Below are 64,595 nucleotides of genomic sequence, written 5' to 3'. Positions count from 1 at the left end.
AATTAGAGATGAATGAAAAAGAAAACACAACTTATCAAAAACTAATGAATTCATTGACAGTGGTGCTTAGAAGAAATTTATAGTTATAAACACATTTAAAAACAAGAGTGATTTCAAGTCAATGACCTAACTTTACAACTTGAGGAATTAGAGAAAGAAGAACAGACTAAACCCGAAGTTAGCAGTAGGAAGAGAATAATAAAGATGAGAGCAGAGAAAAACAAAATGGAGAATAGAAAAACAACAGAGAAAATCAATGAAACCAAAAGTTGGTTCTTTGGAAAGATCAACGTAATTGACAAAAGTGTAGCTGGATGGGCTGAGAAAAAAAGACAAGTTACTAAAATCGGAAATGAAAGTGGAAATGTTCAAACAAATGTGACAGAAATAAAAAGGATTATGAGACAGTACTATGAATAAATGTATACCAAAAAAATTGGATAACCTAGATGAAATGGACAGATTCTTAGAAACACAAAACCCACCAAGATTAAATCATGAAAAAATAGAAAATCTTAATAGACTTATAACTAGTAAATAAATTGAATGAATAATAAAAAAAATCTCTTGACAAAGAAAAGCCCCAGAACTGATGGTTTCACCTAGAACTGTAGGAAACTACAAAAATGTTCTACCAAACATCTAAAGAACTAATGCTAATTATTTTCAAAGTTTTTCAAAAAATTGAAAATGAGGGAACACTTAACTAACTCATTCTATGAGGTCAGCATTACCCTGAGCAAAGCCAGGCAAAGGTTACAAAAAAAGAAACTACAGAGTAGTATCACTTAGGAACGCTGATGCAAAAGTCCTCAACAAAATACGAGTAAACAGAATTCAGCAGCATATTAGAAGGATTACACACCACGACCAAGTGGGGATTTATCTCTGGCATGCAAGGATGGTTCAACATAGGAAAAATCAATGTAATACACCACATTAACAGCATGAAGGGGAAAAAAAACCCCGCATGGTCATTTCAATTGATACAGAAAAAAGTATTTGAAAGAATTCAACACTCTTCCATGATAAAAAAAAAAAAAAAAAAAAACTTCAAAAAGAATAAAAGCACCTCAACATAATAAAAGCCCTATATGATAAAACCCATGGTGCCCATTGAACTCAATGGTCAAAGACTTAAAGCTTCTCTTCTACAATCAAGAATAAGGTAAGGATGCCCACGTTTACCACTTCTATTGAACGTAGTACTGGAAATTCTAGCCAGAACAACTAGGCAAGATAGGGGCACCTGGCTGGGTCAGTCAGTAGAGCATGTGACTCTTGACCTTAGGGTCATGAGTTCAAGCCCCATGGAAGCCTACTTAAAAAGAATAATAATCGGGACACCTGCATGGCTCAGTCGTTAAGCGTCTGCCTTCGGCTCAGGTCGTGATCCAGGGGTCTTGGGATCGAGCCCCGCATCGGGCTCCCTGCTCAGTGGGGGGTCTGCTTCCCCCTCTCCCACTCCCCCTGCTTGTGCTCTCTCTGTGTCAAAATCTTTTTAAAAATGGTTAAGATGGTAAGTTTCATGTGATTTGTAATACATATTACACTTAAAAATTGGGGGAGGAGAAGCAGCGGGCAAAATGGGTGAAGGGGAGCAGGAGGTCCGGGCCTCCAGCTATGGAGTCGGTCAAGGGGATGAAGGGTACAACACACAGATCACAGTAGCCTTGTACAGTGGCAGGAAGCGGTCACCCTCGTGAGCACAGGGTAACGGAGAGTCGTCCAACCACCATGCTGTACACCTGAAACTAACGTCTCATCGTGCGTCAGGTACACTTCAGTTTTAAGTAAATGAGAGATGAAAAGGGAGTCTCTGACTTCCTGGGATCTGAGCTCTGGCGAGACTTTGCAGGTCCCTGGGCTCTACAGCTGACCCCCTGTGGGATCCTGACCTGTGGGATCTCTTTCTCTGCCTGGCAGCCCCACTGCCCACTGTCTGGGCAGCACTCCCTGCTCTCCGTGTCAGGATGTCCCTCTCTGCCCTTTATGCTGTCCCCAACGTCACAAGCTGCTGCTGGCACGCAGCAAAGGTCCCTGTCTGGGAGGGTGTCCTCCGGGCCTCCACTCTGCCTGCCTGCTCAGCAAGCCCTGAGGGGGAGCAGGGAGGGGTGCAGACCCCACTTGGGGGGTAGGTTCCCTCCATGCTGATCACCACGCCAGCCACATGCCGTCCTGACCGGCCCACTGGAGGCTCTGCCGGGGTCTTCCTGCCCCTGACCGTGCATGGCGTTCTCCTCACCTACCACTCTGCAGAAGGGAAAGCAGTGGTACCCTCTCCTCTCCCAGGACGGGCGTGCTACTCTGGAATCTACCTGATCCTGACATTCCGAGCTCTCTCGTGAAGTTCCAAACAAGCGTACAGAGAACTCTCAAAGGCACAGATGGAGTGATGGCCTGGCGACCACGTACACCTTGTGTGGAGGTAGACGTCCTCTCTGAAGGTCGGGGTCAGTGCCCAGAGAGAGACGGGGAGACGTGGTCAAAACTGTGACCTCATCTGCCGAGTACGGTGATGGCATATTTGGTCCCTGCCCAACACATTAAGAAGAATATTCTGCTGATTCTTCCAGCTCATTAGGATTTACTAACTTTTACTACAATAAAAGTAGACTTATCATCATCACCAGCTGAGAGCCCCTTTGCTTTCTAAGGGTAATGACTCATTCTAGATTTTCCACATTTTACATGGTTGCTCTCTGAATTCTTTTTTTCTTTTTCTTTTAGAGGAGGGGGGGAGGGGCGGAGGGAGAGGGAGAGAGAAAATCTCGAGCAGACTCCATGCCTGTGTAGAACCTGAAGCCGGGCTCGATCCCACGACCCTGAGACCATGACCTAAGCCAAAATCAAGAGTCAGATGCTTAACTGACTGAGCCACCCAGGCAGCCCCCTGCTCTTTGAATTCTGATTTTATTTTCATGCTAAATCGCTGATGCACCCTGACAGGTTTATTTTATTCACTTAAGCTCATAGGCAGAATTTTGATCAGGCAACCCTTTTAGAGCACTAATAGTAATTTTAAATTCCTTTGTAGAAAATACATTGAAACAAAGAAAGAGTCAGGTTGACAAGATAGCTTCCAGGATCCTCTCCCCTGTGGAGGTGTGAACGCTCATACATTTGTGGTTAACATTTTCATGTATGGAGCGTCCATCTGCAGTGCCAAGGTACGCCAGAGGCAGGACCTCCCTGGGTGTCCATCCCAGGTTACACTCGTCCCCATGGACAGGAGTCTTTAGGGCCAAGGGGCCATGCCCACCCACGCACCCTCTCCCTTTCTAGAACCTGGTCCATATGCTTGCAGCCTCAGAGTCCCACTAACCAGTCTGGAGCCTGCTCCTGGGGCCCCTGAGGGCTGACCCTGACCTGCTCACCTGGGTTGGACAGCACAGTGAGTGTGCATACTCAAGTTCGAGAGGTGGCTAAGGGTCAGGAGTTGGAGAAGTGCTGTGGCCAAGGTAGGCAGAACCGAGGGAAAGGATGCACAGGTCCTGGACATCAGTGTGGACACCGCCACATGGGCAGAGCACACAGAGACCAAGGTGCAGCATCAGACCAGTGACAGGTGAGGACAGAGAGGCCAGGGCAAAACGACACTCCAGGGATCTAAGCCTCAGTTTGGTAACAGATTCCTAGATGTGACACCAAAATCACTAGTAACAAAAAAGAAGAAGAAGAAGAAGAATCATACTTCATCAAAATTAAAAACTTTTGTGCATCAAAGGGCATTGTCGAGAAAATGAAAAGACAACCTACAGAAGGGGAAAGAATATTTGCAAACCATCTATCTGATACAGATATAGAAAGAACTCTTACAACTCAATGACAAAAGGACAGCCCCATTTAGAAGTGGACAAAGCACTTGCACAGACATTTCTCCAAAGAAGATATACAAATGGCTGCTAAGCACATGGAACGATGCTCAACATCACTGGTGAAGCGGCTTGGGACGCACCACTCCAAAACACGTCGTGTTGGCACATCGGTTGTTTGCTTGAAAGAGAGCAGGTGCAAGAAAGGCTCTGACCTCCCAACACCAACTTTTCTCCCTGAAACCAAAAGCTGGAACTCCCACGTGGAAGACAGTCTCCTGTACCGAAGGAGAGAAACATTCTGGTCACCAGAGACAAGGAGTCGGGCCGAGGGGATTCTGTGCAGACAGACCTTGGTAAAATAGCTTTCCTCTGCCTTCACCCTCCCCGTGCGTTTTAGTTACGGTTCCTGGTTCTCTCTCCTTGTTCACCTGCTTTATAAACGCCTAGACCTCATCACTCCTTTGGGTCTTTGTTTTCCTGTGAGGACTCCCACATACATACTTATGCCAGTCCTAGCCAGAAACCCTAAGAGGGTCAAGGGTAAGTTTTACCTCCCCGTACCTTAGTCACGGGGGGCGGGGGGGAATGCAAATCAAAACCACAATAAGATGCCCCTTCACACCCACTAGGACAGCCATAATCCCCAAACGGCAGATGACAAAATAACTCAAAACCAGAAAACAGCAAGTGTTAGTGAGGGATGGGAACTGGGACTTTCCTACTTTGCTGGTAGGAATGGAAAATGGTGCAGCTGTTGTGGAAAAGAGTCTGGACGTCCCTCAAAATTTCAAACATGGAATTACCACGTGATCCAGCAGTTCCACACTCAAGTATAAACTCAAGAGAATTGAAAAAGAGATGTTCACGCAAAAAAATTTACCCACCTGTTCAGAACAGCACTACAGACAATAGCCGAAAAGTGGAAACAATCCAAATGTCATCAACTGATGGGTAAGCAAAATGTGGTCCATCCCTACAACGGGAAATTTTTCAGCCACAAGAAGGAACTAAGGACTGACATGCAGCATGGATGAACCTTGAAAACACACTGAGTGGAAGAGGCCAGACTCAAAAGGTCACATATTGTATGGTTCCACTTCTATGAAATGTGAGGAATAGGCAAATCCATAGAGACAGAAAATAGATTACCGGAAAGCACAAGTTTAGGTTACTGATGTAGACATTTATAGAACACTCCACCCAACAACAGCAGAGTTCAAGTTGTTTTCACACGCCCACAGAACATATGACAAGATGGGCCATATCTTTGGTCACAAGACAAATCTCAACAAATTTAAAATAATTGAAATCATACAGAATATGTTTCTCCAACCACAATAGAATCATACTAAGAAATAATAGAAAGATTACAAGAAAATCTCCAAGCACTTGGAAACTGAACAACACACTTCTGATAATCCATGGGTCAAAGAGAAAGTCTCCGGAGAAATTAAATTTAATGAATTAAATTATAATAAAATACAAGATATTAAGATTTGTGGGACACAGTTAAAGTGGTGCCATTTACATTAAATGCTTACATTAAAAAAGAGGAAAAGTCTTAAACCAATCATCCAAACTTGCACCTTAAGAAACTAGGAAAAAGAAGAGCAAAATAAACCCAAGACAAGCAGAAGGAAGCAATAAAAATACGCAGAAATCAATAAAATTGAAAAAAGAAAATCGATTAAACAGCAGGCCATAAAATTGACAAACCTCTAGCAAAATTGATAAAGAAAAAGAGAAGACACAAATGATCAATATCAGGGATGAACCAGTGGCGTCAGCTCAGATTCTGCAGACAGAAAAGAATGAGGAGGAAATACTCTCCTACACAAATTTGACACCTTAGGTGAAATGGACCAAGTTCTCAAAAGAGCACAAACTAACACAGGTCCTCCATTTGGAATAAATATTTTGAATACCCCTATAACTACCAAAGAAATTCAATATATAACTTTTACGCTCCAAAAAAAGATATCTCCGGGCCTAGGTTGTTTCACTGGAGAATTCTTCCAAACATTTAAAGAAAAATTAACATCAATTTTACATAATATTTTCCAGGAAATAGAGAGAAAACAAGGGAGCACTTCCTGATTTATTTGATGAAGCCAGTATTACCCTGATACTCAACTTGAGAAAGATAGCATAGAAAAAGAAAACTGCAGACTAATATCCCTCATTAACAGAGGTGCCAAAATCCACATCAGGGCATTATCAAATAGAACTCATCACTGTATAAAAACAATCGTACATCATGACCACACGGGGTTTATTCCAGAGATCTGAGACAGTTTTGATGCTTGAAAATCAGTATTAATCCATTCTATCAACAGTCACCCAAGCACACATCAGTTGACGCAGAAAGAGCATTTCTTTTGATTCAAAATTCAATGCCCATTTATGGTAAAAACTCAGAAAACATCAAAATAGAGGGAATTCTCTATCTTGATGAAGAACCCCTATAAAAAACCTCCAGCTACAGAATACAGAATAGTGGAAGACTGATGCTTTTCTCCTAAGATCAGGAATAAGGCAAGGAAGTCTTCCCTCACCACTCTTACTCAACATAGAGCTCCAAGTGCAGTGATGCAAGGCAAGGGGTCGGTGAGGCATATGGTTTGGAAAGGGAAAAATAAACTGTCTCTATTTGTAGATAGCATGACTGTCTATGCAGAAAATTCCAGTGAATCTAAGAAGCAAACAAACAAAAATCCCAAACCAAAACCGCTTTAGAACTAATACGTGAGTTTGGCAAGGTTTCGGGATACAAGATAAACATACAAACATCAACTTTATTTCTATATATTAGCAATGAACACATGGAAACCAAAATTTAAAAAATACATAATCACAATTTTTAATCACCTGGGTACAAATCTAAAAAACATGTCCAAGACTTGTTTGCTGAAATTTACGCAGCAGTGATGAAAGAAATCAAATATCCAAATGAATGAGAGACACATGGGCATGGATTGGAAGATGCAACAGAGTAACGATGTCTAGTCTCTCCAGATTGATACACTGACTTCACAAGTTTCCTAAAGAAATTCCATCAGTCTTTATTTTGTAGATATAGGCAAGATTATTCTAAATATTTGTGTGGAAATGCAAAGGAACTAGGAGAGCTAAAACACTTTTAAAAAGGAATAAAAGGGAATCGGTATGCTCCATCTCAAGACTCTACGGTGTTGGTGGAGGGAAAGACATGGGTTTAGCGGAGGAGAGGGCCCAGGAGTAGACCTACACCAGTATGACTCACTGAGTGTTTTTTAAGGGAGAGAGTGTGGGAGTGAGCAGGGGGTGGGGGGAGTAGAGGGAGAGAGAGAATCTTAAGCAGACTCCAGGCCCAGCTTGGAGCCCAACGTGGGGTTTGATCTCACAGCCTTGAGATCATGACCTGAACTGAAATCAAGAGTCAGATGTTCCACCAACTGAGCCACCCAGGCGCCCCTGACTCACTGATTTTTGACAAAAGTGAAGAATCCACTTCATGAGAAGGATAGGCTTTTCAACAAATGGCGCCAGAACCACTGGATGTCCATCAGCAAAGAAACAAAAACAAAACGAATAAAAATACCTCGACCTAAATTTCATTCCTTATACAAATGTGAGCTCAAACTGATCAAAGTGAAGTGTGAAACTATAATGCTTTCAGAAGGAAGCGCAGGAGACAATCTTCAGGATCGGTGGGTTCTAAGCATGGCACCAGAAGCACAATCCATAAGAGAAAACACTTGATAAGCTGGACTTTACCAAAATGTAAAACTTCTGCTCTAGTAAAGATCCTGTTAGGAGAATGAAAAGACAAGCTACAGACTAGGAGAACATTATTTGCAAACCACTTATCTGACAAAAGACTTGTATCTAGAATGTATACAGAACGCTCTAAAGTCAACAGGAAGAAAACGCCCAAACTAGCCAAATAGAAAATGGGCAATAGACACAGACATTTCACCAAAGAGAATGTACAGATGGCAAATAAGCACACAGAAAATATTCAACATCACTAGCCATTAGGGAAACACACACAAAATCCTGAATGAGGTATCACCGCCCACCTGCTAAAGAGGTGGGTAAAATAAGTGAAAACCTCAGACATTGGAAAGATGTGGCTCTCCTACATTGCTGGTGGGAACGTAAATGCACAGCCACTCTGGGAAGACAGTTTGAGCTAAACAGAAACCCTACACCTAGCAATCATGCTCATGGACCTTTATCCCAGAGCACTGTGCACAAATGTTCACTGTGGGTTTATTTGTAATAGCCAAGACGGGAAACTCGAAAGGTGACCGGATGCACAAACTGTGGTCCGTCCACACTACGGAGCCCTACTCGTGATAGAGAAGCCAAAAAGTCGTGGCACGTACAACTTGGACGGATCTCAGGGGCATTATGTTGAGTGGAAATAAAAACCACCAGCCAACCTCAAAGGGTCCCAGCTATAGGGCTCCCCCATGTAACACTCTCCAAACAGCAAGCTCCCAAGATGGAGAACACACTGGTGATGGCCACGGGCGAGACACGGGGACAGGCGTGGAGCAGGAAGGGGCACGGTGTGCCCACGGAGCAGTCCCACACCTGGACTGTGCTGTGGTTTCCTGACTGTACGTGATGAACCAACAGAACCAGATCTGCCCGCCATGCCCGTGTTGGTTTCCAGCACTAGCTGTCTGCGGTGATGGAAGATGCTATGCTGGGGCGAAATGGGTGAAGGGTGACTTTCTGAATTATCTGCAGCTTCCTGTGGATCTATGAATGTATCAGATTACGTAACGAGTGCCATACCTATCAACACATCCCAGAACAGTTCCTGAAGCTAGCAGCCCCATCCCTGCTCCTGGAGCCCCAAACATCCCCGTGGGCCCCCGGGCCCTGACCTGTGGGTGCCCAGCAGCGTGGAGGAAGCAGGGGTGGTCTGGGGCTGGGCTGTGGCCTGTGACCAAGAGGGCAGAGCAGGCTGGGTGTGGGACAGAGGCGGCACCCCAGGTGCTCTCCTCCCAGAGCTGATGCTCTGCCCTCAGGAAGGAAGGGCCAGGACCCTCCTTCCATCCCTCCCACCTGGGGTCTCCCTCTGTGCCCTGCCCCTGCCAGTCTCCTCCCCAGCCCTGCCCTCTCCTGCCTTCCGGCCTCCATCCTGAGTTGTCTGCATTTTACAGACGAAGGAACTAAGTACTCCAGGGGTGAACTGCTCTGGATCACACCCCCAAAGTGAGGTGCCAGCCCTCCAGGAGCCTGCTGAGTCCACGACCTGGGCTACGGTGAGCAGGGTCTGAGCAGCTGAGCAGAGGAGGTCCCCAGCCTTGGGATCACAGCAAGGACCCACTTTCCTCTCAGGTCCGAGGACCTGGACTCCATCCACCAGCCTGCCCCCTGGCTCCTGAAACCAGCGATCCCCAAATCAGCTCAGACACCATCCATCTTAGAGACACAAGCCTCTCTCTTCCCATGTCCCCCGGGAGTTCACCTTACCCCAGAGAGCCGGCTTCCTCATGCCTCCCATCAGTTGATGCCCAGGTGCCATGAGCACACGCCCCGAGCTCTGTCCAGGGGCCACAGTGCTAGGCTCTCCTCCACCTTGGCTGGGGTCCCAGGCAGCCCCAGCTCATGGGGATCTGCACCTCACCTGAGCTCCCACCCCACATCCCTGGAGCTAAGAGGGACCATCTCCCAGGAGGGGCCGAGCCTGGACCATTACCTCCCCCCTCCCTTCTGTCCAATTCATCACAGGTTCTTAGCTCTGGCTTTTGGAAGCGACCACCCGTCTTCCATGTCCACAGACACCCTACAGTCTCCAAGATGCACCTGTTCCCACCTGTCACCGGCTTTGCCTGACTCTGTCCTTGCAGCCCTGCACCTAAAGCAGCCAGTGTGACCCCCACGGTGTCCCCCAAATCCTGCAGTGCTTCTCTGGTCAGAGCAGGGCCCACACTCTGGCACCTCACTCCAGCCTCTGCCCGCTGCCCGGATCCCGCACCACCTCTGGGACCGGTCCCAGGTCTTTGGTCTCTTTCCGTGTGGTCTTCCCATCCCATTTGCTCTTCCAAGGCCTGCATCAGGCAAGACCCTGCAGCTGAGAAGCACCTGCTGTGGTGGCCAGTTTGCAGCCCTAACGTCTGGTCCAAACCCGAGCTTTGCCACAGCCCGGCTGGGAGGTCTTGGGCCAGAAATGGTTTACGCAGAGATACCTGCTCTGCTCTGCTGTCCTGTCGGAATGGTGCCGACCTCAGTGGCTGGCCTTGTGTGACGTCAACGTGGGAAGTGCTGGTGGGACGGAGGGGCGGGCTCAGGTCAGCTCCCGCACCCCTTCTCAGGGCCGCAGGGGCCCCGCCCGCCATCTGGAGAGGGACTCGGAGGTGCGGTGGTGACCGCTGCTGGGCCCTGCCTCACATTCACCCTGGGACTGTTTATCTTAAATTATTTTGAAATGACCGTTTATTCAAAACATATAAATCCTGGAACTCCTGCCGCGCCCACTCCCCCCGGTGACCCCCCACCCTGCCCCAGCTCCCACTCAATCCCTCCTGGATGGGTGTATGCGGGGACAGCGCCCCTCCGCAGACGGGGCCTGGAAGGCAGACGCTTCCGGCCGAAGCAGCTCCCGGGCTCCCGGACGGGGCTGCCCGCTGCCCGCTGCCCGCTGCCCGCTGCCCGGCCCGGCCCACGAGGGAGCACCTGTCCTCAGCGAGCGGCTCAGCCAGGGCCTGGGGCGCCTCCACAGCTCGCTCCCAGCCCGCTCCTCCTCTCGAGCCGTGTCCGTGGAGGCCTGGAGCTCTGCAGAGGCCTTTAAAGTGTGTCCTCCTGGTGACACCAAGGGACAAAGAGATTCCTCGATCCTTGATCTTCACACACGGGAGAGCGAAACCTCTGGCTCAGACACTTTCTTGAAGACATACGTGCTCCTTCCCCGCTCGTGTTAAACGCTGCTTTCGTAGGTTCCAGCTTCCTGCCGGCCTGGGTCCGGGGTTCACCCACCAGCTCATCCCCAGCCCACCTCTCAGGTTAAGGCCCAGCACGCTCTGCCCTCTGAAGACAACTCCCCGAGAGGTACAGGCTTCCCAGACGGCATGCCGCCAGGACCCAGGGAGAAGCTGGTCCCGGGCCAGGGGGCTGCAGGCCACGTGCCCAGCAGCACGTCCGCAGGGGCCCCAGCATGGGGAGGGCCCCTGCCTTCACCTCTGCCCTCACCCTCCACCGGAAGACACGCGTCCAGGGGACTCGGGCGCCCTGCCCTCGGCCGTGCTGCGGGGCTCCTGGCTGGCCGGGTGTCCAGGGAAATCCCTGGGCCTGTGCTGAGCTGGGCTGAACTCCTGGTCAGGGCGGTGTCGGCGGGACTCGGGTGCCCCGTGCTGAGCCGGCTCGGAGGGCTCTCAGCCAGCCCGGGGTCCTGGGGATGCATCGCCCGCGCCGGGCTTCCAGGGACTTGCTGCCCCGTGCTGGCTCGGTCGGGGACCCGGGCCACGGCGCTCGTTCGCGCTGAGCCGCGCCGGGCCGGCCGGAGGCCAGTTCGCCTCGGGCACGCGGGCTCTCGACGGGGCCGTGTCCGTGCGGCTTCGGCTCCCAGGCAGCGGCGCGTCTGCGGGAGTCACCTGCCCGAGCCGAGCCAGGCTGTGGCCCCGCAAGCCCAGGAGGGGCCCTCCCCCACCCGCTGAGTCCCGCCGGCCCCACGCTGGGCTCGGCTCCCGGCGGCGCGGGGCAGGCACGCGGACGGCACGGGGCGCGAAGCGGGGCGCCAACCGTGAGCGGGCGTGCGGGGCGCTGGCTGGGAGGGGGCCTCGCCGGCGACCGCCCCCCAGAACAGTCGGCGCATTGCGGCGCCTCCGCCTGACGTCACCACCTCCCCCTCCCCCAGTCACCAGGGGGCTCGCACCCAGGCCCTCCTGACGTCATTACCTGGACGCCGTCCGGGGTGCCCTACGGGCTGCACCAGCGCCCGCGCCGGCCCTTCCTCGCGGGAACCCCACGCCACCTCCCGGGGCAGCGGGGAGCAACTGGGGGTGGGGCAGGGACTTGCCCGTGCGAAAATTAACAAGAGTTTCGTTTAGAACGGAGTCTGGGGGCAGGCGGGGGGCTCCGGCCCGACCACCCCCGGTCAACCGCACACCCAACAGGAAGAGAGGCACCCGCTCCCGGATGCTGCCATAGCCACCACTCTACCGTCCCAGCAGGAAGAAGGAAGGTTTTCTCCTCCCCCGGCAACAGCCCAGCCAATGAGAGACTGCCACAGCCCAGCCAATGAGACACTGCCACAGCCCAGCCAGTGAGAGACTGCCACAGCCCAGCCAATGAGACACTGCCACAGCCCAGCCAATGAGAGACAATTACAGCCCAGCCAATGAGAGACTGCCACAGCCCAGCCAATGAGAGACAATTACAGCCCGGCCAATGAGAGACTGCCACAGCCCGGCCAATGAGAGACTGCCACAGCCCGGCCAATGAGAGACAGTCACAGCCCGGCCAATGAGAGACAGTCACAGCCCAGCCAATGAGAGACAGCCACAGCCCAGCCAATGAGAAGCTACTGCAGTTCCCGCTCTCAGTTTACCCGAGGGGACTTCGTGCGTCCGGCGACCTCCCTGTCCCCCTTCCTCCTCTGCTTAGCTCGGCCGACAGCCCTGCGCGTTCGTCCCGGTTTGTCCGCAGCGACGCGCGGTTTGGCCGAAGTAGCGGGCGCTGTGCTGTTAGGTCCCCAGCACGCGGGGCAGCGGGGGCCGAGCGGGCGGGGCTGTGCGTGCCCCGGGCCGGGCATGGGTCCCTGCCGCGGGGCCGGTGTGTCCGGGAGAGTCCGGCGTCGGATGGCGGGACGCGGTGGTCGCCCTGGGCCTGTGCCCTGGCAGCGTGACCCCCGGCGCAGAGCCTGCCCTTCCCGGCTGGAGGGACCCGTCGTCGGGGCGACCGCGGGCACGGGCCCCGAACAGAGATCCTGTTACCTGGAGCTGGAGTCACCCTAGCGGATCCTTTCCGTGCTCGGAGAAGGTCAGGAAGCCCCCTCACGCTCCCCTGTGTGCAGAGGCGGAGTGCGCCCGCGCCGGCCGGACCCCCGCAGGTGCACCTCCAGGATGGAAGCCTCCGGAAGGCGACGAGCAGAACGGTGGACACGAAGCCCTAGCTGGGCAGGGGCAACGCAGACTCCTCTACGCGGGAGGGAATGTCGTTTTCTCTTGGCATTTTGTTCCGTGCAGATTCCCTGACCCCCCGGTCCCGGGACCCTCCCGCACTGCACAGCCCCCGGGGAAGGGACCTCCGCATCCGCTGCTGCCAACCCAGGGCTGGGCTCCTCGCCTCCCCGGCCGAATACCTGCACAGCAACCTCGTCCTCGGCTGCGCTGACTTCTCCCCGGTTCCCGACCCGGCCCGTGCCCTGCCGGCTCCCCGGCTAGTCCCGCCCAGCACGCCACTGTCCTTTCCCGAGGGTGCCCTGCGCCCGCCGGCCGGGGCCGCTGACTTCTTCACGGCCGCCATCACGTCCGACCCTTGTCCCCCTTCCCGTGTCCGCGCTCCCCTGCGTCAGCGCAGGCCGTGCCTCGCGGGGGCGCCGGCCTCAGCCCGAGGGCCCAGCCCTTCCCGCTGCGTGACCGCAGACAGGTGCCTGCTGCAGCCGGAAAGCAGGGGCGACGGGAGACCCGGCTCCGGGAGCGGCGGGGAGGCCCCGCGAAGTGCTCTGCCCCCGCCCGGCGTGGGCCGCCTCCCCAGCCATCGCGGCCCTGGCTGGACACACAGGGAAGCCCGGGCTCCCCTCGCCCTCGTCCTGGCCAGCGTGAGGACGTTCTTCCACGTTGTTCTTGGCGGTGGCTGAGAAAGTTTGCAGGGCCGCCCGCCAGTGTCCAGTGTCCAGCAGGGGCTCGGGGGACGCACGCAGGACCGCCCAGCTGCCTTGCCCCCTCGAGAAGACGCGGGTGGAGATCTGTGGGGCTGGAGCCCGCTGGGTGGGGTTGTCAGGGCGGCTGCAGGGGGCGGGGGGCGACGGAGGGCCAGTGGGGAGGGTGGCGAGGTGAGGAGGGAGTTCCGGAGGGGGACAGACTGTGGGCACAGCCTGAGGAGGTGCAGACCCGCACGCCAGGAGGGGTCCGAGCTCTGCCCCACTTGGGGTCGGTGGGTGGTTCCCAGATGCTCCTGCGTAGACCCTGGGAGAGGGGGGTCCCTGGGGGGGTAGAGCTGGAGCCCGGGGCGCAGCTGCGACTGGCGGGAAGGCAGCAGAGGGGCAGCCTGGGGCCCGATGGCGCGAGGGTGCGGGCTGGGTTCTGCGTGGTGTCCCAGGCCTCTCTGCGTCTGGCCCCGGGACTCTTGCTGACCCCGGACGCCTGCGAGCTGACAGCCCTCCCAGCTCTGCACTCTCTCCCCCCAGGGCGAGAAGTCCAAACCTCCGGGGCGCGCGGTTAAAACCTACACCTCGCACCCTCCCACCGGCTCTGGGAAGGGCTGTCAGGGAGCTCGCTACCTGTCCTGCCGACCAGCCACAAAGAAGGCGCTGACCAGTGTCCGTGTCCTCTTGGCCCTCTTCCTCCTGACAACCCCAGAGGTAATCTGCACTTTCCATCCGTGAGCTCCCAGGGGACGGCAAGCTGCACACCCACCTAGTCCAGCCGGCCGGCCCCATGCGGGGTCTCGGGATGGCAGTCCCAGGACCCGGCACACCCCGTCTCCTCCCCTGTCAGTCTGCTATGCTCTGCCAGTAATTTGAGGGTAAGAGGTTGTCATAATCTCCACTTCCCATCAACTGATTTCAGCCCCCCAGTCACCCAAGGGAAATGCACATCAGTACCATCCCCCCTCTCAGAAGGCATGGGGGACGCAGAGCATAGTCCACGCTTCACATCAGTTCTCTTAGTCTCCAGCGACCAGGCAGAAGGTGCCGTACCCTCCCAGGCTCCGTCCCCAGGTGAGGAGGAGCAGGTGCAGAGTCGGGCCCCTGGCCTCCAGCACCGGGCTGGTGGGCGCAGGCTTGAGGGCCCCCAGCACCGGGCTCTGGGGTCTGTGCTCTGCGGCCTCCTGGGAGCTCTGCATAGGACCCTCAAGAAAATGGGTATACATGTGCTGCCAGAAATGCCTAATAATCACCTGGGGAAAAGTGGGAAATTATCTGAGCGAATCCTGGAGCTGGGGGTGGGAGCGGAAATGGGAGGTAACCGTTTTAAGGACCTCCCTGTGGCATGAGGACGCGTGGAGGACAGAGCGCTCCGAGGATGTCATCCGGACAGGACATGAGGCCATGGGCGCCACGGTGGCCACCAGGGCTGGCTGCACCCCTCCCCCGCCACCGTTGTCATGGTGAAGAAAGGACCCCTGACTGTGCAGGACGAATGGAACTAGAGCAGAGGGAGCAGGGACAGATCCCACCGACAACGGGGTGCCGGGAGCCCTCCCCTGGTCTCCGTCCACTTGTGCGCGGCCCCGTGCTCGTGCCATTCAGGGCTCCCCTCGAGGACCCCTCCTGTGTCGCCCGGGTGTCCTCCCGGCACCTCCCCTGCGTCTTACTCCATGGGAGCTGTCACTGCGTGTAGCTGGTTTGGCTCCCCCGTGCGCACGCAGGTCACGTCCGTGAGCAGGGCTTTGCCTGTCCTGTTCACGGCCACATGCACGGCACCTGCACACATCCATACGGCAGATGCCAAAAATATATACATTTTAAGTAGGCGCTGGGGCCCAACGCGGGGCTTGAACGCACGACCCTGAGATCATGACCTGAGCTGGGATCAAGAGTCAGACGCCTAACCAACTCAGCCACCCAGGCACCCAAAAACATTTTTTAATGAGTGAATTGTTGCTACATATTCAACCTAAAAAGCCGGGCGTCAAAGTTCCGTGGCCCACGAGTGAGCAGTAATGGCGCTGACGGCAGACTTTTCCCCAGCAGCGCTGCGCACGGGGGAGCAGGCTCCCGCGCTGAGGGAAGATCGTCGCTGGGGCTCTGTGCCCGCCGAAGGGCCCTTCAGGACCGGAGACGAACAGTTCCCCACGTGCACAGATTCTAGGAGCTTATACTCCCGCTCTGAAAAGATCGTGAAAGCGTGCACGCGGGAAGGAGAAAACGGAATCCGCACAAAGCAATGGAGAGCAAAGGAATCACTCATTGGAAGGTTTTAAAAATAAGCTTTTTTAAACAACCATCTGAAACTTTAATGGTAATGATTTTGATTTTCATAATAATGATTTTAAATAACAACACAGAAGGGGCCTGTGAGCAAAGGTCGTTGGGGGCACCCTCTCTTCAGCACCCAAGGAGCCTCACAGCGGCGGCAGCATATCCCTTTTTGTGACCCTTGCCGTGGCAGGGTGACCCGAGGGGCCCGGTCAGTGCCCACCCGCTAGGGGCCTCCTGCCCTCTCCACCAGCTCTGCCAGAGAGCTCTGGAGGGAGACTGGCGAGCTGACCCCAAAACAGGTGTTGGGGACTGGATTGTGTCCCACAGAAAGTAAGACATGTCGACATTATGACTCCCAGGATCTCAAACAGTGACCTTAATCAGAGATAGGGTCGTGGCAGGTGTAATTAGTTAAGATGGGGCCACGCTGGTACAGGGCGGGCCCTTAGTCCATCATGACTCGTGTCCTTATAAGAAGATGAGCCACAGGAGGAGAGGAGGCCGCGTGGGGATGGACGCAGAGGCTGGAGGCCGACGCACCCAGGAGCACCTGGTCCGCAGACGGAGCGCCGCCCTGCGGGCAGCTCGGTCTCAGGCTCCTGTCCTCGTAACTGTGAGACAATCCACTTCTGCTGTCTGAAGGCCCCTGGCTTGTCACGGAAAACCTAGGAAACCAATACACCAGGTAAAGGTGGTTTTCTGTCAAGATTCTTGACTCAGAGAAATGTGACAAAATAACACCTACCCGCGAATGCCCGACCACCCTCCAGCGGTCCCTGCTCCACGCGGCAGCCTCCCAGGGTCCCACTCAAGTTCTTTAAGTCTGCTAAAACAGCACTGTTTTTATAAAAATGTGCAATATTATGATAACAACCCAAGAAATACAGAGAAGTACAAACAACTATAAAAGCAAGAAAGCATTCACTGTCCCACATCTGTCGCAGGCCAAGCTGGTGGCCGTCTGTGGGATGCACTCGAGGCACACACTCAGGGAGGGACCGGTGACGAGGGAAGCAGAGGAGTGAAGAGACAGGCGGTGGGCACATTATGTTAACAGAAGAAGCAGAAACGAGTGAACTGGGAAGGATGGAGGGCAGGCATTCGGGTGTTTGTACTGCAAGAGATGCTTGCTCCTGAGAAGTCCCTCCACATGAAGGAAGAAGGTTATGACCGCCAGTAAGAGGTCCCGGTCCACGTTCGCCCCCCGTGGCCGCCGGAGCCAAGCATTAGCCCTGGGCTGGCTTCAAACCACAGAAACTTACCTCTCCGTCCTGGAGGCCAGAAGACCGAGGTCCAGGTGTCCAGGGCGCTGCTCCGCCAAGTCTCCCGGGGACGGTCCCCCTGGCCCCTTCCAGCTGCTGGAGTTGCGGAGGGTGCCTGGCAGTCCTGGGCTTGGCCCGTCACTCCTCTCTCTGCCTCCCCCGTCGCGTGGCCGACCCCCTGTGTCTGTGCCCAAATGTCCCTCCTCCCTGTCGGGTTCGGGCTCATCCTAACAACCCGAGCAAGGTCGCGTTCTGGGAGTTAGGACCTGAACAAGTCCTCCCAGGGGACATGGTTGAACCCACTGCAGAGTCATTCTGGGCTTTTCTGAGACAAGTTTCTGTTATGGACGGCTGTGAGGGAGCGCCTTCCCGCACCCTTGTGGGGTGTGCTCCTTCTAATCCGTCAGCTTTCGTGGCAGCCGGGACTTTGCGGCTCTGTGGCTTGGGTTCCGATTTGCAGACTTGGTTGTACCACTCTCTGTTCTCCGTGACTCCTGGGCCGCGGAGACCCTGAGCCGGCTGGGGCCTCGGATCCAGACCCCGGGGGCACGCTGCTTTTTGTGGGTCAGAGGGATTCCTGGGTGCGTGCGGTGGGGAGAGGACTTTTGGGGGGTCTGCCGTGAGGGGCTGAGCACCCAAGCGTCCGGACTCTGCCGGCTCTGAGAAGGGGAGCCTTCCGTCCTCTGAGGCGGCCACGGCCCGATTTCCTTTCATAGATTGCCCAAAATATCTCTGCTGAGCTGTTTTGATTTGTCCTCTGGTGGAGGCAGTAAATTGTTGCCGTGGTGATGGTTCTCTTCCCCGTTCATGGTTCGTCAGCCCCCCAGGGGTTTGCTGCACTTTGACCTCCGCCCTGCAGGCAGAGCCCATTGGGGAGTTGGCTAGATTGTCTCCAGAGACAGATGCTGGGGAGCTCTTACACCCCAAACACCTGCCGCAGGGGGAGTGGGGAGGAGGCAGGAGGGGGGAAGCAAGTGACCGTTCGGGTTTTCAGCCCTTGGGGCTTGGCTCCAGCTTCCATCCGTTTTCTTTCTGGTGCCAGGCTATTTGTGCTGGACTCGAGTGACCCTTTGTGGGTCAAGACCTGACATCAAATGACTGAGGAGGGGCACCAGATGTCCCCCTTTCTGTCCTCCCCGACCTGCCCGTGGCCCCAGAGCACCTCTGGCTGAGCTGGACCCATAGGACCCTCTCAGGCATGAGGTGAGGTGGTCTTGCCAGGTTCCCTTGGGCTGGCTGGTCCTCATACTCCGACGAGGGCCCGAGCCTCCGCTCTGTCCCGGCAGCTCCCCCCTCCCAGCTGTGGGAACGGCTCCCTGCTTCCCCCACCCCCTCACAGGCCCCATGCGTTGCTCATGTTGTGAAGGGCATTTTCCAGGGATAAATGGTAACCGTTAGGCCAGGTTCTGCTGTGGTCACCAAAGCCCCAAACAGCAGTGGCCCCAAACCAAAGCCCAATCTTGCTCCTGCTCCTGCAGACCCACCGCACACGCTGTGGGGCACGTGGCCACAGACCCAGTGACTTAACACAGCACATATTTGGGCACGTGATTCCGACCATTTCCGTGGGTCAGGAATCGACTTGGCTGGGTTGTCCTCTGAGGCCAGCCCACAAAGGATCCATTTCCAAGCTTAGTGGCCGCGCAGTGTTCCGCTCTTTGCCGGTGGCGGGACTGAGGGCTTCAGCTTCTTGCTGGCTATCAGCTGGAAGCCGCCCTCAGCAACTCGCCACGTGGATCCTCCCCAAGCCAGCAAGGGGGACAGTCGTTTGGCTAGGTGGGCATTAAAATCTCATCAAAATGATGATCGTGGAAGTGACATCCCATTATGGTTGCATGTTCTACTGGTTAAAACATATTGCAAGGTCCCACTTATGCTCAGAGGGGACTCCGCAGGGCATGAGCACGGGGACAGGAGGTGGGGACCTGGAGTCTGGTGGCCACAAGAGAGTGGCCCCATGACTAACTCGGTGGAAGAGAGCACTGGAGGGCTTTGCCCCAGCAGTTCTGTGTTTTGCTTCAGGACTGACAAGTGCCTCCTGCCCAGTTCTCTGGCCTGGACTGATCTCTTGGGCTGACCCTAATGCAAGGGGTCTGTAGAACTGTACTCCTCCGTGTGATGGAAAGAGGAGCAGAACCAGACACAGGTCATTACAGAGGTCCTGCCTGCTCTATCTCTTGTCAAAAGATTACTTTTCCGGGGCGCCTGGGTGGCTCAGATGGTTAAGCGTCTGCCTTCGGTTCAGGTCATGATCCCAGGGTCCTGGGATGGAGCCCCGCATGGGGCTCCCTGCTCAGCGGGAAGCCTGCTCCTCCCTCTGCCTCTGCTTCTCTCTCTCTCTGACTCTCATGAATAAATAAATAAAACATTTAAAAAAAGATTACTTTTCCTAATTGTTTCTACTGTCTTATATTCTGATTTTTAAAGATATTTTATTGGTGCTAATATTGAGTCTGCAGACCCCTAATTTTCCGTGTAGGTTTCCATACGACCTACAGTCAGTCGTAAGGGTACGTTGGGCTGCTTTGGCGCAAAAACCCAGCACAAGATTGCGGCAAAGGCAGGAGCGTCATCGTCGTTTCTGACAGTATGTGCTTATGATGCTTTACTTTTTTTTTTTTAGGGGCTACTGGATTCAGATTGTTATATGTGTAGTAAAATGCACACAATGTAAGATTACCATTTTAGCCATTGTAAGTGTACAGCGTTGTGTGACCATCACCACACCGTTATTTGTGATGCTTACTGCCTACTTTTGGCTGATATTCTTTATCAAGTTAAGGAATTTTCCTCCTACTTAGAGTTTTCTGACAGGGTTTCATCAAAAATGTTTTTTAGGCAGTGATGTCAGTGAAAATGGTGGAATAAGGATCTTCAAAAACCAGCAAGTAAACTGGCGAAAAAAAAATAGAATCAACTTTATTGAAACTCTGGAAAATGATCAAAGATTTATAGCAACAGGTTAATGCTTGACTGAGAAAAAGCAGCTCAATTGTGGTCTGAGGGCTCTGGGCATTTGTGCTTTGCCCTTGGCCGGCCCCTCGCGCCTTGCTTGGTTGGCCATCACGAAAACCAGGTGTGGGTGCCTGGGGCCAGAGGGGGCAGAGTGGACCCTGTGTCCAAAGAACTGTCCTTCTTTGTTCTGATCTTCTGGGCACTCCCTGAAGGACTGTTGCAAAAAAGGCTTGCCTGTGTTTCACCCAACTAGGAGCTCTCCAGGATGGAGAAGTAGCTACGGGGGGAGGGGGCGATTACTGTTAAAACTTTTAAAGGCAATTGTATTAGCCACTGCTGCCTTTGGGGGCAAACAACAGACATACTGAAAAGCTTGGGAGGAAAGGCTGGGGTGGGAGCTCCTGTGGGTCTAGAGCTGCACACGCATTCCCTGGGCATATCCTCAGAACAGCCCAAGCGGCCTCATCTCTCATCCCTGGGTGACCTTCAGGCTCCATGCAAATGGCAGTGAGGGTGAAGGCAGAGTATTAAACTGCTTGGATGAGTGTTGAAAGTGTGCCCCAATCCACGCACGTGGCCCATCTGCAAAGACTGGGAGCTTTTGTGGTTTGGGAGGGTATTGCTGTTCTAGACTTTTAAAGAAGTCTTTGTCAAATCACTAACTGACCACTAAGCTAGCTCAACAAAGACGTCAGTGGCCATGTGACCAACAGTGCAGACTTTGCAAAATTAGTTCAGAAAAGTACTAAACAAACAATAGCAACCATGAGAAGTGGTAACAAATCCCAGGGAAGGAGGAGAATCTGATTTCTGAAGATGCCACACTATAATATTCAAAATGTCCAGTTTTCAACAACAGTAAAGGTTATGATGCATACAAATAAATGAGAGCATGTGGTCCACACATAGAGTAAAAAGAAATATTTAGAAACTGTCCCTGAAAAAGCCTAGACACTGGATTAATCATACAAGGGCCTTAAATAAATGAATTAAACATGCTCAAAGAGCTAAAGAAACCATGTACAAATAACCAATGGAAACCATGGAAACATTGTCTAACAAAATGGAGAATATCAATAAAAACATAGAAATTATTAAAAGGAACCAAATAGGAATTCTGGAGCTGAAAAGTATAATAACTGAAATGAAAAAATTCAGTAGAGGTGTTTCAACAGAAGATTTAAGCAGACATAGAAAGACTGGGTGGGGACCCCTGGGTGGCTCAGTCGGTTAAGCGTCTGCCTTTGGCTCAGGTCATGATCCCAGGGTCCTGGGATCGAGTCCTGCATCGGGCTCCCTGCTCGGCGAGGAGCCTGCTTCTCCCTCTGCCTGCCGCTCCCCCTGCTTGTGCTTTCTCTCTCTCTCTCTCTAATAAATAAATAAAATCTTTTAAAAAAAGAAAAAAAAAAAGAAAGACTGCGTGAACTGGAATATAGGTCAATAGGCATTAGACAATCTGAGAAGAAAAAAAGAAGAAAGAAAAATGAACAGAGCCTAAGGGACTTATGGAATACCACCAAGTGAACCAACATAGGCATATTGGGAGGAGGGAACAGGGTAGAAAGGATATTTTAAGAAATAATGACCAAAAACTTTCCAAATTCGATGAAAATTATGAATGTATCCATCCAAGAAGCTTAACAAACTCCAAGTATGAAAACTCCTTAAAGGGAATCACACCAAGACATGTGATAATCAAACTGCTGAAAACCAAATACAACGTGAGAATCTATAAGGGGGGGGGGGGGGGCTTCTCTAAGAATGACAGCTGATTTCTCATCAGAGATCATGGGCACCAGAGAGCATTGGGGTGATGCACGAAAAATGCTGAACAAAGAACTGCCAATCAAGAATTCAACATCCAGCAAAACTATCCTTCCAAATTTAAGTAGAAATTAAGACATTCTGGGATGCCTGGGTGGCTCAGTCGATTGAGCATCTGCCTTCAGCTCAGGTCATGATCCCAGGGTCCTGGGATTGAGTCCTGCAACAGGCTCCCTGCTCAGTGGGGAGCCTGCTTCTCCCTCTCCCTCTGTTGCTCCCCCTGCTTGTGCTCTGTCTCTCTGTGTGTCAAATAAATAAATAAAATCTTTAAGAAAAAAAAGAAATTAAGACATCCTCAGATAAACAAAAATTGAGAGAATCTCTCACTAGGGGACCTGCCATGCAAGAATACTAAAGAGAATCCTTCAGGTTGAAATGAAAGGACACTAGACAGTAACTCAAAGACAGTAACTAAAAGAAAGAACAACAATACATGTAAAAGCTAGTATTATCGTGCTTTTGGTTTCTAAATCCTCTTTCATTTCTTGTTGCTTTAAAAGATAGCTACATAAAACAATAATTATTAACCCTGTTGATGGGCAAGCAATGTATAAAAATGTGATTTGTAACAAAAGTAACATGGGGGAAATGAAGCTATGTAGGAGCAAAGTTTGTATACTCTTGAAACTAAGTTTGTGTTTATTCAGACTAGATTATCATAAATTAAGATGTTACTTGTAAGCCACATGGCAGGCACTAATAACAAATATACATATAGTTAAAGAAATGGGAAGGAAATAAAAATGTTACACCAGAAGATATCTACCTAAGCAAACGAGGCAGAAATGGAGGGATCCAGGGGGAAAAGATGTAAGACAAATGGAAAACAAGTAGCAAAATGGCAGAAGTAAGTCCTTCTCAATAATTACACTAAATATAAGTAGATTGGACTCTCCAATCAACGGGCAACCAGAAGAGTGTCTCCATGTCTATCAACTGATGAATGGACTAACAAAATGTATATCTCTATAATGACATTTTATTCAGCCATAAAGAGGAGTGCTATAACACAGATGAACCCTGAAAACATTGTATCAAGCAAAAGAAATCAGACACAAAAACCACAAATTACATGATTCAATTTATATGAAATGTCCAGTATAGGCAAGTTCATGGAGACAGAAAGCAAATTAATGGTTGTCAGGGTCTGAGGGGAGGGGAAATGGGGAGTGGCAGCTAAATGGGTATGGGGGTTCTTTTTGGGGTGATGAAATTGTCTAGAATTATCTAGTGATGGTTGCACGACACTGTGAATGTATACTGGAAGCCACTGAATTGTACACTTTAAAATGGTTAAATTTTATGTTATGTCAATTTTACCTCAATGAAAGAATAGTGTGCACTAGATTTTATCAAATAGTTTTTCTTGTATGTGTTGTGATGATTCAGTGGGAAGGTTCCATTGATTTGCTAATGTGTTAAGTGTTCATATATCTTCTGATGGTGAGTCATTCTTACATTCCTGGAATAAACCTGATTTAGCATAATTATTATTTTTGTGCATGTTTATAGATTTGATTTGCTCATATTTTATTTTACAATTTTGTATTTCTGTTTCTAAATATGATTAGTCTACAATTTTAACACTATCTGGGTTTGATCTCTCAAGATTACTTGGGTAGCTTTCCTACTTCTTAATCATCTAAAACACTTTTTATAAGATTTGGATGACCTATTCTTTATGATAGAATTTTTCTTCGAACCATCTGCATCTGTTTCTTTAGGTGGGGTACTTCTATAAACTACCGACTCATTTTCTTTGTGGTTGTCGAGCTGTTTGGGTATTGTATTTTTTCCCTGAGTGATTTTGTTAAGTTTAGTTTTTAATAGAATATTGTTTATATCTTATTTAAGCTTTTAATTTATTGACAAAAATTGGTTATAATCTTTTCTTTTGACTTTCAGATCTCTGTTCTATCTGTGGTTGTGTGTCCTTGTTCATTCCTGATAGTGTTAAGGGATGTGCTCTTTCCTCGTTTCTCCTTCTGTCTTGCCACATTATGGCCCTGCTCATTCATGTTGACCACCTGTTCCTACGCAACACATGACGCCAGGATGTAGTGCTGAAAACAGCAAACATGTATTCTCTCACGGTTTCTGTGTGTTAGGAACCAGGTAACCTAATTTGGTGGCTCTTTCTCAGGGTCTTGCAGGCTGCAAAGCGTTGGCTGGGGCTGCAGCCGTGGGAGGGCTCAGCCGGGAGGATCCCCTTCCAAGCTCACTCACATGGCCGTTGACTGGAGACATCAGATCTTCCCACGGCAACTGCTTTCCCCGAAGCGGGGGACCTGGGGGGCACAGAAGTCACAACCTTCTCGTAGCCTAGTCTTGGCGGGGATGTCCTGTCACTTCTGCTGTATTCCCATGTGTGCATCTTCAATGAGACAGCTGCTCTTCCACCTTTCCTGCTCGCTTGTGCACGAACTTTCAGGATAGAAACTCCCTCCCAAGGTCCAGTGTGGCTGCATCCTAAAAAGTTTTGCACGTGGTGTTTGTTCGTTGTTGGGTTCTACCTGTTTTCGGGTCTCATTCTGATTCATTCCTTGAGCCATTAGTCAAATATTATGTTACAGTTTTACATTTCCATATGTTTGGTGATTGTTTCTTTGCCGCATTATCATTGCAGGTGGTCAGAGAACATGATCAGTGTGATACAGATTCTCAGATACTTTGTTGAGATTTAGTTTGGTGGCTTTGCAGTGCGTCCCTTGCTGGTAAACATCCCACGTGTACTTGAAAATGAGGAATTCTTTAATTTGGGTGTGCAGGGTTTTTTGTCTACTGGATCTCGCTTGTAATTGTGTTGAGTTTTTGTGACCTTATTAATCCTAGACCTGCCTTGTCTGTCATGAGAGATGTACATCTCGGCTTCCTTCCGACTGCGGAGCTGATCATTTGTTCTTGGACTTTGGCCAATGTCCGTGTTATAGATTTTCAAGCTGCGTGTTTGGTACATTCAAGTTCAGCGTTATCAAGTTCCCCTGGCAAACTGTCTCCCTGATCTGCGGCGGCCTCTCCCCTCCGGCCCACGTTGTTCGCCCTACAGCACCTTCCATCTGCCTCAAGAACACCATCACAGGTCTCTGCTGGTGGCCAGTTACCTCACACATCTCTTTCCTTATTGCTTCAACTGCATCCTTGAAATGAGGACACAGCTACATTTCGTGTTCTCCATCCCATTCAATAAGTGATTTTTAAAAAACACTGGCTAGTTTAATCCATTGAACTTTATGGTGATTGGGGTCCTGTTTGAGTTTTTCCCCATGTTATGTTTTCCCTTGACCAGACTTCATCTTTGCCTTTTTATCCCCTTTCCTGACTCCTGCGAGACCCACCGCAGACTCGGAAGCTCTCTGGGTCGGGTTACTGGCTGGCTTCCCTTTTAAAACCCAGGACTTGACTTAAGAGCAAGGATGGACCCCGAATGCCAGCCTCCTCCTGAGTGACACGAGGGTCTGGCACTGCTTGGCTTTCTTGGCCTCTTACCTTCACTACCGCAGCTCCACTGTTTTGTTCCTCACTCGGTTGGGGCACTGTCCATAGTCTCAGTTGCTTCTTGCCACACGCTTTCTCCCTCAGTCCCACTCACCTCCCCCTGAAGCTCTAGGAGAGACTTCCGCGCAGACGTGGGGCCGTAAGCTCTGAGTCGCGTGTGTTTGAAGGTGGCTTTGTTTCAGCCCTCACTGGACGGTAGTCTGACTGTGCGCTTGGGCCCACTGCCCGCCCCGCCTCCTTGTGCGAGCCCCCCCCCCGCCCGCATGGGACCAACACCTGCCCCGTAGCCAGTAGGACACGCAAAGGGGTTTCGCGTCCACGATCAGGTTACATACGATTGCGCCTTCCGTCTTGTTAGCAGACTCCCTCCTGCCTTCCTGGCCGTCTGCTGCCTGGGAGAGGCGCCCGAGGCCAGGAGGTGAGGTCCCTCCGCCTGACAGCCGGGGGGACTGAGAACCACTGGGCGAGCCTGGAAGCGGGAGTCCCCAGCCATGCTTTCAGATGAGGTCACAGCGCCCGGCCAGCGCCGGGACCGCAGCCGTGTGAGAACCCGTCAGGCAGAGGACCCAGCTAAGCCAGGCCTGGGTTCCGACCCGCAGAAGCTGTGAGGTCTGGACGTGTTTTGTTCTGAACTGCACAGTTTTGCTGTAAATTTTTGCACCGCGATAGATGATAATGCTTTGTGTAAAATCCCAAGTTAATAGTTCTTTCATCTTGAGACTTTGAAAAAACAGATACACAATTATTGTTAGATTTGTATCATCATCATTGATAAGTCTGCTGTCATCATAACTACTTTTGAGGCAATCTGAGGGTTTTTTCCTCTTAAAGTTTATGTCTCTTGTATTCTGTGGTTTCATTCTCACATGTAGAAAGTAGATTCGGGTTTTTTTCTGGCTTAAGACTCATAGTATTCCTGGATGTAAGGATTCAAATCTTGCAAGTGTGGGAAGCCCTCAGTCATTATCTCTTGTGGTCTTTCTGAAGGGAGTCCCTACAGATGCTCTGCACCTTCTATTCTGTCCCCTCGCCCACACTCTGCACTGCGTCCTGGGCATCGCGGGCACCTCCGGCAAGCGCGGTGATGGGCTGCGTCCAAGCTGCGTTTGAACCCGCGTATTGAGTCCTTTTAGTGACTACCACTCCTCTCTCCAAACGCTCCAAATCTGCCCATTCTTCCCTCCCTTGGAATCCTGTCCCTATTCATTCACCTCTCCTCTCGTTCCTCCAGTACTTTCACCGTGTTAACCGTGGGAATTCACGCTCTCTTATCCCATGTTCTTTGCTGGGGGTCCTGCTGTTTGCGCGTCTGCTGCCCCCTGTGGTGGCTCTTTCTTGGTGAGTTTTGTACTTTCTGATTGTGAGCTCATCCTTTCCTGGCAGGAATCATATGGGGCTGGACCAACAGCTTCTCCCCCACGGCGATCATACGTTTCTTTCTCCTGTCCTGGGCCCAGGTTTGTATGCTAGTTTATCTGCGGCAGGGGTGACGGGGCCTGGACTGTGGCAGCTCTAGAATTTAGGACCTACACTCCGTGAGGCTGCAGGCCTGGTTACAGGTTCTCCACAGAGATGTGTCCGAGCAGCCCAGGCACACAGCCTCCCGTCGCCCTGCGGGCAAGGTCTCCTGTTTGTGCTCCTCCGGAGGGGTCGGCTGTCCAGCCCTGGCCTTGTGTGGGCCCCGCAGGCCTCTCCCCTCCCTCACGAGGGTGCTGGGAGTCTCCAGGGCCTCTGCCCTGCATGGTCCCCACAATAGTCCCGACTTCCTTGGGAGCTCAGCTGCAGCGTGGAAGGTTGCTGTTTCCACCCTGTACTTGCAAGTTCTGCAGGGACGGGGTCTGGAGTTACCGTCACAGGGGATGCCACACGTGGGAGGCTGCATCTGCTTTCCTTCCGGGGTCACGTTCTGGTCTTGTTTCCGGCATGTGTGCCATTCCCCTCTGTGTCAGTGTTCTGTGTCTACCATAACCCGCATACCACAGGCCAGGGGGCGTATTAGAGCAGAAACTTACCGTCTTTCAGTTCTTGAGGCCAGAAGTCCAAGATCAAGCTGTTGGCAAGGTGTTCCCGTCTGGGGCGCCGTGAAGAGTCTGTCCCTGCCTCTCCCCTCGCATCTGGGGCTCTGCTGGCGACCTCTGGTGCCTTTAGCTTGCCAGTGTGTCTGCCTACACAGGACATTCTCTGTGTCTCTGTCCCAGTCATTGAAGTAGGGCCCACTCAAATGACCTCATTTTAACCTGATCCTGTGCAAAGACCCTATTTCTAAATAAGGTCACATTCTAAGATACTGGGGCTCCAATATGTGAATTTGAGGGGGATGCAATTCAACCCATAACACCCTCTCTTACCTAAAGCTCAGTGAATGGCTCATAAGCTCCATGTCTTTGCTAAATTCAGCAATGTGACCTGTCTTGGGAGCAGCTCCAAAGCGACTGGGACACTTTTTCCCTGAATCTCCGAGGTCATTATTGGGCAAACCAGGGGAGGAGCTGGGTGCAGGGGGCTTGTTGTGGGCAGGACCTCCATGCCTTCCTCAGCCCAACATGCTGGGGAAAGAGGCTGCCTTCAGCTGCTGGGACTTGTCTCATCGAGCCTAGCCAGCCTGCCAGGGAGGTGACCTTGTGTTCTCGCTCGATGATGGAGGAAACCCGGACTTGGAGAAGTGAAGCAGCAAGGCAGGTCTGCCTCCGGCACCTGCAGCCCTCCCCAACCCTGTGCAGGGGCAGGCTCATATCCTCCCCATCTCGTGGCGGAAAACCCGAGGCTTACAGGACTTATGTGTGTGCGGAACAGTTTCAGTCTCTGTGGGACAAATGCTGCAGGGGTTTGTCCACTTTTTTTTTTTTTAAGATTTTATTTATTTATTTGTGAGAGAGAGAGTGCATGCACAAGCAGGGGAGGGGCAGAGGCAGAGGGAGAAGCAGGCTCTGATCCCAGGACCCTGGGATTATGACCTGAGCAGAAGGCAGATGCTTCACCAACGGAGCCCCCGGACCCCGCGGGATTTGCCCACTTCTGTTTCTGGTGCAGCTCGCGGTGACCCTGTTATTCCAGTGTTTCTTCCTGTGTGCTGCTTTGTCGCATCAGAATTTCCTACACAGGATCTAATGCTTCAGCTTTATCGGCCGAGGAACACAAAGCCTTGGGTTGCACCCCAGGCCCCGGGTGAGACGTGGCTGCCCCCCAGTCTCCGTGCCAGAGTGAGAAGTGCCGGTGAGAGTAGATGTCCCCATCTTCCCGGTTACAACCAGTGTGAATGCTTTGAATGGGGTTCTGCTTCCACACGTGGCCACAAGAGACTCACAGATACTTACGTGGAATTCAAGGCCACGAACACGGAGTTCCATGAAGAATCACCCACATGTTAGTGGCTCTTGGTGGACGTGGTTTCCCCCAATGCCAGGTTGTCTCACCGGGGCTGAGGCTCGTGCTACCAGGCCAGAGCCCTGGGCCCCAGCTTCCCACCGAGGGGACTCCTCAGCAGCTCCAGGGACAGTCACGTCCTTTGAAGGGCAACAGGCACTGGGTACCTGCCATGTGCAGGCCCAGGACAGACCTGGGCCCAGGAGCAGGCCAGCAGGCCCAAACGCTCGTGCCCAGAAGGGGCGGGTGCGGAGGTGGAGGGAAGAGAGGCAGGGCCTGCGCAAAGCTGGGCTGCTTCTCTTCTGGGTGGAAATCATTGCAGATCTAGTAACAGTAACAGAAGGCAGCACTTGGGGACAGTGGGTTGGGGGCTGGGGCCACAGAGGAGCCATGACGAGACAGTGGCCAGGCCTGTGCAGGGGTGCTGCGGAGAGTGGCGCTAGGGAGGTACCAGAACTCTAGGCCACTTTCCTCTCTCTCACTTTCAGATGCACCTGTGAACTCCCTGGCGTTCTGCTCCAGCTACAAAATGAAATTGTGGGTGACCTGGACCAGAAAAACTTTTAATTCTGGCCCGGGATTGCCTGCTTCTAGGTAGCCCCACCTGCGGGAGTCCCAAGTCCCACTCAGTTTGTTGGACAGCCCTATCGCACTCAGCCTGTCCAGGCTGGAGCTGCACATGTCTCCCCGGCTGACCCATCTGCCCTCGCGGTCCCCGTCGAGACTGCAGCCTGACTCCAGCTGCGGAGGATGTGGTGATCAGGACCGCCTGTGCCCCCCACCCACATCGCCCCTTCCACAGTCAGGAATAGAACCCAAGCCTCCGACCCTCTACCCACGGCAGGACTTTGAGTGTGCTGCTCCCTTTCTGGAATGTTCTTCTCCCAGATCTCTGCAGGGCTGCCCTTCCCCCCACAGGGCTCCACCCCTGCCCCGTCCACCACCCCACTCACATGATGCCTCCAGGGTCTCCTCTCTTGCAGCCCCAAGACACAGAGTGGCCGGAGAGCACGCCTTCATGTCTCAAGAGCCGTCGGAGTCACCAGAAGCTGGGTCCTAAGGCCTCCTCTCAATGCCTGCAGGAGAGGCAGGGCTCCGGGGGGCCCACGACATGCCCTCATGAACCACTAGTGAACCCCGAGTGAGTGTCCCCCAGCAGCTGATGGATTTTGGCTTTGCTTCATGTCCACACTGACTATTGTTGTATAAATTATGCAGGTAACTGCGCAATTCAGAGTACTCGGAATAACTAAAAGACAAAGGATCTTATATTGTTTGTGGAGAGAAAAGTAAAATATTAAGTTCTGGCATTAGAAATATTCTGAACTCCTTAAGGAAGGGAGCCCGACTGCAAGGCAACATCCCCAGTGGCCTGGAGGGGTGGGCCTGCCTCTTTCCCAAAGGAGAAACGTATGCTGGTCTTCTTGGGCTCAGGGCTGTCTTCTGCAGTTAGCAAAGTTTGGGTTTGCTTCAACAGAAGGCAGAACTGAGTTACCAGGTTGTACTTTGGATGCAAAACCAGGTCTTGCTGAGGAGCAAAGGGGTGGGGCTCCTCCCATCCTGTCATTCTGGGTGGCGAGTTCTCCCGGGAGGGGGCAGCTTCACCTGGAGGGGACAGTTTCCTGGGCCAGGCAGGTGGGCAGCATACTGCCTTAAGTGTCAGGGTCCACCCTGTGGGCTGTGGTGGAGACACCTGGGGCAGGAATGAGCTTCCCTTGGGCCTTCTCATCTGCCCAACTCAGGCCCTGTGTGCAGGCCAGTTCTCTGAAGGTAATTCAGGGTCTTCAGGGTCATGTGCAAAGTTGGGGACAGAGTGGTGACAGGGAGTGGAGGGCATCAGGGTGGCGGGCTTCTGGAGGCAGAAGCCTGTGGCCTTGGTGCCTTTGGCCAGTCCTGAGGACTGGGGAGGCATGCATGGCATGGGCATGTTCAGAAGAGTACACCGATTCTTCTCACATCTCCATTGAGCAGGTTCCCACCTCAAATACATGGGGGTAGGGGGGCAGAAACCCCTGCCTCCAGGGAGTTGGAAGTATAGCAGGGAGAAAGTCCAGACGGAAAGGTAATTTCCATACCAGGCATGAGGGTAAGGAGGGAGGAGCAGGGGAAGGCAGCAGAAATAGCATGTGCAAAGGTCCAGTGGCCGGTGGGAAGAAGGGCCATGTGGCTGGAACACGGTAGGCAGGGAGGGACTCCTGGCTGGAGGATGGAAGGGAGATTAGAGGAAGGTTAGGTGTCCCAGACCTGGGGCTCTCTGCGATAAGAAGCTTGGATTTCCTCTCTGATTCATGAGAAGCCACAAAGGGATTGGAGCAGGGGATGACAGCATCTGATTTACATTCTAGGGCCCCTGGTGACCCTGGTCTGGGTGAGAGTGAGGTGGAGGGGGTAGACATCAAGGGCACCATGGGTCTTAGTACAGGACAGGAGGAGCCAGAGGAGCTGGTCCAGGCTCGTCGGGGGCTCTGGTCCCGGACACTGTTAAATGAGTAACTGCTGCCCGAGAAAGTGAGGGGTGTGTGGGTGAGACATGCACCCAGGTCTGGAGTTTTGATCTATTCCTTGTGACTCATTTTGTGCCTGCGTTTAGGAAAGTTCTCAGAGACATTTGCTAAATGTGCACTTACACCCTGTTTTCTCATTTCCCCCCTATGTTCTAATTAATCCAATTTGGGAGGTATTTCCATAGGTGAGTACTAAGTAAGGGTTTAAAAGCATTTGTTTTGCAAATAGATACCCAGTTCCCTGTTACCCTTGATTGAATCCACCCGTGCTTCCTCATCAATTTTTGAATTTTAAAAACAATAGCAGGATAACAGGATTTCAGCGTTGTCCACCGGGTCGCAGTGGGCTGTACTGATAGTTCAGCGCTAGGTACACAGCCGTCGTGTGTTACTGTTGTTTTTTCACCCAAGAGGACAGTTATGTTGCCTATCTTCACTGCCACCTGAGAACATTCCAGCTCCCAGGATCAGGGTCTCCCAGGGCTGGCTTCAGTCCCTTTTCCATCACCCCATCATCTCACCCTCGGGGCCTGGCTAGCTCCCACCCTAGGGGAACCTCCCGCTGGTGCCTCTCTGGAACTAAGCATAGCTTGCTCACTGGGGCGGGGGGCGCTGGGGACCCTGCCCACCTTTGAGGGACCACGGGGCTCAGGGAAACCCCTGCGGAGGCTTCTTGATGCTCACTTCTGGCCGCTGTGCTCTCTGCAGGATCAGGAGGCTATCCCTGGGGCCTCCCATCCAGGGCTGCACCTCCTCCTGGGTCCCAGGGACCAAGCATAAGGCCAGGTTTGCCCAGAGAAACTCTGGGATCCCGGCCACGGCCTCCCGCGACCCAAGGCCGACTGACAGCAGTGTCAACCTGCAGTGCCTCCTTGCAGTGGCCCAGGAACATTTAAGTGATCCCTGCCTGGGAGCGGGGGGAGGTGTGGGGCAGGTGCGGCCTGGCAGTTAAGGCCCAGTGGGTGTGGAGCAGATGGGACCTGGCGAATGTGTGTGCATGTTAAGTGTGTAGATGGGTGCTTGTGTGGGTGTGCCGGTGTGTGCAGGTACGTGTGAAGGACAGGTGAGTGTGTGCGCACGCACGGGGCGGGGGGGCCTGGTGGTTGCAGGGCAGGTGCATGGCAGGTGCATGTGCGGGTGCAGGACAAGTGCGTTTATGCGTATGTGTGTGCGGGACAGGTGGGGCCTGGTGGTTGCACGCAGGTGCGTGTGCGGGTGCAGGACAAGTGCGTTTATGTGTATGTGTGTGCGGGACAGGTGGGGCCTGGTGGTTGCACGCAGGTGCGTGTGCGTGGCAGGCGTGTGGCAGGTGTGTGTGTGTGTATCTATGGGGGGGCAGGGGGGGCCTGGTGGTTGCAGGGCAGGTGCTTGTGAATGCGTGTGTGCGCGCGGGTGCGGGGCAGGGGGCGCCTGGCGGGTGCGGGGCAGGATCGTGTGCGGAGGCAGGCAGGTGTGGGCAGGCGCGGCCGGCGGGAGAGCCTCCCGGCCCGGGCGGGGCGGGCGGGCGCGGCCTGCAGCCGCCCGCGTCGTGCTGCGCGGCGCTCGCGCCTGGAAACAGGAGACTGCTGAGCCGGAAGCCCCGCCCGCGCGCGCGCCGCCTGTCCCCGCCCGGTGGAGCGGCTGCTGGCGCGGCGCGGCGCGGCTCGGCACGGCGGCGCCCGGGCGCAGGCGAGCGGGCGGAGCAGCGGACGGCGCCCAGGCCGCCCCACGCGCCGGGCTCGCGGCGGAGCGCGCCGGACTCGTCGGGGCCCGCGGCCGCCCGCGCCTTTCAATGGGCAGCTCGCACTTGCTCAACAAGGGCCTGCCGCTCGGTAAGGCCGCGCGCGCGCATTTCCGGCCGCGGGGGCGGGGCGGCGGGCGGGGCGGGCGGGCGCGCGCGGGCCCCGGCTTTGTGTGCGAGTGCGCGTGCGCGCCGGCTTCCGCGCGCCGCCCGGGGCGGGGCTGGGGGCGGGGCCTCGGAGCGCCGTGCGAGTGCGCGAGCCGCAGCGTGCGAGTGCGCGTGCGCCGGCGCCGCCGTCACGCCCGCCCGCCCGCCGCCGCCGCCGCCGCTGCCGCCCGCGCAGGTGACACAAAGGGGCGCCGCACTCGGCCCCCTGACCCCCAGTCCAGGCCCCGCCACACCCGCGGCGCGCCCCGGCGTCCGGACCCGGCGGACCCACGGCCCCCTCCCGGGCCCGGCCCCCTGCCTCCCGGCCCGCGTGCACCCTGCGGGGCCCGGGCCGGCCTCCTGGCGGTCGCGTGGGCTCGCTCGCGGGGGCCTCAGGGATCTTTGCTGGCGTCCCCGCTCCCCCGGGCTTCGGCGCTGGCGTGCGGAGCCGCCGTGGGGTCCGGCGTGTGCCGGGAGGACGCGGGCTGCGTGCGGGCTCTGAGCCCCGCGTGCACGCCGGGCGCCTCCCGCACCTCTGCGCGTTCGGGCGGCCTCGCGCCGCCGTGTGCATTTCCCATGTTTGCAGCATGTTTACAGTTAGAACGCCCCGCCGGTGGGGAGGGCAGCCCCGGCCAGCAGCCTGGGACACACGCATCCCCAGCTTGGCCACCTGCACGCTGCGCTCTCGCTGAGCTCGCCCTCGCCCCCTCCGTGAGCCAGGCGCCCTGGCCCCTGTTCCGCTGCGCACAAGGCAGCTGCGCCCCGCTCGTGTTCGGAAGGGTGTCGGAAGCCAGGCCCTTGGCGGCTGCTGTAGACCCACAGGGCAGCGTGCGGCCGTGGCCAGCAGGCCCGCGGGGCACACTCCGGGGGGCTGCTGGCCTGCTCGCCGGCCCGTGCCTGGTGCCCCCGTCGAGCCCAGGTATCGGGGGCCATCTTGCAGTTCCTGGTCCACTTGCAGCGGCCTCGGCTGGGGCCTCTTCCACGGGGGCCCTCCCAGGGTGCGGCAGGGGTGGGGCCAGCCTGGGGTGGGCCCGGGCCGCTGCCCCTCCTCCTCCCCTCTGCTGTGCCATGGAGCCTGGGGGCAGGGGCTCCCTGAGGCCCGCGCCAGGGAGAAGCTGCAACCACACCTGAGCCTACGAGTTGGAGGCTAGATCTTTCTCTGGCTGGGTGCCCTGCCCAGCCCTCTGCCTGTCTGCTGAGAAATGAGGGCACCACCTCGGCATGCCCGGGAGGACAGCCTTTCAGCTGGCAGCATCTTGGAGAAGCCCGGAACCTGGCCAGGAGCCAGACCCCTTTGTAGTGATCATTTTCTCCGTGATTGTTTAGGACAGATTAACCTTCTGGATGGGGGAGAGGGGGACCATGTGCCATCCAGAAGTGGAACAGGATTGGCTTTCCTCCGGTTACTCTGAATCGAGTACCCACAGACGTGAAACCCTCACCCAGCTCCCACTTCTTGGGGTGACTGGAGAGCCAATTTGCAAATGGGGAGATGTCCATATCCCCTTTTCCCACCTTTATTCCCCTTTTCCAGGATCACCCCCCCTTCAAGAGCAGCGACTTCATTTGTATAAAAACAGACAGCAGAGTGCTGAGCGGGGCTGGTCTCCACCACCGTGGGCATTTGAGGCACCTGGAGCCGTGCACACCCACCCTGGGGTCGTTGCAGACCATCCACTCGTGTGTGGGATGGCATCCCCAAGGTTCTTGGAGGAGCGATCAAAGAGGGCCAAAGCACAGACCCAAGCCCATCCCTGGGGTAGCCCGGCCAAGCCCTGACCAGTACCTGTAAGGTGGAGATGGCAGTGTGAGGCCATTTGGGATCATGAGTGAGCTTTTGCCAAGTGTTGGGGACTGGGGCCAGGGACAGGGCCGGGCTGGGGGACAGGGCCAGGGTGTGGGCCATTGCTTTCCGTAGCTGCTGTGTGTGCTCACCGTCATTGTCCTGCTGTCCTTGGATGTCAGCCTGGCCATGCGTGCTCTCTGGAGTTCACCTTCTCTCTGTCCTCAGGGCTTTGCCAAAGCTGGCCATGGGGGTCCTCTCTGGACCCGGGCTTTGGTCTGTCCTCTCTCTGCGGCCCCCGGCGGTGCCCGCCGTGTGCTCTGCTCCATTGGCTTTCCAGGTTTCTTCTCACTTGGGTTTTATTACCATCTTTGAGCACGTGGTTCGGTTTGGGCATCTCTACAAGGGCTTGTGAAGGATGCACACTTGGGGCTTCGTCTCTGTCTGCCGTGTGCAGGTGTGTCCCATCCAGCCTCCCTGGGGTGTTTGTGCAGTTCTGGCCTGTTCTCCTGGACAGGTTGCTGTCCCCTCTCTCTGAGGGGTGGACTCATGGCTGGAGTGACCTGTCTCAGCCCTGGATCCTCCTCTTCTGGCTGCATTTGGGGTTTCTCTTCTATCCTCTTCAGCTTGAGGACACACAGGCTGGGGGACGGGGCACAGAACTGCTGAGGTCCTGCTAACTGTTCTGAAAGCCCCATGCCCTGGGAGGCTGGAGCCACCCCTTGTCTGTACATCTGTACATGAGGTTTGGCCATGGGGTGAGCTGTCAGATGTTCCCTGGGGGAGCCCCAGGGCAGAGATGAGCACCTTTCTGCAGGAGAAGGGCCCTTGGGGTTCAGAGGTGGGTCCGGCCTCGGCGCCCCCCCAGCCCGGTGGAAGCTGAGATTGGCAGGGGCTTCCTTTGGGCCAGCAGGCCATGAGCAGAGGGCTGGGCCCATGACATGGCCTTGGTCTGCCACCAGTCTCTCCCCTGCCCCCAGAGCGTCCTGTGCCCGGCCCGAGTAGCTGGAGCGCAGCTTGTTGCTGGCCGCCCCTGGCTCCTGGGTGTGGAGGACCCAGTCAAAGGCTTGCACATCATGAGGCTTTTTATCCTGTGGCAGCTGTCATTCTGGAAGACTCCTGGTTCCCCTGCCCTGGTGGCGTGAAGGAGGATCCGGGGGAGGGGGGCTGCGTATGGCCCTGGCACCGCCATCTGCAGGGGTGGGGGGCCGTCCACGACGCACCTGCCTCCAGTTCCCCAACGGGACTGCACTACCGTCTGCGGAAGCTCAGCTGTGCAGCAGCCTATGGGCCGGGCACTGGCGTGGGGCCCTCCCTTGTCTGCCCAGACGAGCCCCAGGATGTCCCGAGGGGGTGCACCCATGTTCTGCCAAGCCAGCCAGAGATCTCATGGACTTCTCGTCATGCGCCAGTGCCGAGGGGACGCTCTTCGTGCTGAATTGTTTCTGCCTGTGTCACCTTCGGGGGGGGTCCCTATGTCCCTGCCAGCCCTGTAGCCTGGCCCTAGACTGTGGCTGGGAGGATGGTGACCCCTGGTAGGACTGGAACTTGGGACTGTTGAGAAGAAATCCTAGTGCGGGTGGGGGCAGGGGCCGCTTTCTGGACCCTCCCAGGTGCGGACTCTGGCCTGTCGGGAGGCCCGCTCGGTGCCCGGCACCCTCGTCAGGCCGCCTGTCTAACTCTGGTTGTCCCGGGTCCGTGACGTCCGTGTGGTGCAGTGAGGCCCGGCCTCGGAGGACGTGTCCCCGCCTGGGGTCTCCCCACAGCAGCTGCTGAGTGTCACACGCAGAAGGGCAGGAAGGTGACGTTCTTCAGCCCCAGGTTCTTGTGCGTGGGATCCTGAAGCGTCACGAGGCAGGACACGTGTGCGCACGTAACAGCGCGGGAGAGGAGCATGTGGGAGTCTCGGTGACAGGAACACGCCTTTGCAGCAGCCTTAGCCACGTGTGGGGGAGCGAGCGCCTTTCTGGTTGACGATGAGTTAAGGGGACAGCGCGGCACGAGCCGCTGCCGGGGGACGCGCCCCCTGTGCCCAGCAGCTCCGCATCGCCCAACGGGGCGCCTGGCCTGCTCTGTGCAGGCTCAGCTCCCGCCCGGCCGAGGCCCTCGCCCCGCAGACCCTGCCCCGGGCAGCCGGTCCTGGCGCCTCCAGACCATAGCAGAGTGATGCCCCCCTGCCCCCAGCCGGCCGTGCTGGGCGCCGAGCCACAGGAGGATGTGGTGGGCCGGGGGGGGCGGTGAGGAGCCCCTTCCCGGGGGGTGCGACCGTGGTAAGCCCGAAGCACCAGGAGCCTGTGGGAGCCTGTTGTGGCAGAGGGTGGCTCCTCGGAGGCGGAGGGGAAGGCTGGTAGGGGCCGTGCTGCGGACTTCGCGTTTATGCTGAGGGTCTTCAGGCTGTGACGGTCTCTGGGTCTTGTTTCTGAAGCCTCTGACGGTGGTGGGGAGGGGCGTGCTGTCCTGGTGGGAGCACATGGGACTGGGGGGCTGCTCTGGTGTTCGGGAGACCCAGGCCATGGCTTTGGAGCCTGGGGCCCGAGCAGTGGGGAGCACTTTGGGGTGAATTCTCGGTGTTGAGTGTGGGACGCTTGTCAGAGTTGCAAGGGGAGGCATGACCGGCCAGGGACACGGGATGCTGAGGTCAGGCGTGGCTGGGTTCTCGGGCACCGCCCCCGGGGTTCCTGCTGGTGCAGGTGCCAGGGGGCTGCTGTGGTTGGTCTGGGGAGGGCTGAGCGCCTCGGGTGTCCCCAGGGTGTCCCCGGAGCGTGCCACCTGCACCTGATCCCTCCTGGGGCTGGGGCCTTGTGGTCAGCTGGGTGGGGCTGGCGTAGGAGAGCTCCGCCCAGACACCCGTGGGTGGGGCCCTGGGGGCCCCGGTCCCTTCCCTTGCCCCGTGCCTTTAAAGTGAACTTTCTGGCCAGCTTTAGGCTCACAGGAAGATGATGAAGGCAGCCTAGCGTGTGTCTGCGTCCCAGCCCGGGTCCCGCCGCCCCCGCCTGCTGCTGCCTGACCAGCACCCGCCTGTCCGACCTGCAATTCTGTGCGCACGTTTGGGACAGCGGCCTGTGCTGGCGTTCCTCACGCCCTTGTGCGGGGATGGCGGCTAGCGGGGCGTCTCCTGCAGCCCAGTGGGTCCTGCCGCGCCCGCACCCCCAGCTCCCGGTGAGGGCCTCCTGCGTCACTAGCCGTGCTGACTGCCGCGTCCCCCCCCTTGCTGAGTTGCGGGGATGCAGGTGTGTGCACTTGGTCACCTCCCACTGTGGGCCCCCAGCCCCCCAGGGCCACCGCCGCACAGTGCACAGCTCACCGTATGCGGAATAAAGCGCGAGCTGTGTCGAGGTGCTTGTCAGAATTCACCCGCTCCCCGCATCCTTGGGGGTGCCACAGCCGTGCGTGCCCGGCGCCTGCCAGGGGCGGGGCGGTGCCCACAAGCCCCTCTTCTGGTGAGGCTGCAAGCAGCCCACGTGTCTGTCCGGAGTGGGACATCAGAGTAGGGCGGGAGGTGGCCAGGGAGGAAGCCGAGGGAGCCTGGGAGTGTTGAGTAGCGGGAAGGGCAGGCGCAGCGGCAGCCTGCAGCCCGTGTGAGGCGCCCAGCCCGTGTCCCACCCTCCCAGACCCCCGGCCAGCTTCTGAGCCCCACCCCTGACACTCAGGCCCTGTCCCTGGCCGAGGGGCTCTCGTACCTGCTGTTTCGGAGCAGGTGGCTCCCAGGAGCCTTATGCCGGTCATTGTGGGACAGGCACTGGGGGGACATGGAGTGGGGCAGAGGGACACAGGCTCATGGGGTGTGTAGGAGAGGGTCCTGCACCTCCCCGGGGTCCGCCCTTCAGCTGTCCCTTTGTAAATGTGGGGCCACTCCCCTGAGGGCGGAAGGTGAACGGAAGCCCCGGCCTCCCGTGCGCGCCCGGCCCGCGTGTTTGGGGAGCTTGGGGCAGTCCTGGGTGGTTTCGCCAGAAGCATCTGCACCACATCACTAAGTGTCCGCGAGGCGTCTGTTCTAAAAGAGTAGAAAATAACTGGAGACAGCACATCGGTTCCTTGGCTGGGTGACAGTTTGGGTTGGTTTCTCTGAGGAGGCAGAGTGCCCCTTGGACATTACGTAATGCGTAGCCCTCCTGATGGTCTCCCCGCGGTGCAGTCTGAGCCGCCGCGGCCATGCTCCCGGCGGGACCTGGGACAGCAGTGTGGGGGCCCAGCGCCTGGGGGGGTGGGCAGAAGGCAGCCGGCCGTGTGCCGGGACCACGCGAACCTGCCTCCGCCGTTTAAATGCGTTCAGATAGTGTACGTTTTGCAGTAACGTCTTTTCAATTTTGCTGTCCGTTTTTTGTGTTTTTCACGTTCTTTTTAACGAACGTCATTTAGTTTTTGTGATTTTTTTTACGGCAGAACTGTCTTACAGATAATTAGGCACACAGGGCAGATGCTTGAGAAAAGATGCTTTCGGTGAAAATATCAGACACAGTTGGGCAGCGGTGACCAGAGGACGCGCAGCGGTACACGTGGCCTGGTGGCCCTACGGCCCCCGACCCCCAGCCCTGTCCTCACCACCTCGGTTTCCACGTCTATGTAGCGGCCACCCCTGTGTTCCTGTCGTCCTTTGCCTGTGTCCGTGGGGCTCTCTGTGGTCATTCTGGGCAGTGAGATCACCTGGCGGGGCTTCCGTGGGGCATGTTCCAGGAACAAGGCCGAGTTTGGTGGGTTTTCACACCGTGGACGTCCCCCAACACTAGCCTGGAAGCTCCTTGCGGTCACTCGGTCTCATTCTCCCAAGCACAGTCGGGCGGCGGAGTCCCGTGGCGCTCACTGCTGCTGGGCTTGGCTCAGCCTCCCTGGCCCCGGTAGATGCCGTCGTGCTGTCCGTGGGGCCCCGGGGCCAGGACGGGCCAGGGCCAGGCTCACCTTTGCCTGTGTGCAGCTGGGGCCTGAAGCCACCATGCGTCTGCCCGCCGGGCCCAGGGACCCTCAGCCTGACCCAGTCTGGCCTTTGAGCCCCACGCCTGCCGGCGCTCCCCTGGGTTGAACACAGCCTAGTAAGGGGGCTGAGACGCACCCTGGCCCCTTTAGGCTGCTCACGGGCTTCTGAACCTAGGTCAGCTGATGGCAAAGCAAAGCTTCCTTTTGAAATCATTTTCCCAGAAAGGGTGAGCCGGGGGCATGGTAGAGCACAGGGTGAGATGCTCCGTGTGCCCGAGGGGGGTCTGGCTCTCCTTACTGGGGCTGCACACAGCCCCGGGCCCTTGGCGTGGAGTGAGTGTGCAGATAAGAAGGCCACCGCCCGCACACACCACCAGCCTGTGCCGTCTGCCGACGGCCACCCCGAGCACGGAGGACCCGGCTGGGGACTCTGGTTGCTTTCAGGCACGCCTGGTGCTTCCTTCTCTGGGATTTAGGAAGAACACTGAAGAAAGCCTTGCGACCGCTGGTTGGCGTGACTCCTTCCTAACTCCCCGTCCCTTGCACACGCTGAGTGTGATCCCGTGGGGCCCTCCAGGCGGGAGGGCAGACGGGCTGACCACCCTCGGCTCCGTGGAGGTGACCACTGTGGTCTTGCCCGGCAGGATGCCGCTGCTCTTCTGCGGCTGTGGTTGGAGTAAGTGTGGGCCACCAGTGGAAAGTAGAGGGTCAGGGAGACGTGGCGGGATTAACTCGATTTGGGTTGCAGGTCTTGGGGTTCTGTGGCGCTCCATCCAGCCTGTGCCTCTCCACAGCCACGGGGTGCGAGTCCACCAGCAGCTGGGGCCCACCCTCCCTCCCTCGCTGTCTGTAGGCACCCAGCTGTGCGGGATTCCCATGAGGCCCGCCCCCCGGTGCTGCCACTGGGCAGGTGCAGGAAGCCCCGAGGATGCCAGGCCAGCCAGTCCCGAGGGCTTTATTCAGCTGCTGCTGGTTGACACCTGACCTGAGGCCTGCCTCCTTGGGGAGGCCCGCGTCCTTGGGGTGGCCCGCGTCCGTGCGGAGGCCCACATCCGTGGGGTGGCCCGCGTCCGTGGGGAGGCCCGCGTCCTTGGGGTGGCCCGTGTCCATGGGGAGGCCCGCGTCCGTGGGGTGGCCCGCGTCCTTGGGAGGCCTGCGTCTGTGGGGTGGTCTGCGTCCGTGGGGTGGTCTGCGTCCTTGGGGAGGCCTGCGTCCTTGGGGTGGCCTGCGTCCGTGGGGAGGCCTGCGTCCGTGGGGTGGCCTGCGTCCGTGGGGAGGCCTGCGTCCTTGGGGTGGCCTGCGTCCTTGGGGTGGCCTGCGTCCGTGGGGAGGCCTGCGTCCGTGGGGTGGTCTGCGTCCTTGGGTGGCCTGCATCCCTGGGGTGGCCTGCGTCCATGGGGAGGCCTGCGTCCTTGGCGGCCAGCTTGCTGCCTGGGCCCAGACACCTCACGCCTGTTGCTGGCTCCATGCTCACTTTGGGAAGGTCGAGGTAGAGGGTGAGGCTTGCCTCAAGGCGGGGAGAGCTCCGGCCGGCACAGCTGGGCCTCTGACCGTCTGGGCCTTGTGCACCACTGCGTCCTGCTCCTGTAGAGGCCGGGCCGGACAGTCAGCGAGGGTCCCTGCAGGTTCTCTGGGGCCTCACCCTGTCACAGAGTAGCCCCCTCCCGCTTTATGAGGTGTGAGCGACATTTCTTATTTCATGACTCATCGGGTATGTTCTTTACGGAACAAAGTTAAATCAAAGGCGGGTCCATCGTTTGCAATTTCCCATGTTTTGTATTTTCTTGAGTCGTGTATCAGGAGAGTTCGGGCCCTTTGGGCCTCGAGCCCCTTCTGCCGCCGGGCTTGACCTCAGAGCAGCACTGGGGTGGGCCTGGCGGGGGACGGGTGGGTCTGACCTGGGCAGAGCGTGTCACGGTCCCCTGCCTGGGGCCCACCAGCCGCCGCCCACCTGCCCCGTGAAGGACTCTTAGCTATGACTGGATCGACAGGGAGAGGGGGCTTGGTGCCCTCCGCTGAGAGAGGGTCCCACCTCCCACGGAAGGGGCAGCTCAGCCCCCAGCAGCACAGGACGGTGCCAGTTTGGCCAGGCCCAAGCTGGCTGGCGGTCACTGGCTGGCACCCGGCTACGGCGAGCTGCGTCGGGGTGGGGAGCAGGATCCTGGCATGGGCGGTCTGGCCCGGCCGGGGGAAGGGCCTCAGGGCACACGGCCTCACAGAACTGAGGAGGAGCCACGGCTCTGTGCAAACCCCGGGCCACCTGCCAGACCTCTGGTCCTTGGGACCCCTTCCTCCCGCGGTGTGGCTTCAGCACCCTCTGACCAGGGGGCCCGGTGTGGAGCCCATCATGGGGACAAAGGCCTGTGAGCCATCCTCTTCTTGGCAGAGAGCTGGTCATGAGGGGTCAGTGTGGGGGCTTGAAACCCACAGAGGGGATCGAGGGGAGAAGCAGACCGTCCCCAGCATGGGCCTGACACTCCCAGCATGCACAGCTGCCCTCCTGCCACCGCACGTCCTGGGGTTGCGGCAGGCTGCATGTGGCTGGCCTGGCCGTGGCTTCTCCATGGGCCAGTCTGGTTCCTTCGTGGTTGAGCCCAATCAGCAAAGGACTGCACCACCCGAGCTTTGGGTCATAAAGCGCATCCACACTCGGGCGGGGACAGAGGAGATCAGTCAGAAATCACGCCTGCAGAAGCCAGAGGTGAGCGTGGCCGTCCGACCCGGCCCAGGCTTGCAGGTCAGGACAGCAGATCGCCCGCCCTTGGTGTGGATGGGGTGTTTGCAGCAGGGGTCTGCACGGGTTCCGTGGGCTGCAGGCCCATCCCTGCTGGGGCTCGTCTATCCGGTGTCCCTGTGGCCAGCAGTGGGGGGTGGGGGGTGCATCCAGCCCCCACATCCATGCAGCCTCCCACTCTCGTGGCACTCCTGCTCCGTGTGGGGCCTCCCAAGGTGCACGCCGACGGCACTGTGGGTCTCAGTCGGTGTGATGCCTGGCTACGCCTCGGGGGCCAGCCCCAGTGCTGTTCTCATGCTGAGAGCAGGGCTCAGGTGCTCGGGTGGGTCCGGAGCACTCCTGAAACCTCCTCAGCCTGTCCCTGACGGGTGTGTGACCCACATGCGTGCTGTTCTCCGTGTCTCGTCAGGGGAGCTGTGCCTGAGTCGAGTGCCTGTCCCTGGGGGGGACTGTGTCCCAGTCTGCATCCCCCGGTCCCCCCTCCAGGTGGCCTCATCCGAAGTGGCCTCTCCCTGTGCAGTCACAGGCCCGGCAGGCTGTCGGCAGCATGAGCTAGAAGCTTGCAAAGCGAGCTGGCCACAGACCAGAGACCCATACTCGCAGTGTGTGGACACTGGTGGCACGTGGGGTGGGGTTCCCGAGAACCTGGAGGAGACATTGGGGCCGGCCCTTCAGAGGAAGCCTCTCGCTGCATCTGCATCCCAGCCGTGCCCACGGTCCGCTCCTACGCCGGGCGCGGCCCCTCTTTGCGGGCAGGTCCCAGCCTGGCAGCTGCAGGCTTGGGTCAGAGATGCACTGAGAAGCTTCACCTTTGTGGACCTTCTGGCATCTTTGAGTTCTAGTTGGCCCTGGATGGTATTTTAACGTGTCTCTTGTGTTTAATTTTTAGTCAGACTTTGACCCCGGCGCAGGCTTCAGTGGTCGCCGAGGATCAGGAGCCTAAGAGCTTTGGTTCAAGACAATTAAAGACGTGGGATGAGGATCCAGTGACAGGACGCGGTTCTGCCTGGGGATTCTGAAGATAAAACGCTTTGAAAAGTCGAATTCATGGTCGTGGAAGCCGAGCCCATATTAAGAAATGTCAGGTTGGTAGGGGCTCCTGGAGTTCGCAGCGGCTCGAAGCTGGTCCCCGCGTGACCGAGCACAGGCGCGGTGGTCCTGTCCGTTCAGTGCAGGGCGGCCCGAGCGCCGGGAAGGGGCCGGCAGACTCCCCGGTCTTCCCACGGCGTGTGTGGCGGGTCAGAGTGGCGACACTCCCCCCAGGCGGCAGAGCACGGGGCTTCCTCGGGGGTCCCATCGGAGGCCTGAAGCCCCAGGTGGGCCAGGCCACAGGTCGATGCTGGGTCTGTTCTGGTCGTCCTGCCGTGAACTCCGTGCTGGGCTGGGGTGTTACCATGGAAACCCGAGGCCTGTTCCGGTGCCAGCCGCGTGGTCAGGAGGCTGGTGCCTCCCTGGGGTGCGGGGCGGGGGGTGTCCTGGCGCTGCATCTTCTCGTGCGCTGCTCACCGGGTCACGCGTGCTCTCGCAGGATGTGCCCTCGCGCCCGGCGGCAGCTCCAGCCCGCACTCTGCAGCCTGCCTCACAGCCTTGGAAGCCGCCGAGGGCTGAGGGCTCCCCTCACGTGCGTTACATCGGTCCGTGTTTTTTAGAAACTAAAGCTGAGGGATGCTGAAAGTAGGCATTTTCCAGTTCCCGTGAAAGTAGCGACGATAAGCCCATTCTGTGCCAGTAACTACCAGTTCTACATGAAACGTCGCCATTCCCCAAGTAAAGCTGGAGAGATGGGTGGCGCTGTCCGCATGCGGGCGCAGCTCCATGCTCTCTGGAGACGGCGCGCGTCTGCCCGGCCGAGGGTCACCCATCGCCCCGCCAGGTGGGAAACACGCCAGGGAGCGAGGGAAGCGACTGAGAAGGGGTTCTGGCCTCGCAGACCCCGCGCCGAGCCGCCGGCTGGGGCTGCCGGGTCTGTGCGCTCACGTGGCGGCGGGTGAGCTGTGCACCCCCGGGCGTGGCTGCCTACTGGGCTCTGGGCCACGGGCAGCCAGTCGTCCCCGCCCCCGGTTCTCACCCTGCGCCGCAGTGCTGCCCACGCACTGGGCAGGGCGGGTCTTTGTGGGCCGTGGGTCTGGCGGCGTGGACGGGGCCACGGGCGGCTCGGCAGCTACCACTCCTGTCACCTGGGTGGCCCTTGTGTGTCCGCTTGGCCCTGGATGAGGCGTGGTCACCTCCCGTAGGGAAGGAGCTTTTAACAGATCTTAATCTTCTTGTCCCGGCTGTGTTCGGTGTTTTAACCCTTCCCCACCTCTGCTCCGTTTCTTCCCTTAAACCTACAAGTGAGATGCTGCTGGGCACGGGGGGATGGTCCTGTCAGGGTTTCTGGGCGGCCACGCTGCAGCCGTAGGCAGAAAAGGAACGGTGGGTGTTGTTGTGAAGCCGGTGACGTGACCATCTGCGTGTTCCACGGTCAGAATGGTGAAGACCCTGGCGGGGCCGCCACGGCGCCTCCACGCATGTCTGGGCCCTGAGTCCTGTGGGTGGTACCAGCCAGTGGGGTCGGTGGGCTGTAGCAGACGCTGGCTCGCTCTTCGCAGAGATGTTTTTACTCAGGTTTGACGAAATCCAGACGTGTGGACACCTGGGGTGTGTCGGGCCGTGGGTGGTGGTGGGCCGCGGGGGTCGCGAGCTCTCCGCTGGGGCTGAGCGTCTGCCCCTCTCTCTGCAGGCGTCCGACCCCCGATCATGAACGGGCCCATGCATCCCCGGCCCCTGGTGGCGCTGCTCGACGGCCGGGACTGCACGGTGGAGATGCCCATCCTGAAGGACGTGGCCACGGTGGCCTTCTGTGATGCGCAGTCCACGCAGGAGATCCACGAGAAGGTGACTGTGTGGGGTGCTTGAGGGAGCGGGGAGGGCAGGCGGGTCTCAGGTGTGTGTGTCTGCTGCTCCCGTGCCACCCAGACCTGTGGCCACTGTCACCCCCTGCCGGACGTGGACCTAGGGCTACTTTGTGGCTGCTTGAGCCACTGCGTTGTAACCAAGTGTTCCTGGAACGTGGAGCCTGGGGCCGTGGATGTGGCCAAGCGCAGTGGGGCCGATGAGCTGCACTGTCCTGGTCCCATGTTGGTCACCCAGGCCATCCGGGCTGGCGGTCAAGCACGTAGGCCTGGGTGTCTGCTGTTCTGGAAGCGGAACTGACCAGCCCTGGGTCTGGGTCCTGGCGACAGGACGGCGGACGCAGCTGCGTCCTCACACTGCCCGCCTTCCAGCCTGTTAACGACCGCGTCAAGCCTTGAACGGGGATTCCGCTGTGCGGCGGGCGCCCCGCGGGAGCAACGGACGGTCCTCTGTAGGGGAAGGTCCCGTCGACAGAGCCTCAGGTCATCCCAGCACTCATTTCCTGTTGCGCGTCCATCACGGTATCTGAGGACACGGGCAGAGAGAGAAGACTGAGCTCGCAGCCTCGCGAGGAGCTGATGACCATGGGAGCAGCTTTCGGGAAAGTCTAGAAGACCCAGAGGGTCCCCACACCACGGGACGGGATGGGTCAGGAGGGCGGGGGTGAGGGGCTGCAGCCGAGGGTCCGGGGCCACTGACTGAAACCTCAGGACCCGTGGGGTCGGTGGGGAGGGGTGCAGGAACAACAGGACGAGGTGTCGCAAGCCGGCGGACGGCGGTCCCCCTGGAGGAGGCATGCGTCGCGACCCAGCTGGTGTTTATCCCAGAGCGGCGAAGCCCAGTGTACACTGAGTCCTGCCCTTGAGTGTGGCCGCAGCCACGGCGCTGCTCCCCGGAAGCAGGAAGAACCCGGCGGCCTTCGGCGGCGCGGGGTGCCCAGAGTCTCCTGGGCCGTGGAAGGGAGCGTGTGTCCGGCGCTTGGGGGCACGGTGCTGTGCGCTTCTGCTCGACTCGGAGCAAGGTCACAGGATGGAGGCGGGGAAGCGGGTGGTGAGGGGCTGCTCCAACCAACTCGGGCTAGAGCCACCCTCCTGCGCACACGCGCATGTGCAGGGATGGGGGGCAGACTGCAGAGCTGGGGGGCGGCTCTTGGCAACCTTCTGTGCATTTTAAACAGTTTCAAACTTTTTTAAAAAAAATTTTTAAAAATAAACTATAGGGAATGAGAGATCTACAGATAGAAATGTTTAAAAATCATGAGCAATATTGAAACAAGTTCTGTCAATAAATCTGGAAACTGAGACAAAACGGATGTTTTCCTTTAAGATTGTAACTTACAAAATGATCTCCAGTTCGCGTACAGCCCAGAGCAGCGAGTCAGACCGCCGGCGAGGGCGGGGACACTCAGCGTGCTGGCGACTCACCTGAGCCAGCGCACAGACGGCGCCCCTCGCGCCTCCACGGGAAGCCGCGGCCTGCCTGTCGGGAGAGCGGGTGAATGCATAGAAGAGCCGCCCTGCGGGCGACGCTCTGGAGAGGAGAGAGCGTTAGGGCCGGCCAGTTGGAGCCCTCGCGGGACCCGAAGGAGCACCTCGTGCGGCCAGCGGCACAGGAAGGCGCTCATGGAGATTAAACACGCACGTGAAAATTTAAATTTCAATAGGAAGCTTGGAAGACACAGTCACGGGGAGCCTGGGAGAAAGATGGGAGCGAGGAGGCTAAAGGAGAGCCGCGCAGACTCAGGAGCCCACGCCTGGTGTGACTTGCAGCCGCAGGCCTCGGGGATAGCCCATGTCCCAGGGGAAACGCGCTTCCTTTCCCAGGCCTTGCTGCTGGTGTGGACAAGTGACGGTCCAACCAGGAAGAGCCAACGAGGCTCGTGTGCAGAGAGCCGCCTTCTCTCTGCTACCTGGAAACCAAACGTGATGGCTGGAGCCCACGCAGCCACCTGGAGCATAAGGGGAACCGTGTTTGGGAATGGCCGAGCCACAGGACGGGAGCCCTGGCCCCTGCTGACTGTGGTGCTAACCCAGGGCCCCGGACCACCTGTCTGCCCACCTCAGCTTAGAGGGAAACGACGCATCCCTGTGGATCAGGGATTCCTGCCTCCCCGTGACTAGCCGTACAGCAGATGCTGAGTGCTCCAGAGGAGAGACCGGGCCGTTCTCAGCACAGTGTGATGAAGAAACCTTTAGAGCTCAGTGGAGACTCTAGCTCTCCCAGCGTGAACCCAGGACGAGCGTCGGGGCCACAGGATGCTCTGCTGCTCAAGGAGCAGATTCTCCCAGTGTCACCTGCAAGGAGACAAGAATCAGACCAGCCCCAGGCTGGGTGCTTTAAAGCTTCTGGGGAAAACAGCTTCCAGCCCAGTGCTGCATATCCGACCGAACCGCAGGAACGGGGGCGTTTTCTGTTACTCTCCTGGAAAGCTCTTTGAAGACCGACAGCTGCAAAGGAAGGGGCACTCATGAGAAAGGGCCCCGTGGGGTGGGAGGGTGCTGTCAGCTGGCCTGGAGCAGGGGGTCCCCCAGGCACACGTCTGGGAAAGCGGGACACCTGTCGGGGTGGGACAGTAAGGCGGCGCTTTGGGGACACGCCAGGGAAGACCGCAGGGGCCCAGTCCCAGGAGGGAGGTGCTCAGGCTGCGTGAGAAGTGAGGGGAGCGTCCAGGCAAGTGCAGAAACAGGCCTGGAAGCAAGCCTTGGGTGGCGGAGGGCGGCAGGAGGGCCACGGCGACCCAGAGAGTTGGGCCCTGTCGGTGCCCGTGAGTGGGTGGGACAGACGCCCTGGGCAGGGGAGAGGATGGGGAAGTGAGCCCTGGCACGGCCGCACATGTGCACGCGTCGCAGCAGATGAATTAGGGGAGCTTCTGGAGGGGATGTGCTTCTTACCTGAGGCACGTGGTGCGGAAAACGGTGCCGCGTACAGGAAAAGGTGGTTTGATTAAGACGCAATCAGAAACAATCACGTGGCGAAAGAAGGAACACGTGAGAAGTGGGTGGACGTTGGCGGCACCCACAACAACCAGGGATTTGGCGGTGGATACTCAGGCTCCCGGCAGAAGGTGGGTGACGGAGGGGGCGTTTGCGCGAAGACAGAGCGGCCTCCGGGAAGCAGGGGCTCCCGCCACACGTGGCCGCACCAGGAGGCGCGAGGCGCCACCCCTGCTCCGTGGGGGGCGTGGCCGGGCTGGCTTTGTTGGTGCTTCGGCCCGTCTGCGCAGACCTGAAGGATGCGGTGTTCTCTGGGCCTGCGCGCGGCTGTCTGTCACAGGGAAGCGTCTGGAACCACGGGCAGTGTGTTGGAGGCCCCGTGCCAACGCTTTTCTGAGCTGAAGCCGCACAGAATGACCCAGAGAGTAAGTAAAATCCACAGAAGTCACAGAACACTTGTGAATCGTGCATCTCTGTGTGTGCAGGATGCGAGCGCAGCCCCCACCTCTGGGACGGTGTGGTGGGTCCTGGCCAGGGCCCACCAGCAGGCATCCTTCTGGCCAGCCAGACCCGGCCGCCCTGTACGTGCTGCCCGGTGAGTTCCCCTCCGGCCCTGCTGCCACTGGGAGCACCCGGGGCCTGCGCTCTGAGTTCATTCTGCAAGGTGGGCCCCATGGGACCCCGTTTCGGGGTTAAGGACACAGGTCACAAGCCTGGTCACACAGCTGGGGGAGGGGTATGTGAATGGATGTCTGCTGGTTTCCAACCTACGGAGACAGACTGGGCCCCGGGGATTCCTGCCAACCTCGTCCCCGGGAGGTCTGTGTGATACCTGGGGGTATCCCAGCCACTCTGCAGTCATGACAGGGAACGTGAGGAAGCTGCAAGGAGAGTGGACCTAGGGGCTGGACGGAGCAGTGCGGTGGCCCAGGCCTGCGTCCCTCTGGACAGAGCTGCCAGTGCAGTGGGCTTCCGACCTGCAGCTGAGCGAGGCCTCCCTGGCCCAGGGTCAGGAGTAGGCAGCCACGGAGCAGGTTGTAGTCCCTGTTCTGAGAATGCTTCACTGGGTACCACGTAATTAAAAATATGTGTAGGAGAAAAAGTTTAGGACATGAGAAAATAACTTACCAAGACACGTATGTGGGCAAGTCACCCTCAGAAATGCAAGTTAAGGTGAAAACAGTAGATGTCAGCCTGCGTCCATCACACATTGCACTTTAAACCCTGGACTGCCCGGTGTCGCACAGTCGGTGCTGGGGGGAGTCCCACCGCCAGGGACAGCGAGCGGCACTTCCCGGAGCCCCACAGCGGGCCCTCCAGTGGGCCTGCTAGTCTCCACCCTAAGGACTCATCTCAAGGAAGCTGCGGATTTTACCACGGCTCGGCTGGCAGTGGAGGCTGCCCGAGCGCCCCAGCAGTAGGGAGCGTCCAGACAAGTTACGGGTCATCCGGGTTGGGATGTAGCGCGGGGTGGTTAAAGTCATGATTTGGAGATTGTTTACTGCCGTGGGTCAGCGCTCAAGATGAAAAGAAGGTTGCCACCTGCACACACCACCGGCCTTTGCTTTGAGCATCCTCCTCCGTGCCTGGCCACAGCTGAGCCTCCTCTGCTGGGCATCTCGGGAGGAGACCTGCATGCGTCCAGCTGCCGAGGCCGGAGACTCAGGCTCACCTCTGGAGCTTCCCCGAGTCCAGGGCCGCTCCTCCTAATGCTGGCTTGGATGCGTCTTTCTGTTCCCACTGCATGGCTCTGTCTGCCCACAGTGGGCACCGACGAGTCTGTCCACTCGCCCCCCACTGCTGTGGCCACCCTCCTCCAGTCCATGCAGCTCGGCACAGGGTGGCCAGAGGGCTCCTCCTCTGGTATGGTCAGCCAAGGTCTGTTTTCTCTCCTCCATCCCAGGCCCTCACTGCATCCACCTCCTAGCCGGCCTCCCCATGCGCTCTGCCCTGTGAGCACTCACTGCTACCCAGCTGTCACACGTGGGTCCTCACCCCACCCACACCAGGTGCAGTCAAGGTACCAGGAGTCCATGCCTGTGCAGCCTTGATGTCCTCCCGGGAGTCCAGGACTGAGATTCCTGGGATCTTCAGTGTAGGAACTGGAGCTGAGGTTCCTGGGATCTTCAGTGCAGGAACTGGGCCTGAGATTCCTGGGATCTTCAGTGCAGGATCAGGAGCCGAGGTTCCTGGGATCTTCAGTGCGGGATCAGGAGCCGAGGTTCCTGGGATCTTCAGTGAGAAGTGCGGGATCAGGAGCCGAGGTTCCTGGGATCTTCAGTGCGGGATCAGGAGCCGAGGTTCCTGGGATCTTCAGTGCGGGAACAGGAGCCGAGGTTCCTGGGATCTTCAGTGCGGGATCAGGAGCCGAGGTTCCTGGGATCTTCAGTGCGGGATCAGGAGCCGAGGTTCCTGGGATCTTCAGTGCGGGATCAGGAGCCGAGGTTCCTGGGATCTTCAGTGAGAAGTGCGGGAACAGGAGCCGAGGTTCCTGGGATCTTCAGTGCGGGATCAGGAGCCGAGGTTCCTGGGATCTTCAGTGCGGGAACAGGAGCCGAGGTTCCTGGGATCTTCAGTGCGGGATCAGGAGCCGAGGTTCCTGGGATCTTCAGTGGGGGAACCAGAGCAGGGGCCAATAGCACCTGGCCATTCACTTAACGTCCAGGCCTGCCACTGCTTCCAGGACCAGGGACCCAGGTGCCCTCTGCGCTGCTATTCATCCGTCTCTCCCTCGGCCTATTCTGTGTGGTCCCTGAAGGGCATGTGCTCCCGGCCAGGTTGGCCATCGGAAGGGGAAGGGAAGTCACGCCAGCCTCAGAGCCAACTGTCCGTATTTTGGGCTGCCATCTGTCGGAGGCTCAGCTCTGTAGAGAACGGCTGAGAGGGCAGTGAGCAGGCTCACTGTAGGCCCTGCACCCCACACGAGACACCTGCTCGAGGCCACTCACCGCGTCAGCCCAGCGTCCAGGCTGGTGGGGGCACAGTCAGTGTGTCACTCACACGTGGTGCCTGTGGGCCAGCAACCTGCGCACAGCCCATCAGCAGCCTCCCTCGCCATCCATGAGACCCAGCGCAGGAGGCTCAGTGGGGGAGGGGGGGCAGACGCGGTGGCCAGAGCATTTCACTGAATGTGATGTGCCTTTGATGGCAAGGCCCACTGTTGTATCCTGCTAGGGAAGAGTAAAGCCCGTCCCTGAACTATGACAGGTCATGGGTTACATCCTGGGCCCCCTGCCCTTGGGCGGGAAATTGGACACTGCAGGCCCTCGGCCAATGTCTGGCTGTTGTCAGAGCGTGTCCTCTGCGGATCACGACAGCCCCTTAGGGAGCGCTCGCGGCCCTGGGGCACGGGCCTGCCGCCCTCCTGGACCTGAGACGACCCCCCCAGGAGCCAGGCGCACCCCCTTGCAGAGCCAGGTGTTTCTCCCCCCCACCCCAGCCTGGCTCTGGGGCATACCTGGGGGCCTCGGCTGTTTGGGAGACGCTAAGGCAGGGGTGCTGTGCACGCTGGGAGCAATGCCTGGCCCAGCGTGGGGCGTGGTCTGCACGGACCTGACCCTCCGTGGGGCGTGGTCTGTACCCACCTGGCCCGGCGTGGGGTGTGGTCTGCACGTGCCTGGCCCTGCGTGGGGCGTGGGGCGTGGTCTGGCCCTGCGTGGGGCGTGGGGCGTGATCTGCACGCGCCCGGCCCTGCGTGGGGCGTGGTCTGCACGCACCTGGCTCTCCGTGGGGCGTGAGCGTGGTCTGTATGCGTCTGGCCCGGCGTGGGGCGTGAGCGTGGTCTGCGTGGGCTCCGCCTGTGCCTTCCTCTTCAGGGCTTGTCCCCACCCGTGGAGAGCTACAGCTGGGGGTCTTGCGGGGCGGGGCCCTGTCGCGGATGGAGCCCCAACTTCGGGGAGGGTCCTCCCCATTGGGCGGTTTTGCAAACGAGTAGCAGCTCAGCACATGTCATCTAAACCCTGGGGAGACAGGACACCGACCTGCTCATGGGGCTTCACGCGAGGCGACCCAGGCCACACAGAGACACGTGGACAGCGTCAGGGCAGGTGTCCAGGGCTGTCGTGGAGACCACGCCTGCATGTGGGAGCCGCAGGGGAGCACGTGGGGAGGGCGCAGTGGGCAGTGCGCAGGGGCCAGTGACCCGGAGGCCGGCCCTTTCCCGGCGGCGGGTCGCTGTCACGGGACCCCGTGTGCGTTTGTGCCGGGACTATTTGTCGCTCTCCCCCCGTAGCAGCGTGTCAGTGTGGCCCTTGCGGGGTCTGGGGGTTTCGGATGCTCCGCGTCCTCCTCAGCATCCTGTTTTACTGTCTGGTGCCCACACGGAAGGTGAGCCCAGGCCCCTGCACACACACACAGAGTGCGTTCTCTTGGGGGGCGGGACCCCTAGGCTGCTGGGGAGTCGGAGCCCAGAGCCAGCAGGGTCACCCGCAGTCACCCCCGATGTCACAGCAGGGGCTCCTGCCCAGGGGAGGCCGCAGTGCGGTGCACACGGGGACAGAGACCCGAGGGAACTGCGGGCCTCTCCGACCGTCCCAGCCTGTGGCCAGGCTGGAGGGGGAGCGTTAGCAGCCCTCCCCCCGCCCCGGGGTTGGGGTGTTGGGGCTGGTTTGGGGTGGCAGGCGGCCGGCAGCAGCCAGGCTCAGGGCCCCGCGGCCGGCCTCTGACTGGGTGGCCACCCTCGCTCCCGGCAGGTGCTGAACGAAGCGGTGGGGGCGCTGATGTACCACACCATCACGCTGACCAGGGAGGACCTGGAGAAGTTCAAAGCCCTGCGCATCATCGTCAGGATCGGCAGCGGTTTTGACAACATCGACATCAAGTCTGCTGGGGACTTAGGTAGGGCGTGCGCAGCTCTTCCTCTGCAGCTCTGTGTCTCCTTGCCTCGGCCTCGTAGGCTGGCTTTGCTTGTACACCGAGAATTCCCTTGCACCTCCTTGTTTGGTTGGAAGTGACTTGTGAGCCGGCTTTCAGGGTTTGGGGCCCCACGCCAGTTCCCTGGTCAACGCGGCTCCCTCAGAAAGCCTTGCAGGGGGCAGGTGCACTCTGATCTCCACGGCCTGTGCATCGGCACCAGCTGCGGCCTGGTGAGGCGAGCGTGTGCCCCATGAGGCCTGCAGCTTCAGGTTGTGCCCCCGGTGCCTGGTCTGGCCCGTCCTTTTGCCCAGGTTGCAGCTGAAAGAACAGGACCCGGGACAGCCCGGCATTGTGTTTCCCGCAGACTCAGTTTACTCTGCTTCTGTGTGGACCCACCAGCTCACGTGGACCCACCAGCTCACGTGGCAGAGCCCTCGGGCCCTACTGTCACCCGTCCCTAGGCGGCATCCCCAGTAAGGCGCCTACAGCAGTGGGGGACCATGGCCTGTGCGCTTTCTGCCCCGGGGGTCCCTGGGGGCCTTTGTCCCAGTGCACAAGTCTGCCCTGTTTTGTGATGTTACAGGCTGGGGCTCTGTTCCTCCACCAGGGACAGTCAGGGCCATGTCCTGTGGGGACAGGCGGGGGCTCAGGTGGGGGCTCAGGTGGGGACTCAGAAGTCCCAGGACCTGGTTTGCCCTCTCTGCCAGCGGTTTTGTCCCCAGATTTAGGGGACGGTGTAGCCTGGTCCTCCTGCTTCCCGCCTGCTCTCGCGTTTCCTGGTGGGCTGAGTTTTTTCTGGAAGGAAGAACAGGATCCACCCTGGGCCCTCTTATAGAGCCCTGTGGGTGTGTTGAGCATCATCCTGGCATTTGGAGTAGCTCCAGGAGCATCAGAGCCCCGTCTGGCCAGCAGGTGCCTCCCCTCAGCGGGGAGGTGACCAGTCTGCAGGCAGAGCGAGAAGATAGCAGGGCAGGGCAGAACGAGGGTGGGAGGGTCAGGCTCGGGAGAGGCGTGTAGAGATGCGGAGGGGCTGGGTCCACCTCTGGGCCATGAGGCCCAGTGGTACCCGGCCTGTGCATGCACAGGACTGGCCACCGAAGCTCAGCATAGAGGAGAAGCCTGAACCAGCTCACTCTCCCCGGCTGCTAAGGGGCTGTTGGGGCCGTGGGAACTGGGAGGACAGGGGGCCTCTCTGTCCAAAGCCAGGTCTCAATTGGCTTGGGAGCCAAGGAAGGCAGGAGGGGTGGGGCCTGTGCGGGTGTGAGTGGCCGTGGAGCGGCTCCGGATGCTGACCTGCCCGTGACCCCTTCCTGGAAGGTCAGGTGGCCCGAGGTCCAGGCAGGGCAGACCCAGGTGCTGGCATTTGCCCAGGCGGTCTCCGCTCTGTCCTGTCTACTTGCTGCACCTACAGGCGGTTTCTCCACACGGCTGGGGTGGGTCACCTGCGTTCGTGTCGGGGTCTGGCCTTCCGTGGGGGGAGCACCAGGACTGGCTTTGGTGACCAGCTCCGTGTGTCTTGTGTTTCCCAGGCATCGCTGTCTGCAACGTGCCGGCGGCGTCTGTCGAGGAGACCGCCGACTCCACCATGTGCCACATCCTCAACCTGTACCGCAGGACCACGTGGCTGCACCAGGCGCTGCGGGAAGGCACGCGGGTCCAGAGCGTCGAGCAGATCCGGGAAGTAGCTTCCGGAGCCGCCAGGATCCGCGGGGAGACCTTGGGCATCATAGGACTGGGTGAGTTAAGCTCCGTGCTCCCTCTCTGCGGGGGCTCAGCAGGCCTCGAGCCGGGGCTCGGCCGTGCTGCTGGACGGTCCCCCCCACCCAGGGCCCGCCTGGGGCTGACTCCTTCTGCCTCAGGAACACTGGGTGCGGGTCACACACGGGCAGACGTGAGACACTTGCCGTGGGTCCCGTGCCTCTGCGTACAGCCGTGCATGCTCACGCACGCCACCCGCACGTTGACGCATGCTCGCCACACTCAGACACGCTCACCCTGCCCCCCCACGCCCCCACCCCATGGCTGAGTAGATGTGGCCTTCTGGTGAGGGCGCGGCGGCTCTTAGCCCTGCTCTGGGTGGAGGGAGCTGGTTCACCCGCTGTGTGGGCCGCTGTCCTGGGTCGGTGACATCCCTCCTCTCTGCCTTGTTTGTGGCCCATCTGTCTGTCTGAACTCGGCTCCATCCACCTGGGAGGCCCGGGATAGACGGGGCCGTAGCTCACTGCCGGCCCCCTCGTCCTGCTGCTTCCCGAACTTGCTCTGGGCAGGCCCCCGTGCCCGCCCCTGCCCCCCTGGCTCCGCAGCAGAGAGCTGACAGGGACCCGCCTGCCTTTAGTGTAAGACGCCGGGGCGTCCACGAGACGCAGGCCTCTCATCCAGTGCAGCTCACGGTCTTGCTGCAGATGGGCACACGGACGCCAGCGCTGGCCCCCACGGGCGCCCTGCACCTCAGGGCCTGGGTGGGGAGGAGGACGGGTGGGGAGTGGGCAGCTGGGTTTGCCTGGCTGGGTGGATTGGGGGCCACCTGACCTCCTGAAGCAGTGTTGTCGGGAGACTCAACAGGCCCGATTTAAATGCAGCTCTGACCTGGTGGCACTTTGTGGGCTGAGTCTGCATCTTAGCAGAGCCAGGTGACGTGGCAGAGGCGACCAGAGCAGCCCCTCAGCCCGGCCCCTCCAGGAACTGTTTGTTTGTTTATTTGTTTGTTTTAAAGATTCTATTTATTTAGAGAGTGCACGAGCGGGGGAGGGGCAGAGGGAGAGAGAGAATCTCGGACAGACTCTGAGCGTGCAGCCCGATGCGGGGCTCGATCTCACCACCCTGAGATCATGACCTGAGCCACAATCGAGTCGGACGCTCAGTCGGGTGCACCCCCCGGGCGCCCTCTTGCGACTGTTCACACAGTGCTCCTGGTCTGGGTACGTGTCAGGTACCGTCTGCCAGGTCGCGGATACTCTGCGACCGAGTGTTGGGAGACAACCAGTTATTTGATTTCACGATGCTGTGGGTTCATATGTTGGGTAGAAATGGCAGGATGGCTCTGCTCTGGCCTCACCTGGGGTCACTCACGGGCACAGTGGTCGCCTGGGGCCTCGGTGACCCTGCTCCCCTGGCCGATGCCCTCCGGCAGGCAGGTGCACACGGCCCCCATGGCAGCCTCAGGGTGCGTGGGATGTTTCCATCCCCTGCTTGCTTTCTTTGTTAGCGTTCTCTTGCTCAGAGCAAGCCCCGGGGCTCCAGGAGTGGTGGGCCCCCCTGAAATGTGGGGACTTTGGCCACCCCTCCCCAGCGCCCAGCTGCCCAGTGGCCCCACGGTGTCCAGGTCGGCACTTACCTCCTGGGGTACGAGGCTGTGAGCCCCTCGGCCCTGCACCCTCCCTCCAAGGTGCAGGGCCACTCCTCAGATGCTGCACCTCCAGCCCCCCGCCCTCCTCCCTGAATCCCCTGTCTGCGCACGGCCGGGCAGGGGTCCCGGGGCGGACGGGGCTTCGCTCCCCTCCGTGTCAGCCCCGGGCACATGGGGATGCGGGCCGTGTGGGGGCCCCTCGATCCGTGGCCGTGGTGACGCCGTGTCCCGCCCTGCCAGGTCGTGTGGGGCAGGCGGTGGCGCTCCGGGCCAAGGCCTTCGGTTTCAACGTGCTCTTCTATGACCCGTACCTGGCGGACGGCACCGAGCGGGCGCTGGGCCTGCAGCGGGTGAGCACCCTGCAGGACCTGCTCTTCCACAGCGACTGCGTCACCCTGCACTGCGGCCTCAATGAGCACAACCACCACCTCATCAACGACTTCACCGTCAAGCAGGTGGGCGCAGGCTCATGGCATGGGGGTCCGGGGCTGCGACCTCTTCCCGCCCCACGGGCTCAAGTGCTGGGGAGCCAGCTGCAGACGGGCCTGTGTCCTGAGTTGTGCGGAGGGCCCCAGCGTCCCCGCAGCTACGGCACACACCGCGCCCGGGGTCTCGGGCTTCGCCGCGCGTCCGCCTGCGCCAGGGTGAGCGCCGACCGCGGCCGGGAGTGTCCCACGGGCGCTATGGGGCGCTGCCCTGGGTGCGCACACACGGGTGTGGGGATGTGCGTGCGCAAGGTCTGTGGGCTGGCGTGTGCTTGATGCCGCCCGCCGCCCGTGAGGGACGAGGCCAGGCACCCGGGGCTCCTCTCTGTCTGCCGTGGGTGAGTGTGGGCTGGGGACGGGGTGGGCACAGGCATGGCCCTGGGGTGCCATCCCCAAAAACCAGGTGTGAACGGGAGAGCCGACCGAGGAGCTGAGCTGAGAGCGGGCTGCATGAGCCCCGCGGCGGGACAGGCTTAGTTGGTCTCAAGGGACCTGTCACCTCAGCGCGCGGGGAGCCCCCCTTACCACGAAGCCTGGAGGGGAGTGCCTTCCGGGCAGCTCTGAGGGCTTTTAGCAAAAGGAAATGAAGCTGCCACCCAGCTTCGGACACGGGGCTCTCTGGCGGGGCCACTGCACTGAAGACCCCATCTCAGGGGCCTGTGCCCATCACTCCTGGGCCAGGCCGTGTCCTAGACACGCCAGATCCTTTCCAGGCACCCCAAGCGTCCTGGGGGCTGGGCCAGGAGACCCCACGACCCAGCCCGCACCTCACCGCCGGGAGCGGGAGGAGGCCGGCTCTGTGTCGGTGCGTTTGCTCCAGCCAGAGGTCCTCAGGGTGAAGCAGGGTCCGCACAGACCCCCGAGCCCTCGTCCCGCTGCCGGCCCCTGTCTGCTCCACGTCCCTGCTGGGCCCGTCCCCTGGGGGTGGGGGGCAGGCGAAGAGGCCCCTGTGTTGATTCACTCTTGGCGCTGTTTTTGTGTCCTCCCAGATGCGACAAGGCGCCTTCCTGGTGAACACGGCGCGGGGCGGCCTGGTGGACGAGAAGGCCCTGGCCCAGGCTCTGAAGGAGGGGCGGATTCGGGGCGCCGCCCTGGACGTGCACGAGTCCGAGCCCTTCAGGTGCCTCCTGGCAGCGCCCTGGGTGATTCCTGGATGCCAACTGTCTCACACTGGGCCCTCGCCCCAGCTCGTGCCCCGCATGGACCCCGGTCAGGCATGGGGCCGGGGCTGATGCCCACTGGCAGTCTCCAGGCTCCGTCCTTGGGCTGCGTGTGCAGCCTGAGGTCCTGCTGAAGGCAGGCCTGCCCCCAGGGCCCAGCCAGGTCTCCGTGGGCGGGGGTGGGGGGGCTCGGACCTGCGCTTCATGCGGAGTGCCTGGGGGCACCCAGGTGAAGGGGGCCCCTGACCCCCGTGTGGCCTGTCTGTAGAGACCCCACGCCCGAGAAGCCCGTCTGGGGCAGTAGCTGGCCCCTGACGGTGCGTCAGCCCTGTTGTCTGGGAGCCTGTTGCTGCGGGGCCTCACGCCCTCACCTGCAGGGCGGGCTGGGGCCTGTCCCTCTAGCTGGGACTCCTCCCTGCTGCTGTCGGGGGTCTGTGGCAGGTTTCACCACGCTAGGGTCCCCTGGTCTGACGCCGGCTGGAGCGTGGTTCCAGGCAGGGCCAGGCACCCTCCACCCCACCCTGAGCTGCTTCGTGCCTTCTGCAGCTTCAGCCAGGGCCCCCTGAAGGATGCACCCAACCTGATCTGCACCCCCCACGCGGCCTGGTACAGCGAGCAGGCGTCCATCGAGATGCGGGAGGAGGCAGCCCGGGAAATCCGGAGAGCCATCACAGGTGAGGGTGGCCGGCAGGACCCGAGCCTCCTTCCGAGGCCTGCACTGCTGGGCTGCCGTGCTGGCGGGGGCCACACCGTGCCATCCCCCCGAGTGCGGAGGTCAGCAACCGGCTTCCACGGTGGTGCTCCCCACGCAGCCCTCGGTCCCCCTTGCGCGTCACACTTAGGACGCCCACCCATGGTCACCCTGTGGGAATTCAGCACGTGTGCCTTTCTTCACCCCATGTTTAAAAAGTCTGGCTATACTTGTACGCCTGGGCTGAGCTTGTGTGCCGCTCCCCGAAATCCCTAGGCCTGGCAGACGTGGGGCCGCTGGGGGGCTGAGGGCACTGCTCGGGCCCGGGGGGTCTCTGAGCTGTGAGGTGACTGCGTCCAGACAAGGGGAGGAGAGCGAGAGGGAGGCCCAGCCGTGGGGGACCCTGCAGCCCGTGCCCGCCACCGCCGAGCTGCCACGCTCCTGGACACAGCCGTGTAACACGGCTCTTCCTCTCCTCGCTGCATCTGCCAGGCCGCATCCCCGACAGCCTGAAAAACTGCGTCAACAAGGACCACCTGACCGCCGCCACCCACTGGGCCAGCATGGACCCAGCCGTCGTGCACCCTGAGCTCAACGGGGCCGCCTACAGGTGAGCGGGTAGCGGTGGGCTCGGGAACACAGAGCACGTCCGTGATGACTGCTGGCAGGGTCCCGGGGGCGGGGGGCTCCTAGGCCTGGACGTGCATGCTCCTGTGGGCCCCAGTGGACCAGATGGTCTGGGGGTGAGAGCCCGACACACCAGACCTGAGGGTGAAGGGGGGTGAGGGAGGAGTTGGGGCCAGGGTGCGGTCCCGCCAGGCAGGGCCTTTGGGAGCAGCCCCCAGCCGTCCTGGGCCCGCGCTGTGGCCCCGGGAGGGACCCCGCCAGCCTCACACGCCGTCCCTCCTCCCAGCAGGTACCCGCCGGGCGTGGTGGGCGTGGCCCCCAGCGGCATCCCGACTGCCGTCGAAGGCATTGTCCCCAGCGCCATGTCCCTGTCCCACGGCCTGCCCCCCGTGTCCCACCCGCCCCACGCCCCTTCTCCCGGCCAAACCGTCAAGCCCGAGGCAGATAGAGACCACGCGAGTGACCAGTTGTAGCCCGGGCGGAGCTCGACAGCCTCGGCGCGGGCAGGGCGGCGCCCCTGGACGGGCGTGTGCAGAGGCGGCCTGCGGGTGGCCACAGCGCTCCAGAGACTGTCCAGGCGCCGGCGGGGGCCAGGTGGCGCCGGCCTCCCCCGCCTCAGCTGTAGTTGCCCTGTCCCGGGGCCAGCCGCTGTCCTGTGTCCTTTGCGTCCTCGTTAAGCAGAAGAAGTTAGTAGTTAATTCTATCATGAATGTTCTTGTCTGTGTACAGTCTTTAGAACATTGCAGAGGATTTGTTTGCTTAGCTGTCAGCAGAGAACCCTGGGGAGCATTCGGCAGGTCGGTCTCAGACTGTGTCCCGTGTGTGTTGGAACACGCCCCGAAACGAGGCAGTTGGCAAACTTCTCAGGACAACGAATCCTTCCCGTTTTTCTTTCTACGCCACACAGTGCATTGTTTTTTCTACCTGCTTGTCTTATTTTTAGAATAATTTAGAAAAACAAAACAAAGGCTGTTTTTCCTAATTTTGGCATGAATCCCCTTGTTCCAAACGAAGACGGCACCGCAGAGTGGCTGCGAGAGAACAGTGCACCTAGCTCTCCGCGCGCGGCGGCCGTCGGCATCTGTCCTGGGGATGTGAGGGCGCAGCGTCCCGGCCTGCGCGGGTGCCGTCCTGCTGATGTGGTAGGCTAGCAATATTTTGGTTAAAATCATGTTTGTGACTGTAACCATTTGTATGAATTATTTTAAAGAAATAAAAATCCCAGAAAGAACCGGCAGGCCCAGCGTCTGTTTGAGTGGCTTTGCCTTGTGGGGACTCTGGCTGAAGGGGGCGGCCCCGGGGAGTCCCGGGGGGCCGTGGTCCTTGCGGGGGGCGGGGGGTCCGGGCTCGGGAGCTGCTGCTGCGGCGCAGCGGGGCGTGTGGGTGCAGGTGCGAGCGATGGCGTTTGCCGGGACACGGCCCCCCTCTCTCCCGAGTGCACCTCCCTCGGGCCAGCCTGGGGCCTGGGACAAGAGCCGATGTCACGGCCTCGGCAGATGAGAGTTCCGGAAGATCCGGAAGGCTGCAGGGACCTCTGGTTCCACAGCTCGCAGAAACGCGCCAAGCAGAGTGGTCCTTTCCTCACAGTAGCTCGGGGTAAACGGGGTCATCCTCGTCACAGCCGGCGGTTTTCACAGGTTCCCCTGGAAGGCTCGTCGGCACCCTCAGGCCCCGCACCCCCACCCCGCGCTGGCCCACGGTCCAAGGTGCACCTGCGAGGCCTGGGCTCACTCCTCAGTCTCTGGCTAGACGGGACCCTGGGGGCAGGGACGGGGCTTCCCCGAGCCGGGTGTCCCCCCGCCCCCGTTCCCCCACCCCCACCCCCGGCCAGAGCCCCCGCTGTGCCTCCTGGAGCTCACCCTTCAGTGGTCTTTCCCGCACAGTTGTTTGGGGGGAAACACGAAGGACAAGCACCCGTTTGAGGGGGGCTTCTGGGGAAATGCCTTGGTTTTGCCCACACTCAACTAGGTGTTCGGCTGGGACAGGATTCTGGGCTGGGAGCTGCCTTCCGAGTGCACACATGCCCTTCCATCGGCTTCGGCCTCCGTCGTCCCGAGTGGGTGTCCTGGCCGGGTCCCCGGACCCTCTGCTCCTCCATGCCAGCACGTGCAGCCTCCGTGGGTGTCCTCCCAAACTCATCATCCTTCCTGAGCTGGGGGCTTTGTGTCTCCACTCAGTTCTGGGACGTTCTCAACCTTTCTGTCTTCAGTTGTTCGCCTTTGTTCTGTTTCTCCTTGAGGGATCCCGCAGGGATGTGGTGGGGTGACCAGCGGAGAAGAAAGCGCAGCCTGAGCACAAGCGTGTCCTAAGCGGCTGGACGAAGAATGACGAGATAAACTCTGAGATCGTCAATGGGCAGAAGTAACAAACAAGATGGGAATTAAGTGGAAAAGGACCAACAAATTCAATAGTTGGTTCTTCGAAAAATTAATAGAATTGATCAAAGTCTGCCAGACAAAGACAGGAGGCCGCCCCCAAGGTCACTGATGCCGGAAGTCTTGGAGAAATGAAAAGCCACTTGCCAAAACCGACAGGAAACATGCAGGGTCTGAGTAGCTCTATAACCTTAAAGAAACTGAACTTAGAAACATTTCCTCAAAGAAATTACAAATAGATGGCTTCCACCATTAATCTCAACAAATACTTAAGGAAGAAACAACTCATTTCACACACACTTCAGAGAACAGGAAGGAGGACGCCCTCCCAACACAGTTTATGAAATTGACTCAGACTCTGAATTCCTAGAAGAAAACACGATCTAGAATCGCCTTGAAGAGTGTTCCCAAGTGGGGTGAACTTGCCCTGCAAAGCGAATCCAGTTGGTGCAAGGGGCGGGCTGCCCGGGGCACCTCGGTGCCACTCTGGTGCTGCTCTGGGACCCAGTGTCATTCCCCAGCTGCTAGGAGTGTTGTCTGCTCATGGCTCACAGCTGGGTCCACTCTGGGCGCGGTCCTCAGCGGGAGAGAGCCGCCTCTCCACTGGGGAGCCCACCTGCTGACATTGTGGTACAAAGATTTGCTGTTTTGGCTCAGTTGAGGACAGTTCCGAAGGTCGGCCATCTCTAATCACTGTGGACCCAGCTTCTCCCTCTGCAGCGATGCTCCCAGCTTCTCCCTCTGTAGTGATGCTCCCTCTGCAGCGATGCTCCCAGCTTCTCCCTCTGCAGCAATGCTCCCAGCTTCTCCCTCTGCAGCGATGCTCCCAGCTTCTCCCTCTGCAGTGATGCTCCCTCTGCAGCGATGCTCCCAGCTTCTCCCTCTGCAGCAATGCTCCCAGCTTCTCCCTCTGCAGCGATGCTCCCAGCTTCTCCCTCTGCAGTGATGCTCCCTCTGCAGCGATGCTCCCAGCTTCTCCCTCTGCAGCAGTGCTCCCAGCTTCTCCCTCTGCAGCAATGCTCCCAGCTTCTACCTCTGTAGCGATGCTCCCAGCTTCTCCCTCTGCAGCAATGCTCCCAGCTTCTCCCTCTGCAGTGATGCTCCCTCTGCAGCCATGCTCCCAGCTTCTCCCTCTGCAGTGATGCTCCCTCTGCAGCCATGCTAGCAGCTTCTCCCTCTGCAGCGATGCTCCCTCGGCAGCCATGCTCCCGGTGCCCATAGGGTGCTGCTGAGACAGTCCGTGGACCCACTGTGTGCAGATGCCTGTCTGATGCGCCTTTCCCGGGCAGGCAGACTCAGACACAGCCACAGTCCCCCCCAGGGAACCCCTAGCACAGATGTAGACCCACAGTGAAGGACAGAGCAGGCTTGTCGGGAGCAGCTTTCCTGACGATGATCAGAGACTAGAAACACGGTTTTGTGAATGCTCAGGGGAATGAGCCGGTGTGTATTTCACAACGAAACCCTGCAACAACGGAAACGAACAGAGGGCAAACCCACCAACAGCAGGGAGGAAAGGGGTCTAGTCACCGGTCTCCAAAGTGAACCTCCCACCCCGTCCCCTTGCCTCAGCCCTGCCCTTGCTGACCTGGTGCCCTCGTCACAGGAGGGTGCAGCTCCCAGCCCAGATGCCAGCCCCTGGGGTCCCCAACCGGGCTTGCAGGTCACTGGAGGTGTGGCCTGTGGTCTCAGGGCCCGGGGCCTCACTGTGCTTGAGACTGCTGCCCTTGGCCCTGCCCAGCAGGTGGGTTCCCTGCTGGATGCTGCCCAGCCCATCTCTGGCCCAAGGGCTATCCCATGAGGCCAGCTGCCTCCTGGAGCCCCCTTGGAAGGCTCCAGGGCCCAAACCAGGAGCCTGAGGTCCCCAGACCCCACATTCCCCACTCCCCTCACCAAGTCCTGTGGATCCCTTCCACGGGCCCACCCGGCATCTGCTCAGGGCCCCCACCCCGACAGCCAGAGGAGCCCCGGCCTGCCTGGGCCCCGTGGGCACGCAGGCTGCCTAGACCACAGCAGGAAGGGGTGGGATGCATCGGGAGAAGACAGTTGCGAGCTTTGCTGATGCTGGGGTGTGGGTGTGGCCCAAGGAGCCGGAAAGGTGACTCCCAGGGTCTGGGGGCTGTGGGGCAGGGCCATGGGAGATGCCGCGCTCTGCTCTGGCCTTGGGCCCACCCAGCGGCCCTCAGAGCAGGGCCCGGCATGGGGGCGGGAGGCAGAGCGCACGGGTCCGCACCCTTCGTGGCCCTGTGCCTCGGTTTCCCCGGCTGTGCAATGGAGGCCACGGCCACAGCACGGGACAAGAGCGTGAGGGGGAGGTTGGAAGGGGAGAGGCAGGCTGCTAACACTCGCCAGCAGACGTCGGTGTAGAAAACCCAACATCAACCAACCACTGGACCACGTGGGCCGATTGGCACCAGCCACTCCCATGGAGCCGCGAGAGAAGCAGAGCCAACGGAGGCAGCAGGTGCGCCGAGGCGTTCTGCCCTTCATCCCGCTCCCCCGAGTGCGGGCTGTGACCGCCGGCCCCAGCTCCACGAGCAGCCCAGGACCTCGGCACAGGCACTCTGGCCTCCGCGGCGGACTCCGAGCCAACGGAGCGACCACAAGGCCGTGCCGTGGGTGGGGAAGCCT

At 58.6% G+C, this 64,595-nt stretch overlaps 1 protein-coding gene and 2 long non-coding RNA genes across 11 annotated transcripts in view; 1 reads left to right on the top strand and 2 right to left on the bottom strand.

Moving 5' to 3' along the window:
- The window catches only part of LOC118521562 (uncharacterized), a 12,592-nt gene extending 515 nt beyond the window's left edge, over window positions 1-12,077 (bottom strand). Inside the window, exons 1-2 of the long non-coding RNA XR_004910195.2 lie at window positions 11,737-12,077; window positions 3,959-4,093 (exon numbers count right to left, since the gene is read on the bottom strand). This is a non-coding gene — a long non-coding RNA (uncharacterized LOC118521562). The remainder of the gene's footprint in view (window positions 1-3,958; window positions 4,094-11,736) is intronic.
- Window positions 12,078-15,552: 3,475 nt separating this feature from the next.
- On the bottom strand, window positions 15,553-19,533 carry LOC144381313 (uncharacterized). 2 transcript variants are annotated; one of them, XR_013446228.1, is made up of 2 exons: window positions 16,646-19,533; window positions 15,553-16,565 (listed from the first exon to the last, which is right to left on the bottom strand). It is a non-coding gene; the product is annotated as an uncharacterized LOC144381313 (long non-coding RNA). The 2 variants fall into 2 exon arrangements; XR_013446227.1 differs by having other exon boundaries at window positions 17,163-19,533.
- A 13,330-nt stretch (window positions 19,534-32,863) lies between these two features.
- Window positions 32,864-60,820, top strand: CTBP1 (C-terminal binding protein 1). Of its 8 annotated transcripts, none has more exons than XM_036070150.2 (10): window positions 32,898-33,114; window positions 43,488-43,683; window positions 45,321-45,475; window positions 53,118-53,262; window positions 54,810-55,016; window positions 56,867-57,081; window positions 58,101-58,231; window positions 58,818-58,945; window positions 59,455-59,572; window positions 59,876-60,820. In XM_036070150.2, exons 2-10 carry the CDS (start codon window positions 43,677-43,679, stop codon window positions 60,060-60,062), a joined length of 1,293 nt encoding a protein of 430 aa, XP_035926043.1. In that variant the 5' UTR covers window positions 32,898-33,114; window positions 43,488-43,676; the 3' UTR covers window positions 60,063-60,820. The 8 variants fall into 8 exon arrangements, with proteins under 8 accessions (XP_035926042.1, XP_035926043.1, XP_035926045.1 ...); XM_036070152.2 differs by lacking the exon at window positions 32,898-33,114 and adding an exon at window positions 33,350-33,366; XM_036070151.2 differs by lacking the exon at window positions 32,898-33,114 and adding an exon at window positions 36,887-37,223.
- The last annotated feature ends 3,775 nt before the right edge of the window (window positions 60,821-64,595 follow it).

The sequence above is a fragment of the Halichoerus grypus genome, chromosome 3 (assembly GCF_964656455.1).
Source record: "Halichoerus grypus chromosome 3, mHalGry1.hap1.1, whole genome shotgun sequence".
NCBI classification, from domain to species: domain Eukaryota; kingdom Metazoa; phylum Chordata; class Mammalia; order Carnivora; family Phocidae; genus Halichoerus; species Halichoerus grypus.
Note: the sequence above shows the minus strand (reverse complement) of the source record. Positions and strands in the feature narration are given on the sequence as shown.

Coding starts and splice junctions, on each gene's coding strand:
- CTBP1 (XM_036070147.2), top strand. CDS start 37,169: ATGTGGTGGGCCGGGGGGGGCGGTGAGGAGCCCCTTCCCGGGGGGTGC. Junction 37,224..45,320: donor TCCCGGGGGGTGCGACCGTG/GTAAGCCCGAAG, acceptor CTCTCTCTGCAG/GCGTCCGACCCCCGATCATG. Junction 53,263..54,809: donor CAAGTCTGCTGGGGACTTAG/GTAGGGCGTGCG, acceptor TGTGTTTCCCAG/GCATCGCTGTCTGCAACGTG.